This window comes from Thermobia domestica, chromosome 17, assembly GCF_964235325.1.
Source record: "Thermobia domestica chromosome 17, izTheDome1.hap1.1, whole genome shotgun sequence".
Taxonomy (NCBI): domain Eukaryota; kingdom Metazoa; phylum Arthropoda; class Insecta; order Zygentoma; family Lepismatidae; genus Thermobia; species Thermobia domestica.
The window spans coordinates 100,649,185-100,710,132 of record NC_137470.1 but is presented as its reverse complement, the minus strand read 5'-3'; the positions used below and the strand labels follow the sequence as shown (position 1 = coordinate 100,710,132).

The 60,948-nt window shown below is 36.6% G+C and overlaps 1 protein-coding gene across 1 annotated transcript; it reads left to right on the top strand.

Moving 5' to 3' along the window:
• The first annotated feature begins 506 nt into the window (after positions 1 to 506).
• Positions 507 to 25,020, top strand: LOC145674112 (uncharacterized). The gene is made up of 3 exons (XM_081743934.1): positions 507 to 969; positions 13,024 to 13,082; positions 24,880 to 25,020. The coding sequence occupies exons 1-3, from the start codon at positions 591 to 593 to the stop codon at positions 25,018 to 25,020; spliced, it is 579 nt and encodes a 192-aa protein (XP_081600060.1). The 5' UTR covers positions 507 to 590.
• The last annotated feature ends 35,928 nt before the right edge of the window (positions 25,021 to 60,948 follow it).

The following is a 60,948-nucleotide window of genomic DNA, read 5'->3' as shown; positions in this document are numbered from 1 at the left end:
CTGTGCATTCAAAAACTCTATCACTGGTCGCACTTCATACTACGACCACTGCCACGACGCTACTAAGAGCACTAGGGGTGTTCCGCTGAAGCATGCACAATGCTAGGGCCTTACTCTCTCACGTGCATGCAGTCCCTTTGCGCTACATGCGGCTTCCTAGCTATGGGGACGCGTGAGAAGTTACTTTCTGGATGCGCCTCGTACACAATCAGAATCCGAAATCTTCAAACCTGCGCCAAGACAGACATGTTATTAATCTACAAATACATTTTCGTTAAGTTACAGTGGATAACATAAAAGTTTGCTTTGCAACCTTTTTTGATCATTCCTTGTACATAGTATTGAAAAATAGTTACTAACTTATATTTTAAAACCTCATAACAATATGAATGTTTAACAATGCCTCAGTGAAATAATGAGCATATTATCATTGTAGTAAATAACTTTAACAATTGAAATAGTGAAGTATACATACAATAAGATCTATAGCAACAGAACGAGAAAATAAATAGGAGTTTTTTGTTAAAGATAATTAATATAATTCCTGGGACATTTTCATCTAGAACACCGAAAGTTATCCTGAAGTAACAATGGCCAAGTCTTACGAAAGTTATACATACAGAAATAAAGAAAAATCAAAACAAAATGTACATTTCGCTGCAGATAAGTACAAAATAGAATGTGGTAATAAAAATAATTATTTGTTCAAAAAATTAACCGAAGAAGTGCTAAAAGATATTGATAAGGAGAGATCAGAAATGAAATCGTTTGTGTCACTTGGTGGGAGTATGAGGACTGTAACTGGTAATCAGAAGAATTCATTTAGAAATAATCATTTCCTGGAAGAACAGATTTTCCTGAGACATTCTGATTATGAGGACTTTGTTTTGGAACCTATATCAGATGACGTGCTAGATGATGACTGTTCTAATTTACAAATAAATAGAATGACTTCATCCTCAGATTTTGGTAAGTTATAAAACTCTTGAATTTAATAAGAATAATAATTTTATAAAGTCAAGAAAATATACGTAAATAATATTAGAGCATTACGTAACATACAAGCATTGTCAAAAAAGTCAATATACTCAGATATTTTAATTCATTAATATGTTATTACTAGCTGAAATGTCAGTTCTTCGTACAAGATGAATACGTTTATAGGAAATATTTGAATCACCTTCCTTCTTATAATATTAATTTCAATTAAACTGTAATGATAAAAATTCAGAAATAATACTTTTGAAACAAATATTAAAATATCCTACCCCCTCAGAATACGTCTTTTATCGAATTGATATAACGACAAAACCCAGCTTAAGTGGGCTCTAACTATCTTCCAAATATCATTTCAAACGAGTCAGACATTTTTCCAGCCGTAAAAACTGAGAGTTCGATATAAATGTGTCATTTTTGACATATTATTTTTCATCTTTCCTAATTCATTCTGTGCAGATGGGGATGAAGTTGGACTTAAACCGGGGCCATGGTGTCTCAGTGGTAGAGCGCTTACCTCTGCGTGGGGGTCCTTTGTTCGATTCTCGGCCGAGTAAGTTTGTGGTGGACAACTTTGTGTAGATGGGTTTTCTCGGGGTGCTTCCCTTACCTCCCAGTTTCTTATTCCACCAATTATCCTTTCACCATTCATTTGCCTTAATCATACGCCTCCCTTATCCTAACAGACACAATCGTGGGACGTTAAACTGAAAGATTTCATTTCATTTTCATTTTCATGACATCTGGAGTGTCATTCTTTTTTCTAAGCGACCCTGAGAACTATGGATTCGACACTAATATCTGTCGTTTCTTATCTCTTTTATGCCTGCCTCTCCCACTTCCTCCTTAGAGTGCTCCTGCTAAGGGCTGAACTTGAAGTTAAATACCATCAGGACTGCGACCAATTAACTTAGCGACGTTCGAAATGGAGCGGAAACATAGGCTATTTTCGTTGTAAGAAACTTGTTAAATGCTGAAATGATGAAAACTGACTGCAAGCCTTCCAAACATTGGTATGGAGATGAATGAAGAAACTTGGCTGGTTCGAGCGGAAAACGAATGGCAGGGTCTAACAAGGAACAACATCTTAGTGATCCAAGCTAATTTTGATGAAATTTGGCAGGGAGATACTACACAGGAAATAAACGAATACGTGTTTTTTTATTTTCTGCGGAAAAACGGTTTGATGGGGCAAAAGCCCCCACCGAAAATTTTGAAAGTGGGCCCCCGAAGGGCAAGAAAAAGTGAACCGAAGCAAATGAAATTGTACACACATACACTAGACATAAAACAAGGGAATACGTGTTTCGTGTTTTCCGGGAAAAATTAGTCGGGTGGGGCACAGACCCCTCCAAACGTATAAACATGAAATCTAAAAAGGGATAGTAAGTGTAATGCAAAAGTACCTCAAGCACATGCAGAATTGTAATCAAACTTCGTGTAGGAACAATACACAAAAATAAGCGAATACGTGTTTTTTATTTGCTGCGGAAAAACTGTTTGAGGGGGCAAAAGCCCCCACCCAAAATTGTGAAAGTGGGCCCCCGAAGGGCAAGAACAAGTAGACCGAAGCAAATGAAATTGTGAACAGATATTGTAGTCGTAAAATGATAGCACAAGGGAACCGAAGAATAGCGACCTCAGGGAAGCCTAGCGATTATTATGATTATTATTATTATCATTATGATTATTATTATTATGATTAATAGTGGTGGTGACAGTATTAAATTAATTGTGATGTTTAATATGAAGTACGGTGAAGCTTCTTGGAACGTGAATTGAGGACAGGTCGCTCCTAAAGTTTTTCAGCGCTCCTTCCCATTATCTTGAGTACTTTTATGTAATATTCTGTAAATAAAACTATTATGTAATTGTATGTACTATACCTACTTGTGTTATTTACAATGAATGTGTTACGTGTGCAGTTGCTATTAAGTGCAACGAACGCTAATTCAATACGGAAGATCAGTATATGCAAACAGCATACGACAAATAGTCAAGAAGTTGTGCAAACATACTCAACTTTGTATGGACTGTTGGCGATCTTACGATGTTATCTTGCTTACACTTCTACTTGTGAGTGGCACATGATGCGATAAGGAACATGATAAGTACACAAAGGGGTATTTACTTGCTCAATAGTACAAATATGTACGGGAAAAGGGTCATTATGTATACTGATTGCATAGAACTCATAACCGACGCCTGATGATATATATGGCACGGAGACCACACACACACGCATACAGAGAGAGCGAAAGAAGAAGGAGCCTACCAAGGCAACAGTATGGTTGCAGTAAATGCTGCAAATGTTATAGCGTTGTTGCATCTTGCTTTCGATGTAATACATCTACCGGATACGCCAATAACAGCGGAGGAAAGGCATGTAGCAAATGTACTACAGAATGTGTTGGAGGACTGGATGGAAGCGGGAACTACGTTGCAGATGAAAATAGTTACGACATTAGCTCTTGCAAATGACGATAAAGGAAGAGAACAGGACGACGTAGAATATGCACCGGAGGATGACGCGGAAGAATGTGATGTACCCGACACCGCATCTGTTGGTGATGTCACCCTTGAGTATAAACGGAATGCCGTCACGTACTAGAAAAGTGGTAAGAAGAGGCCTCTTTCCGTGGGATCTGTCCGATCGAAATACATAAAGGTTACCTCTAGGGAACAGCTCGTGCGATGGGAAAAACAAGTTGATGCACATTTCGTTCTACATACGTTTAAAGATGCTCTAAACGCTCACTTTCAAATACACGATGTGGATCTCCGGAGGTGGGCGTTGCAGGCTAGTAACCGATTAGGTCTACCTTCATTTTCAGCATCGCATACCTGGCTGTGGCAATTTAAAAGAAGACACAGCATTGTGTCGCGTAAAGTGACAAAATTTATATCTACTGCACATGCAGTAGACGACGAGGATTCCGCAAATATTGTAAGTGACTTTGTGAACAATGTGAAACAACTAATTATTGAATACGGCCCAAATAACGTTTATAATTCGGACCAAAGCGGATTCCAACTAGAAATGCATGCCGGTCGTACCTTGGCACGGCAGGTCATGAAAAAAGTCGAAACACTTGTTCAAGCTATGAGTGCGACAAGACATAGCTAAACAATCCAGCCAATAATATCTGCGGATGGGATTTTCCTATCACCATTATTTGTTGTGTTGAAGGAGCCAAAAGATAAGTTCTGTCCAAGGGTGCAGGACACTATGTTTCGCCCACGTAACATTTACCTAGCTGCCTCGAAGTCCGGTAAACTTACAAAAGAGCATGTTCGAACATGGTTCACTGAAGTGTATTTTCCAACAACGCAAAAAATAATGTTCTCCTATTAGATGCATGGCGTGGCCATTGTGAAAACACATTACGCGAAATAGAACCGAGTGAAAAGCATACAACGTTGCGCACAATACCACAGGGCCTAACCTGGAAACTACAACCACTGGATGTATATTTTTTTCGGCTGTGGAAGACCTTTGTGCGACGCTTTTCTGACGCAGTGATCTTGCAACGGTCCGACATAAACTTGCATATAAGGGACAATATAATAAAATTGCAATCATTGACACATAATCAATTCTCCTCGCCACGATATCGAGACGTGCTTAAATACTCTTGGCATGTGATCGGTTACACAACAAAACGACCTGAAAAGTTTCAGACACCTGCAGAGTACTCTTTTGACACGAATAGCGTACCCATGTGTGATATTTGTAGACAAGTTGGTGTGATTCGTTGTGGATGGTGTAAGCGATCACTGTGTTTGCAACATTCTTTTGTGGACTATCATTACTGTGAAACCTTTATTGAGTGAACACACTACCTGTCAGTACTACTAGACGTATACTTCTATGTATGGACAACATGCAAGGTGTTTCCAACACGCGTTACTATACATACCAAATGTACAGACTGTGGGGAAAGATTGTGTGGTCCACACAGTAATAAATTAGGATCTACACTTCATGCTTCATAATTTGTTTACCTTCAACATATCCACCTTCTTTCAACGTCAAAGCCCACTTCATGGCAACTACTCCTGACTAGTAGATTACATGCCAGAATCCACACTTTACGTGTAACAGAGAATACCTGCCTTCAAAGAGTAAGGTATATCGGTAGATATGTTCACAAAACATACATATTATATGTATGGATATAGGGAAACTGGGGAAACAGGTCGTCTTACTAATCGCTAGAAGTTGAACTCGACTGTCATTGTGGGTCATACAACAACTGCAGTTAACGTAGGTTCACAAATGCCAAAATCTTATGGCCAGTACATTTCTCATAGAGTTCAATAATTACAACATGCTGGACATACGTGTGTATCCTGCATTCTTTGTCTTTTTGCAGCTCAAATGTCTATATGTACTTCATTCGCTTACTTTCTCCAATCATCTCGTTTCTGATGCTGACTGCCAAATTATTTCGCGGCCCGTTTCGGCTACCAAAGAGTTTTTCTGTACAAAATAACCACTCGTATTCGCTTATGTTTTTGTGTTGTGTGTGCATTGGCCCTAACCAGTGTTTGGTTGCAATTCTGCATGTGCTTGAGGTACTTTTGCATTACACTTACAGTCCCTTTTTAGATTTCGTGTTTATACGTTTGGAGGGGTACTGTGCCCCACCCGACTGATTTTTCCCGGAAAACACGAAACACGTATTCCCTTATTTTAAATTTATGTCTAGTGTATGTATGTACAATTTCATTTGCTTCGGTCCACTTGTTCCTGCCCTTCGGGGACCCACTTTTACAATTTTGGGTGGGGGCTTTTGCCCCCTCAAACCGTTTTTCCGCAGCAAATAAAAAACACGTATTCGTTTATTTCCTGTGTAGTATCTCCCTGCCAAATTTCATTACACTCAGTTTGGATCACTAAGATGATGTTCCTGGTAAGAAATGGTTCAGGAGAAAAAAAAAACAATTTTAGATATTATTAAGAAGAAAAACAAAAACTGGTTGGGGAAATCGGCAAGAAGGAACGCATCATGAGAGATCTGTTAGAGGGCATGGTAGCAGAAAAGAGAGGGAGAGGGCGGAGGAGGCAACAATAAATATACGTTATCAAAACAGAAAATTCATACGTGAAGACGAAGAGGTTAGCGGAAGACCATGGAGCATGGAACCTTATCAGTTGCGGCAAATGACCTGCCAATTCTGGCAAAATACCAGAATGATGATTATTATGATGATGATTTTGACATCAATCGGTATGTTCCTCTCTGAGTGTTTCTACCTGTGTGCTTGTAAGGATCTGTGTGTCTAAAACGGAAGGAGTAATTGACCTACAAACTTCAGATTTCAAGTTTCCATCATTTCGAATTGTTCACCTATTAAACACAAAAAGGTGAGCTGCCTCGTGGCTAAGCGGTTAGCGTGAGTATTCTTGAGTTGTAAGACAAGGGTTTGATTCCCAGCCATAGACCAAGTGGCTCGAATCCCACGTTAAGCTGAAGGTCCACCTCTGATACCGTCTCCCTGCTAAAAGGGATCCTAAACAGAAAATCGAATTAAATTATATCAAATATAGAGCTAACCAAGAAAGTTCTGTTGCTTTCTCACCCGCTATTCTTGAACATTGATGTGTCACCTAAGATGTACCTGGAAAATCAAAAATAGTCCCTATCAGCATCGAAGACGTTCTGCCAACGTTCTGAAAGGCCATGGATTTCATCGCGGTAGAAATTGGTGGGCCGTGAAGCGAAGAAAATATCGAGTGCATTTTGCAGCTGTACTACGGATCTGAACTGGTGTTCTCTAAGGTGATGGTCTGAGGAATGGAACAGGTGATAATCGGACTGTATATATCCGGGGGGAATATGGCGGATGCAATAGTTTTTTCCTATCCAGGGCGTAGAATGGTGTCCCGGGATATCCTAGCCACGTGCGGTTTAGCCTTGGTCTGTAACAGGAGGACCCCTTTGTGATTTAAAAGTGCTGGCTCCAGAGTTTTGATATTTTCTTGAACACGACTCAACTGCTGACACTACACAGTTGCATTTATACTCTGACCAGCTGGTAGTAGTTTCCGATGTAGGATCTTGAGCAGTCCAACAAACACACAGGAGGACCTTCTTCTGGTGCAGTGCTGGTTTCAGCTGGTTTCAAACCGATTCATGGGATGCTAATCAATGAATGCGGTGCCGTGCAGCTTCATACATGACCCATTACTAACCTTATGTCAACATCCTGTCCAGAAATGACTCCTTCCTCAGACGAGACAGCAAAGAAATACAGGGGTCTCCTCACGTTGCCTTCTGATCTGGAGTCAAATCATGTGGGACACATCGACCAAACTTGCAGTGCTTCTGAAGTTTATGGGGATACTGGCGCATGGTGTCTCCACTCACACTGAATTGTAGTCTCAGTTCCTCATGTCTTGAAACTGTTAGCCTCAATTGCTGCCTGATGATCTTTATTTTGTACATGTCTTTGTTTCCCGGCACGTGGTGCGTCTTTGAGTGTTTCGTCACCGTCCTTAAACTTGTAAAACCACCACTGTTCGTGTAGTCACGACATCCTCATCAAAGGCCTGGCATATCTTCCGCCCCACTGCATCTGTGTTTGACCCCAGTTTGAACTCGTACAGGATATACACCCTTATGACGCCATGTGGAGGTCCCATTTTCACTCTGTCCTCACGCAAGTTCACGATGTAACTGAACTGCCACAACCAGGCAGTATGTTGGATACACCCATACGAAGAAGTGACCTTCGCTTTATCGCCATTCGCATTTAACTCACGGTGTGAGGGCCAATTGAGAACAGACCTCCACATAAAGAACTTTCTTGGTTACCTTTACAGAATGCCATCTCTTCTCTGTTCTGTTCTAGGTATTCGAATATATATATATATATATATATATATATATATATATATATATATATATATATATATATATATATATATATATATGTTTCTGTATGTATGTAATTCCTTATTTCTTTATCGGGTAGTTCTAATTGTCAAAACCTGTTAGCTTGGCCGTCTCTCTGCTTGCAATATTTTTTTGTAAACAAACTCTGGTAGTAGCAAGCAGACTTTAGATTGAATTCAGCGTCCTTAATTTAGGCAGCTATTTCCAATTGCATAAATGTCCGTCCGTCCGTTGTCCGTTTGTCCGTCGGCGTGTCTATTTCTATGTATGTCTGCAACACCATGTATCCCAAGAAGCAAACCGTCTATCGATAAACGGATTTCAAATTCGGCATTGACCACTTGAGCTCACCAAACTATTTACAACATTGAGAACGGCATCACATTCTCTTTTGATATCTTTCTACTTTTAAGCCCTGTATTTGCAGAAAGAAAACAATGAATGGAGTATCTAACCTATACTGTTAACTTACAGGCCTTTTTGAATCGTAGTCTATTTTCTTTACACCTACTTGTTTTGTCCCTATATATGTAACATTTTGTATCACAAAACTAATCAAAAAGGAAAAATGCATAACTGCCTTCACCTTCGGTATGCGACGTCAGGCATCTAAATACCAACTATGTGATCTGTACTCTATGGCCCTTGAAGTGTTTGTGTCATTTATTTATTATTCATCACAATTTCTTTGGGATGTAATTTATAGTTTGAAATTACACATATGCATTGATAGCTCTCTGCATTACCCAAAATTTATCAAATCGATGTACTAACTTAGCTGTATTCTTTGATACATTATGCTTACTTTGAAAATGTGATTTGTATTAATGTAAGCTGTTTCAAAATGTCGTATAAGAATTTTTCTAATAATATAAAAATTTGCATTAATATACAAATTATTAGTAAAGGCCTGGAACAATTGAAGCGCTTGGAGGATGAAGGCATTATGTTATATTTTCTGAAACGTTGCATTCTGGCGATTCATGCGCGTCTTATATGTTAATCATGCTACGTAAAACATTATGTAGTGAGTTCTCGTCTGAGTGCAGATATTTAGAAACGATGAAAGCGGTATGTTAACGGACAACATTGTAATAGTCAATTTTCCCGTTATATTCAATTTGTTACATAACACCTTTATCCTCCAAGCGCTTCAATTTATATTTATTAAATATTGTTTGAAATGTTCGTTCTTTGGACGGGAAAGATGGGTGTGTGGAAAGTAGTAGAACTTATTCCCCAGGGGATTAAAATATTCAATGAAAGTGACCTGATAAAAGAAACATATTTCTCCTATTTCTTGTATAAAACATTCTATATTGTGGCTGCCTTACGAACCACCCTTCTACCAAAATGTCATGAGAAGATCCCTTGCAGTACATACTAACTATCGTCCACAATTAATTTCCAAGGGGTCAGCCGTTTTCCCGTGATGGAATCAAAAACAATAGACATAGTCAATTCCAATGAGGTGGAACGATTATAGAAATTGCTATCTTTTTCTCCTTAAAGCCTGTGTTTTGGCGCCGTCATTTATATTTAATAAGAACAGTATTTGGCTAGTTTCATCATCCTATCTTGAAGAACTGTTCGTTTTATTCGACTAAACTTCAACGTAAATGGTTTCAGGACTGACAGGAATAAGCTTACCGACCCCGGAAACTATGGGTTTCACCCTTATCTACATTACTTTGGAAATTTAATTTTTAACTCTCTTACCCCAATGCCTATGGAGGCTGAACTTTGAGTTAACAACTTCGAGAGGTCACTATTCATCTCATAAATGCCGAGAACTACGAATTCGACACTAATACTGGTCAGTTTTGAATATTCCTACATGCTACCCCTTGCCACTCACACTTCTGAGGGTACTAAGAGTGCTTTATCTCAGTGGTATTTTCTTTTTACCAGATTGTAAACCACACTTATGCCAAATGTGGTTGAAATTATATATAGAGTGCCAATTTTTAAATCAATTTTTAAATTTTTAGTAATGCCCATTTCTACGAAAACATATTGTAAATATTATCACAGAGTTTAGAAAATGTCACTATTTACAGAACAACGAGAAAATAATAATATTTAAAGGCAAAGACAGATCCAATGAGATAGATTAATATTATGATTGACTTCCAGAAACTCAGAAATACTCTTGAATATAACGAGCTACGCTCAATACATAGGGGCGTCGTTAAGGGGGTAAGAAGGAGAGCCTCCGTCCCAAAATGTCTTAATAAGTTGGCAAATTGAAAGACCTAGTTGGCAATTTGAAGAAAGCCGTTTATTCAATTGACTTATTTGGTGTAACATTTTCTTAGATAAGCAGTTGCTGTGAATTATTATCAGTTCTTTTATAGTCTTGGCATTAATTTTGTGTAGTTTCCTATCTTGAAATAAATTGATATATTCGTTACAAGCTTCTTTACTTGTTGCATAACTGATTACACTTCACTTTTGTTCGTTTGATATTCCTAAACATTTTGAAAATCTTTAATGAAAAATCGGGAAATTATACCATTGACAAAAGTAAAATAAAGGAATAGAAGTGGCGTGCAAAATTGAAACAAAGGCAGCCAGAAGAGGCGTTTCGGTGGCAGGTAGAGCATTCGACGCAAAAGCATTTGATACAAGAGCGTATACAAGACAACAGGCAGATCGTGGAGATTAATAAGAGAATAATAAGAATTGATATTAATAAAACAAGAACAAGGCAGAGACTGGTTAGTATAAACTTTTTACTATGTATAGTATGTAAGTTTGACAAATTTAAGTTTTTCTTTTAAGTAAAATATCAAAGGGAAATATATTTTCATACCAGAGTGAATATATTCTGTAACCGTGTCTACATTGTGTGTGAACAGGCCTTTAATTTTGAAACAAAAGGTGAAACATATTAATACAGAAGACAACAATAGCTTGTTTCAGTTCGGTTTTGCAGTAATACTTTCTATTTACAGGGTTTTTCGAGTAGTTACAACTAAACAAAAGTGTGTTTTGGGAGTAGTGTCACAGTAGGTTTTTGTGGCTGTTGTTCGGTGCGGGAAAGCTACAATGGATGAGTCATTTTGTCGCTTCCGCTGTAAACCTAAGTGCAAGATTCAAAAGGTCAGGATAGACCGGTGTGTGTTTCACTTCATTTTCATACAAATGTGTTGCCTTTCCTACCTTATTTTTAATCCCGTAGTTGCTTCTTTCGGAAAGTTAAACAAAAATTGCAATTCTTCTTTTCTTTACAGTATTTATTAGTCAAAGCATTACGTAGCCATTGTATGTTACTTATATAACTCACAAGGCCGCAACTATAAGGGAGCAAGTTCCCGTTCATGTGGTTGGAAGGGTGCATAAAAGAGAGACTACATATTAGTATTTTTCCTGCTGGTATATAATACTTTTCATCAGAGTGAGAAATCATGCAATCGAAGAGGAGGAGACTAGAGGACTAAAGAGTTAAAGAAAAAAAAAAACCTCTGCGCACTTTTGACTTCCAAGCTTCGATATAGAAAGTTAACGTATTTGGGCATTCATAAGTTGTAAACTATACAAAATTAAGTATTACTATTATACCGCTGACTACAAGGTCACCTAATAATTAAATGTGAAATACGCGTTGTTTACATATGAATTATTTTGCAAACTTCTGATGTTATTTTACTGTATTATCCCCACAGCAAGGTTTTGGTGAGGAAAATTTTGTCAAAAAATATTTAGTGGAGGAATTCCCCGTTCCTCAAGAATTTTGCACTTTGCTTTTCATCATAAATTCCATTATTTCAATTCGATAACAAATAATGAATTTAATGTAGAATCAAATTTCATGCATTAAAATATGCATTATACTGCATTTTTCTCTTCTCTGAATATGCTGCCAAGTCCATTATTTCAAACTTAGGTTCCATTGGTACCCACTTACAGTTCGTGCACTTTATGGATGAAGCTTGTCATTATGTAAAGTAAAATCCCCTCAAAGAAGCTGCAGACATGTCACTATACGTTGAAATGAAATGAAATGAAATGAAATTTTAGAGTTTTACGTCCCACGCTTATGCCGGTTAGGCTAAAGGAGACGGTAAATTTGAGAGATGAATGAAATGGTGGAATGAAGAAAGTGGGAGGAAACGGGAGAACCCCGAGAAAGCCCACGCACACGGTGTTTGTCCACCACAAAGTTCACTTGGTGGAAGCAAGGTTTGAACCCGGGACCCCAAACACCAGAGGTGAACGCTCTACCACTGAGCCACCGCGGCCCCTCACTATACGTTGAATAATGTCCCCTACATAACGATTTGTCCACGGATTCCTATAGATAGAGACCAATTTGGCAAGCAACCTACCATAACTGGCACTCAGAATGATACGGAATCCACTAGCTGTTGTGGCCTTTTCAAACGCTATATTGCAGTGTTTTTCTCTTCCCCTTCTTTCTATGTTAATGTTGATTAATTTTTTCATTGATTATATGTTAATTTGAAAAGACAAATGTACGTCGATAAGCATGAGAAAGTTTTATGCGTTTCTTTTACTCCTCATAAAGTTTTGGAATCAATTACAAGCCTTATGATTAAAGATGAAACATAATGAATGTGTCACGCTTTAACAAATCAAATGTAACATATACTATTAGTTAAAAAATAATTACAGTCTTTTCTTCAATGAATTCGGGATCGCTGACAACTAGTTAACCTATACATTAATATAAAAAAGAAAAAATCTCATTTTTTCAGCCAATCCATATATATTTGTTATATAAAAGGTATGCTTAATGGTGTTTGTAGTATTATTATATCTAAAATTATAATGTTTAAGATGGGAATACTGTTCTCTCTTAAGAGAAATTTGCGCAGCGTGGACATCATTTTACTTAAAAGCCTTTGATTTGGTGACCTCTGGCAAACTTACAGAACGATAGGCTGCTAATATCGAACAAGATAATGGATAATTTTGGATACAAAATCCGATTTGATGCAGATGGTAGAATCCAAGCACATATTTTTGTATCCTTTTGTTCTGCGGCAAGTAATCCCTGAGTTCTTTTACTCATGCAATTAATTATTTAATAATGATAGCTCGTTGTGGAATAGAACTAGAGAATAGTTTCTAAAATTCTTTAAAATGTACTTTTTTTTAGATGAAATGATCGAAGACAAAATGAACCTTGTGGACGAAGGAGTTGACATTGGCAATAAGGTAAAACAATTATATATGTATACATTATGAGGAGGCAAATTCGATATTACTTGTACGTTGCATATTATATTAAATATACAGTATTAATTAATTACAGAATAGAAATCAAGGAATGTGCATTTTCCTTTAGACATTACTAGAAACTCTGCCGAAAAGCATAGATGAAATTAAAACATGAAGTTCGAAACGTTGTTAGGGCAGAAAAGGGATAAAAATGAAATGAAATCTTTAGTTTTATGTCCTACGGTTATGCCAGTCAGGCTAAAGGAGACGGTGATGATGAGAAATGAATGAAATGGTGGAAGTAATAAAGTGGGAGGAAACGGGAGAACCCCGAGAAAACCCACGCGCACGATATTTGTCCACCACAAAGTCCACACGGCGCGAGCTGGGATCGAACCAGGGGCCTCAAGCACCGGAGGTGAACGCTCTACCACTGAGCCACCGCGCCCCCATGAACAACCTGATATTTAATGGGTTGGATTAATATTTCAGAATATTACGAGCAGTTTTATTGAGGCTATATTTTCACTCTCCACGTCTAGACCACTACATTTCCGCCGGAAGCACATGTGCTCTGGATCTCACATTAAGCTGCACATAATCGTGTTATATAGTCTCTGTGTTGAAACGGACGATGAACTCTAGTTCAATCCGAAACTGTTTGGCATTTTCAAGTAATATTCTTAGTACAGAGTGGTAACTACAGTAAAGAACAAATACTGTAAAAGGATTGGGTATTCATACGCCGACAAGACAAACCAAGAAAATGGCCGCTGTAGGTAAGGTCAAATGTTTCAGTAATACTTCCAAATTGGTCACCATTTTGATCCAAGCGCGTTTCTTAATGGAAGGGGTAACGCAATATATCCATTAACGGTGATAAATTCAGATCTCACCTGCAGACATCTGCCTGGGTATGGAGATCGAAAACTTTTAGTATGGTATAGAACATACGGGTCACCGCTCATTGCATAAATCTTCTTCGAGGGTATTCTTTATTGCTCAGAACTCAGCACATAGTACATCGACAGGAAATACTTCAGTAGCCACCACTTTCTTAGGATCTCACATTATTGGCCATTTACCTGCGCGGTCATTTGAAGACAATAATGTCTCTGGAAAAGCATTTACGAAGCGTGTGACGAAAATCAATCTAACGTTATCCTTCGGACACATGTGAACTGGAGAAACGCATAGCATTTACTTTGACTCGCGACGTACGATTTTTTTAACATATCATGTAGGACTCGTTATCTCCAAGTGTTTTTCCGAGGCTATGTACTTAGTATGTGACTACGTTCAGATAAGATCTGAAGCTACTATAGTTTTCTCAGATTTTGCTACTGTGAATTTGATATATTGCAAGAACTCTCTTCTGTTTAAAAAGTAGACTTGAACTCAAGACGCCAGAACTTTAAGATGCCATGTAAGCAAATTAATTAGGCTCACCCAAATGGACATTTAATTGTTTGTCCAGTAGACAGTCGACATATGCTTACACGACTCACTTAGTGAAACTGTTATAAAGTTTTAGACGATGTTGTATTCTTCTGAGAAGTATTAGTAAACTATGAAAATTGTAGAGTATATTTCAAAATTTGAAAACATAAATTCTAATTCTGTAAGTCTAACAGTAAGAAGAGGAACATTTTTCGTTAGTAGGCCAAAGTCATTCAAAAGGAAAGGGTGGCTCAAAATAAAATAAAATATAAAGAAAATAAGTCAATAATCAAGTTTAGTTCTAGCTATAATTCTCTTAAATGGTAAATTAAACCTCTTTCTAGAAACTAAATTAGCTTTATATATATATATATATATATATATATATATATATATATATATATATATATATATATATATATATATATATATATATATATGTCAATTTAACATAAACTATAGCATTTCTTAGGCTTCAGTAGCTCTGCAAAGATTTCTGGAAAATTAAGTCATAATTTTATGATATGTTTACCACAATAAGTGTCTCTATCCTAAAATTTATAAAATGAATAAAATTTTGATGTTTGATAATGTGGCCTTTGAAAAATTATAAAAAATATTTTTTTTAATTTATCTTGCCATTTACAACGTCAGCTGCGAATCATATGTAAACTTCTGTTCACAAAATCCTAGACTATCTTCCAAAGACTAAGGTCTAAAAATTATGTATTGATCCTTATGCCCTTGGGTCTACTTGCAAGGGAAATATATTTTCCTTTCATTCTATTGAGGAGAAACGTGTCAATTCCTTAATGGAAATAGACTATTTGGACATTGGTGCCAAGAAAATATTCAGATGGCATGTAGAAAACGATTATAAAATATAACAAAAAGGAGATAAATGTTGAAAACTGAAATACTGCATGGTGCCAGATTCAAGGTTGTAAAGGGTATACCGTCAACAGAACAGGAACAGAAATAAACGGAGAAAAATCAGTCTTGAATTCTTGGTATACTGAATAATGCCGTGGAGTTGTGTAACACTTCCCATTTTGGCATGGATTCGAATCTTGTCTACAAAAAAAAAATACTCTATTTTTAACACATAATCTGCATTTTGTTGACAAGGAGCACCCTTGTAAGAATGTAAGAAATTTATATCACAGTTATGCAATATTGTGCATTAGAACGCATATATTAAACAAAATCTTATTTTGTCTTTTATGTATACTTTAAAACAGAAAGAGATGTGAAAACATGCTTATCCTAGAAACTAATTCTATAGTATTTCGCACAAGGGGAATGAACGTAGAATAAAGTATACGGTTCTTAAATTGTATCGACACTATCATAACTTTTCATTCTGCGGACGGAAAGAATAATAAACATAAAACCGGAAATTTGAACATTGTAGAAATTGTCCCCTTTCTTCCCATAGTATTTGGAGTCTTTGAAAGCATTAAATCATGTTTTTAATTATCATATTGTGTACCGAAGAGCATACACCCAACTTTAAAAATCTTCATATTGAGTACTTTCTGATTAAACAGTGACATTTGAAAAATTTTAGTTTTCTATTTTTCCTATTTTTTCCTATTTTTCTTTTTAGGAGTCTAAGTTTCCTATTTTTCTTTTCTAGGAGCCGAGTTCTCGAAAATACTGAAATGTGTATTCCTTTACCTTTAAGAGCTTATACACAGAATTTCATATCCATCTTGAGTGAGTCTTCTGATTGAGCATTTACTAAATAAAGAAAATGCAATTTGAATATTGTAGAAACGATCCTCTTTCCATCCCTTCGGAGTGGGATTTTCTGAGACACTTTATATGCCATTACTTTTAGCTGAGAGCTTGTATGCCGAATTTCACAACTCCGACTTAAGCAAATTTTTACATTTTCAATTTTTGAATAAAGAAAAAATTGAATATTATAGGAATGATATATTTCCTTGTTAGGAGTGGAGTTTTCGAAACAGGTTAAACACTCCTTCTTTTAAAGTTTTAATGAAGAGTGTATACGCTAAGTTTCATCTCTCAAAATTCAAGGATTTGAGATATTCATTTCTTGGCAGACTTCTTTTATCCTCCTAAACCTCACTTAGGATACAAGTTTCAATGAATTACTCTTATCATACCTCTTCAGTTCGTAACAGAAGAAGTATTCTGTCCAAATTTCACGTTTCCACCTATCGAAAGGCTTGTTTAATGATAAGTCAGTTACTTCAACTTTTTATACAGGGTGAACGGTAACTACGTGGACAAACTTCAGCAGATGATTCCGGATACCTGTACGAGTAAAACGTCTTGGGAACAGATGCGAATCGATGCACTAGTAGGAATGGTCCACGTAATAGGAAACAATTGAAAAATGTAGGGACCATCCAGGTCCACTGCAGTAGAGATAACAGTCAGCCATAGTCTTGGTGGTACTGAGCAAAACCCTGACAACTGTCATAATGGCCGCACCGGAATGTAGCAATGTATTGTGTGGCATGTACGTCCCGCAGCCAGCATAACGTCCGGGGAAAGAAAAAATAGGTCACAGCCTAGGCATTGTATAGGTACCATTATCGCATTTACGTGGTGTAACAGTTGAAACTGGTCCGAGATAAACCAAGATAGGGAAACAACACAAAGCAATACATAAGAGTAAGATGAGAAGAACGATGGTAGCAACTATTTGTAGTATTATTAGTAATATTATTATTAGTACTATACGCAGTATGAGTATTATTATTATTATTATGAACATATTTTTATTATTATGAATAACAATAACAAGAATACGTATCATAACAGTAATCATAATGAACGTGCGTTAAAAGTCTAGCCCAATGCACAGCAGCAAGACAGTACAGTGTTTTGAACCTGACGCCCGCAATGCAGAGCACACAGGAGAAGAGGCAAATAGTGGAATGGTGTAGATATAGTACGTAGTACAGTACATAGATGTCATGTAGCGTCACGTGGCACTCTGACATGTAGTGGCAGTCGTGGCACATCCAGCATGTTTACTGTTCGAATGTGCCTCGTGACGGACGTTTGTTGTGCGGTGCTTGTAAAATGTTCCGTTGTTCCTACCGAGAAGAGTCCGATATGTTGTTCGTGTATGGCCAAGCAGACGGCAGTGGTCGGGAAGCAGCAACAATTTACACGGAGAAGTATCCTCATCGACAGCAGCCGAATCATTGAACGTTTGCTGCAATATTTCGACGGTTGCGTGAAACAGGATCTTTTGAGAGAATGCATGAAAGTGTATGCCGTGTTGAGTATGTTCTTGCATGAAACCTCTTAGAACGTGTGCTACAAGAGATTGCGAATAACCCCAGTGCAAGCTCTAGGCAAGTGGTCCGCCAGTATGACGTAAGCCAAGCGACTGTGTTAAGTATTCTGCATGAAAACAACTACTATTCCTATCATCTGCAGCGTGTCCGGGCATTATCACCTGTGGATTTCCCTCCGTGAGACAGGTTTTCTCAGTGGTTGTTACACAGGGTCACCACTATTTTTATTTCTGTATTCAATCCTCTTCTCAGGTGAGGAGACTTCTGGTAGGACTGACGTCATCAACTTACACAACCGTCATCTGTGGGATACAGAGAACACCCATGGAATGGTTGAATCGTCCCATTAGGAATGGTTAAGCGTCAATGTTTGGACGGGGATTCCTGTGGATCACCTACTTGGGCCAGTATTTCTGCCACAGCGCCTCAATGAACAGGTTTATCTGAATTTGCTGTGGAACACTATGCCTATTGAACTTGAAGATGTGCCACTCCAAGTACGACAGGTCATGTGGATAATGCATGATGGGGCTCCAGCCCACTTCCAACGTCCCGTCCGCAAATATCTAACCACCATTTCCCTCGAGATGGATTGATCGAAGAGACCCTGTTGTGTGGACTGTCCGGTCACCTAACCTGAATCCCCTCGACTTCTACTTGTGAGGACACGTGAAAAGTCTCGTGTATACCGAGACCGTTCCTGAAATGAAAATGAAATGAAATGAAATCTTTGAGTTTTACGTCCCACAATTATGCCGGTTAGGCTAAAGTAGACGGTGATGATGAGTAATGAATGGAATGGTAGAATGAAGAAAATGGGAGGAAACAGGAGAACCCCGAGATAACCCACACACACAATGTTTGTCCACTACAAAGTTCATTTGGCGGGGGCTGGGATCGAACCCGGGCGTTCCTGATCTCCAGACGCTTCAACAACGTATCAGTATAGCATTCGTCGAACTTCGGGTGCAAGATGGGCGAATTGAGCGGGTTTGGCAATCCATGATGCTACTAGTTGCTGGATGCATTGACGCGCAGGGAGGGCACTTGCAATATCTGCTGTGAAGTTTCTAGACACAAGAACAACAGCTGCGGCATGCAATAAAGTATTGTACGAATGGACGTTCCAATACAAATGTTTGTCTTATGTAGTGGTCTTTCACATGTCATAGTTTCGAGTTCTTGCACCCTATGTCCATCTGTGTTACGACTAACTCTCATGTGTAAGTGTTGCAGTTGTTTAGATAATGTGCTACTTCTATTATTTTCAAAAGGCTCACCCTCTCAGGTCTGGTCACTCAAGAACATAGTCTTGTTATTGCGCAACGCCTGCCTGTTGTTACAGTTATGCAACCCCACATTGCAAATGTAAATTCCTGCATCATATTGACAATGTTGGCAATATGACATTTCCAACAAATCATTGCTTTCTGTTCGTCTATGCGTCGAACCATGCAAATTTGGACCATATTTCGGCAGAAACATTCCGGGGATTCCCCACTTCCTTTGGGGACTCCCTTGCGCACGAATGTCACGCTTGCAGCATAGCCATTTTTGGATAGAACAGGTTCAATTTCTTTGACATGACCTTGCCGCCTTAGCTCTATAATTCAGGATAGTGGAGATATGGGGCCCTCAAGTTAATATTCTCACGCTTTAGGCGCCCTGTAGCGCCCAAACTATTGATCGGCTCGCATTTGTTTCCAAGACGTTTTACTGGTACAGGTGCCCGGAATCATCTGCTGAAGTTTGTCCACGTAGTTACCTTTCACCCTGTATAATAATATTGATTATAAGATTTAATTACACTATTAGTAAAGCCATTTATCATTTTATGCAATTGTTTTAGAAAATTACGTTGATAAATTGTCAAAATAAAATATTAGAAAATGTTTGTTTGTGAATAGATGTTCATTCAATAACGAAATGAAAATGTTGAAACAAATTCTACGCCACCTATCGAGTAAAATATATCTTCGTATAGATTAATTGATTGTAATAACAGTACTACCAGGTAAGTCCCCATAGAAGAATCCAAACAACATGTGACTAGCAAATGAGTGACTTTATATTGGATTGATATATGAGTGACTTTATACTAATGAGTGATTGGAGATAATTTTCTTAAATTAGACAAGATTATCAATGTGAGGCAATAGATACATATATTGGTCGATACAATACCTTAATTAATGTAAAGTTTACTAAGCCATGCCGGACTTAATTTGTATTTGACAAAATCAAGTAGCATACGGGGGGTGTAAATTTCGACGTCTAAACGCTCATGATAATTCGATGTTTCAAAAGTAATAGGATTTCCAGTCCATTTCAGAAAAAAATATACCGTAATTTTCTTTATGTCAATTCATAAATGTCTTTATGTCATATAATTCCTTCACAATATTTATCCATCTCTTTATACAACCACTATACTCCTTCACAACAGTACAGTGGTTAGCATTCACGTGTGTCCATGGGAGACCGAGATTCAGTTCTCCGCCGTAGACATTTTGAAATGATTAGATGTGTCGATATTATGTAGCATTTTTTAACCGGTTAGTATTAAGGAATGCTGTATCTAAAGAAGTTCTGAGTAACTTATTAACACCCAGGCCAAACTGTTTAAGATATAATCTTGAAATTTGAATAGCACATAGGATTTGTGACACAACGCCTTCTAAGGAAGACTTTTTGTTTACAAGTTGGACGTGGAAGAGAGGCAAATAAAAATGAAACTGTTATAATAAGATAACGGAATATGTGTATCCCTTAAAGGCACACAAACAAAATTTAGTATTTTAATTTTTATTTAACATATTTTTTTCATGCTTCATGATCTTTAACCTATAATGGAAGGAGAAAGGTGGTCTATTAAGGTAGGGGTGTTTCGCTAAAAGACTCATACAAACCTTTCAAATTTCATGTGAAGCTTTCAAGTTCAAACGAATTCTGTATTAAATATTAAAAATAAAAACCAATATACTGCTTGCAATAACAAATGGAAGAATTTGCTAGTTTATTAAAACTAGTATATATATTCATCAAACTTGATTTCTGACTTATAGTATCTAGAATTTAAGTTCAAGATTGGGGCACAAGAGTAGCTCTACGCTCAATAGTAACAGGGTTGGTTGATATTTCATCTTAAAATACAGTAGTGTACTTAGACATATACGAGGGGCAGTCAAAAAGTTCCCGGACTATTGTTGCAGTTTTATGTTTGTGATTCAATCAGAATGAATCTTGTACAGTACAGTCCTTAGGTAACCTAATTATGAATTTGACAAGTGTGAATGAGTCATAGTAGGCAGGGTACGAATGGCGGAGCTGAACAAAGGAGTATGTGCTGATCAGTTTGGCGCAATATGGGAGTTCGAACAACGCGCAAACTCAAGTTCATGTGAAAATTGGGGGACATCTGCTTGAGAGACTTTGATAGGCTTAGAAACAGCTTAGCACCATCGAATTTTTGGATCTTCCCAAAGCTAAAAATGGGCCTGAGAGATACCCGTTTTGCCATCGTAGAAGAGATCCAAACCAACGCCAGATCTGAACTTCGGAAGATTCCAAAAGGGGACTCTTGTGGGTATTTCCAATACTAGCAGGAGCGATGGAGCAAGAGTTTGTGTTTCGAAATTACCTACTTTGAAAGCGATTAGTTACTTTTTATTGTCGTGTTATGAATTTGACTAACCAACAATGCTAACATCCGTATTTCATCATCGACAAAGACCAGCCAGTACTATTCCAAACACTTTAGAAATAAGCTAAGAGAGAGTTACTTGCCCTTACTTGATTTTTCCGAATGTCTTTCGGCAACCTTTCCGGAAAGTCGTGGCTCTCCTTTTTCGAAAAAAACGTGGATAACCACCAATGTGCCATGTAATCCGCAAGTTAGCATCAAACATCAGTCTAATCTTAATATGATAATAAAAGCAACTTTGCATAGGACAAGTGATTAGCAGACAAATACTACAGGCAGCTCTTTACCTTTTTATATCTCAATATGTGAGATCTTCCTTTGGACTACATTTTAATCAAGATTCATTTCAGGTAATTTCGAACAGATCACAAAAATTGTCATGCAAAATAGTAACAAACTTTATTTTTTAAATAAAAAAACACTTGTTGCAATCAATTATACAAAAACAATTAATACATTTCCCGCTATCTTACACTAGTAATATTGGTAATGCATTTTACAACAAATCACAACTTTTACAAATTATATATTATTAGCAGTATCTGATGATTTACAAGAAAAGCACTCGATGTACCGTATTAACATTTTTGACCAATAGCTAGACATTGTTAGGGTCTTAAAGTCTAGAAAGTTCAGGTGGGGAGATCAAGTAATTGAAGAAGGTAGGAACACTTTCAAATTTTTAACTAGAGGTTCAATCGTAAAACATCCATTAGAAAGACTTTAAGCTGATGCGAGGACATGAGTAAGATGGGTCTTGCAGATGTAGGAATACAAATTAGAAAGTGGATCCAGTTGGCTATGAACATAAATCAATTGACAGTTTTTGTGAACGCTTCATTGAACCTCCTGGTTCCATACGTCATCATAGAGTTAGTTAGTTAGATAGACATTTTGCCTAACACTGTCGTATCTGTCTAAGTGTATGAACTTAGACAACTGACAGCTTCACATTTTAATTATCATATAGCTTTCTTAACCACTACATATCCCTTTCTGTAAGGAGATTCGAAAGTACATGAATTAAAAGAATCAAAGCAAAAGACACTCAACGAAATATATACGATGTGTGTTCAAGATAAGCTAGAACTTATAATATAGAAAGCTAAAGGCCGCAGATGGTTGGCTCCAGCTACCGTACGTACCCACTGTTGTATCTCGTTTTTTTTTAAATATACTTTTACGGCGTTCCAATCTATGTAATAGTTTTTTGAGTAACTGCTGATTGAGTGACATGGTATATTAGTGAAAGCGCAACACAGATGGAATTGAAGGCGTCTGTGTGAAAATTTGCGTACAATTGTGGCAAAATTGCACGGAAACATTCCAAATGCTTATTCAAGCATAAAAGGATAAGTGAATGAGCCGAACACAGTATGATTATTGGTTTTATAATTTAACGAAGGCAAAGGTTTACTTGTAGAAGATTCAAGAGCTGTACTCTCGTCATACCCCACGTACCCTATTATCTTAACTTCGCCCTGGCAGATTTTTTTCTATCTTCCAAACTTAAAATCACTTTGAAAGAACGTTCTTTCCATCTCATAGACGAAATTCAGACATATGTGACGAGAATACTGCACACCAGCGAAAAGAGTGATTTCCAGCAGGCGTTCTAAAATTGGAAGAAATTATGACAATGATATATCAACAGAGGCTAACACTTTGAAGAAGATGAAGGTTGAAAATTTGTATGATAAGCATTAAAGCAAGAAAAGTAGAAATTATTTCCTATTTTTAAACACAATTTGTATTAAGCTTTTGGTACGTGTAATTGTCAAAGAGCACTTTTGAGTTAAACAAGAATTGTCTTATCCTGAAATTCAAGATATAGTATGAAAATGGGCGCAAAAGCACTTATTTAGAAAAAAATATCAGATGTCTTAATTAGAAGATGGATCGCCATAATTTCATCACAGGTATTCAATACATTTACTAGAATTTGGTACATATAATGGTTACAATATTTAAAATACAGTCTTTTTAGAAACTAAGATTTATTTCATTGGAATCAGATATACCGAAAAAGATCGATAATTCATTCAGGACAAGTATCAGCATCCTGTACCCATTTTATTAAATTGATATAGTCAGGCGATAGACCTCAAGTCAAGGTAACAGAATTCAAATGATTAGAAGTAACTGTATTTTAAAGGTCGATAACTTCATTAATATTCTATATTTGGTTCTGTCTAAACCTCTGGGATACTTTTGACAAATATATAACTCAATTTGAGATTTATTATGGAGATTTGAATTAAAAGCCAGGGGTCTCTTCCTAGTAAAATTACATATGAAAGCGAAGAACAAATTAAATCATGTACCGAAGAACGTCTTAAGAAGTCAATAACAGTGCACTTGGTTTAACAACTTTCTTTATATTAAAGTTAATCATAATGCAACACAAACTGTATAATTACTGAAAGCATGTTAAGAGTGAAATACGGAACTCCAAGACCGTTTTATGGTTATTCTCATAAAGTCAATACTTAATATGTTAAATAAATATCAAATAACAATCAATAAACATATTAAGATCTATTACAATAAAATCACTAAATAATTTCCCATTCTCCGCTAGCCATACAAATAATTTACTACCTGACTTGCCTATTACAGAGTAAATTACATTATTCCTTAAAGGGCTATACTTCAGTTGTCTCAACAGGAAAATATGTTTCTGCTCTGCTCTTCCTGGTATGTTCATCCCATTTTATATTTTTTTCTATTTACTCCTACGTCTATCCTCCATAACCAATGTTCCAGAGGAGAGTTGAAAGCTGGAAAGTACAACAATGATCCAGAAAGTGAGTCAAATACCAGGCAATGTTTCTGGTTATGGACTCGAAGTGATTCAAGCTAAAATTTGAGTATATTAAAGTAGAAATAAGGAGATATCATTGGATAATCTTGTCCTAATACAAATTAATTGTCTTTTCTAGTATAATGAACACTTCGTATGGTTGGCCTACATTGATATACAGAGACAAAAATAGTAAAGTCAGTTTAACCTAGTAGTCAAATAGTGATATAGTTCAAGATTACAAATTGCTTTACAATTTTCTTTGCATTCTTTTCTGAGTTAAATGTACTTTCTCCTAACTTAAAGCAATTTCATGATTTCGTAACGTCATTTTGAAATGTTATACCATAAGCAATTTTGCCAGCATAGGTTCCTTCTCTTTCTTTCTTAGTACAGAAGGCCATAAGAAATATATAGGAAATGCTAATTGCATCATTTAAAAGTATTTCTATAACACAGAATTGTAACTTCGAGTTTACGAAACATTAGAAATACCATTTTCATATTTCTAAAATATCGTTTTCTGTTTCTAACAAAAAATTGTGACTTCTTTTCAATTTTCAGAGTCGTTTTGAAACCAGAGAAGCATCACAGAGAGAAAGACAGCTTGCAGAACTTCGTAAACAACTCACAACGAGCAAAGTACAAGGAAATAAATTACAAGGTTATATATTTAGTAAAATTTTAATATACACCTATGTATGACTAGTGTCCCAAAGCCACAGTTTGATCTATCTTACAAATACTTGAAATTAATGAAAAATATCAGTTAGTCTTGTTCTCTTTTCTGAGAGTGGTTTAGTAGAATTACAAAATAGGCCAACAACATCGCTGGAGAGGATAGTCGGAGTAATCGAAAGAAAATACACTGAGAAGGGCTCACTAAGTGATTATTATCCAAAATGATGACAAGTTATTTCAGTATCTGATATACACTAAGTTTGAAAAATCTTGTATTCTGTCATAGAATTAAAATGCGAAGGAATGGTGAAACCTATATCTATTAATTTGAGAACATTACATTTTAAATTAATTTAATAACTTCGGCTTCGCAAGAGATGATGTTTCTCGAAAAGTACCTTGCCGGAGTGAAGTACGTACTCTATAATTTGATGGTATTTTTAACCAACTTCATAAAAAGAAGATGGATATGTTCACGCATAATTTCGACATAGACACACAGATTTCGATATTTATTTTTTGTTTGAAAGAGCGCCACCGTACGTACATACCATATACGTACATTTCCTTAGGATGTGATGCTAGATAATCTTTGCTACTAGACTGTGAAACACCTAAATGGATGCTGGGAAATTGCATGCTTGTAGGCAACTACAAATGCTTTGGTGTGATTGTGGTTGCATAACAGCACAGGTGTGCATTGCATATCATTTTTGGAACACTTCCACCGTCTCGGGGACTTCCTAAAATTTATGTTCTTTCCATGATGTTTCTCCTAAGTGACAGTTACTCAATAGCAGTACATTATTGTTCTCCTAACATATAAGGGTGGACAGTCACATTGATCTTTCGAATTTACTTCGCAAAAATTGTGCGAAACAAATTATGATAATATGCATTTTTTAAGCACTTGAATTAGTTCAGAACAAAGTAAAATATGCACATGTAGAATACGATAACACTTTGCAAACTGCAAAAATTTTGCATTGCGTTGCACAGTGTGTTTATATTATTTCTAAATTATATGTATATGGTGAACCATTTATTTTGATGCATCTTTCAAATCTTTATACCACAAGAGCTCCTCCGTGGCTAAGCGGTTAGCGTACGCGCCTTTGGCATGGGAGACCAGGGTTCGATTCCCGGCGGGAGCTCATGTGGTTCGGATTCCACGTTAATCAGTAGGTCCACGTCTCATATAGCCTCGCTGCTGAAAGGGAAGCCAAACTAAAATCAACTCAATCAACTCTTTATACCACAAGGTTAACAGTGGTGCCAACCCAGCATCAAGTTGGCACTACTTTAAGTTATTATATATTTCAAATTTGTATATAAGCCGAAAACATAATATTACTCTTCTCATGCAATGTGGGAAACAAAAGACGCTACAGTTTCATAGTTTTCTAAATTTTGATATCCTCTACAACAATAATAGCGAAGATGAGACAGACAATGTACATCCTATGTTCTTTAGTGCCTAATAGTACGATTATGATATGACGGATTTTCAATAAATTTGAACGAAGTTACAAGGGATTAAAAATGTCATTTAAAAAATACATTTATTTCGAACAACTGCTTAACTAATTGTTTCGTCCAATTACATAATTGCTTTTCAATTAATCTGAAGATCACAATGCCTTTACAGCAATTTGATATCTCAAACCGTTCTGGAGATATGTTAGAATCCTTTACATTTACAACACAACTTAAATTTGACGTGTTTGAAATATGTCGTATGATGGCCGTAGTATTCGATATTATAGTACCAGACATATATACTTTTGCATTATTCCGTACGTCTTCCTTACATTATTACTATTGTGCAACTCTCTAAAATTTGTTTGTTTTACAATGTTTGTGATACTGTAGTCTTCTTAGTTGTAACACTGCATAATAAGTGTGATATTGTATTATCCTCTTACATATAGATTTGAAATTTATAATAAGTAGACGTAGTGCCATTTGAGAAAATATAACTTGTTATTGAGTTGGCAACACCGTTAGCCTTCTGGTATCAGAATGTCAGATAATGTCCTTCGGCCGATATTTGTACGGTATATAATTTAAATATATATACAAAAACGTTTCATGAATAAAATGTACGCATATATATAAAATTGAAAGTGGTTATGTTTGTGGCTTAACTCTTTAACCGCGCGACCAATCTTGATCAAATTTTCAACATGGGTGAATGTCAAGCCTCGGGTGGTTTCCATCATTTCATTTTGACGGTACAACGAACGGGAGGGAGAGGGTTATATATATATATATATATATATATATATATATATATATATATATATATATATATATATATATATAGTGATCGAAAATGATCGACATTAGAGCGGAATCCATAGTTTTCGTTGTCACTGAAATAAACAGTGACAGTCCCGATGCCGTTTAAATCCAAATTTAACCCAAAACTTAAGGGAGAAGAAGGGGGATGATATATATAAAAATGAAGGAAAATAACCAATATTAGTGCCGAATCCGTAGTTTTCAGAGTCGCTGAGAGGAGCAGTTACACTTCCGATGCCGTTTAAATCCAAATTCAGCAAACAATACTATTATTTATTTTTATGTACATAAATTACTTATTATTTTATGGTTTTTCATTATGTTTTCTTTCAATCGGTTTGAGAGTGCAACATTAGTAATAAAAATGACTAACGGAACATATTACTATTGTTTTCTTATTTTAATCCATCGAAGAGAGTTACTCCATCAGGATCCTGCCGCCTGTAGTCGGACAACTTGCCTATGCCGACTAGATGCCGCTGTCGGATTGCCGGCGCCGGACATCGGCGTCTTTCTGCGCGATTTTCGCAAACAGCCGTAAAGGTGCAGTAAATGCGGCATGAGGAGTCAGCAGAGAGTCGGAAAGAGGCCTTTCCGACTGTTTTGCGGACTCTGACGGTCTGGAACAGTCGGCAAAGAATCGGCAAAAGGGCAATTTATTTTACGATTTTCGAATATTTGTCGCCTCGGCAAAAGGTCGGCAACTTCGAACAAGTAGACCGTTATGCCTCCGCGGACGGATACCGCCTGCCTCCGGAGGCCACCACCGTCGATGACGGCAATCCCTCTTTCCGACCGCGATTTCCTGATGGGGTATTGACGCTAGTAGGGAATGAAAATATTAAAGAAATGTTCCTCCTTTAGAGCCGGAATTCTCCAGGTTGCGACGCGCTTAAGTTTATTTTCAATAAGGATGAAATATTTATGTTACACATCTTGAATCCCTGTCCCTTTTAGGATATGCATTTTTTTATAAGGGTATGCATTCTGGTCATGTGTTAACTATGCTCAAATTTTTTTCTCAATGATTTTCCTATTTTTCTGGATGTTGAAACAGACAACATCGATATTATTTTTATATATTGAGAATATCAGAAATTGTCTCCTCTTCCCACTAGACGCGGATTCTTTTAAGACGCTGGAACACATGGCCACTTATTCATAATAAGAAAGTTATATACAAGGTTTCGTTTTCCGAAAGCGAGGAGTGAAAGTGAAATAATTTATTTTTGGAATACATTTTAAAACTTCTTTTGAACCTTTTTTATAGGATGGTATTTTAATGTAACTGACACGATAAAAGTTGTTTGGTTCCAATTGCTAAATATGTATAAAAAAATCACTTCAAACGTTTCAGCCACTTCCCCGTGATGTTGAAACAGATAACGTCGATGCTGAAACAGGTAATGGATAAAACAATTACAGAAATTCTACTCTTCCCCACTTAGAAACGGAATTTAGGAAACGTTAGAACTGTGTCCAATTATTTATTTTTTAAAATATTCTGGTGTTTAGAAAAATAAAAGTCCAACCAACAAATCAACATGTTTGTTTATTTACATAATTTTGCCAGAATGTGTAGAATTCTGAAATTATTTTATCTTTAATAGTTTTCAAGAGCACGAATTACAACGACTTACTTTATCATTTGTATTACATTTAAAAGTAATACATTTAAGCGAATATTTAATGTAAAAATATGTATTTTAATATTTAATGTATAAAATATTATTTTTATTAATAGATAAGATTTCTGCCATGCGTTATGAAGTGAGCCAGCTGAAGAGCGATATTACGTTCATCCGTTGTGTAGCTGAAAAACATTTTCAGAAGTTAAGGAATATCTCAAATTGCGATAGAGAAAGCTATAATAGAGGGACATCCTCCGTATCTCTTCAGGTAAAACAACAAACATACAACTAAACATGTTTGTGATTTTCCTCTCTCATTTCAGAGGGAATTTACCTTTTAACTTAGAAGTTCCTATTTCTTTTCTTACTATAATGTGTTTCAATGTCATTTTAACCTTATATACACGCATTAAAGAATTTGAAGAGTTCGGTAGGTCCTTACAACGGCACATGGATATCCACATTTAGACGTGGAAACATCATTAAACAACGTTCGTTTATTAATCTTACATTCATTACGTAAATAAGGATTTTGAACACGGTGGACAAAATTCTATAATCGACAGTAAATATTTTATCCTCGACATATTCCAGATTATAAAGGTGCTTCCTTGCATTTAACCTACCAAAGTGAACTCCGAGAAAATAGGCGGATTGCGAGCGCACCTTACAGCTCGCTGGTGTCAAGCCTCCATTCTCACGTGCGCGAAAGATAAAACCTTGACAGTAACTGAGCGACACAGATGTTAATTTCGTAAATGCGTAGGATGCTCGTTGGCTGTTGCTATCTTCGCCTGCTCTTTGTTACGTGGGCAACTCACCTATTTTCTTGGGGCTCACTATAGTTTAATGTTCATATAGAATAAATTAAAATTATACTATTAACCTACTTCTTTGTTGACTTTCGATTCTTTGAGAGGAAATTTATATTCGATTTTTCCGTACCTCTCTTTCTCTAATCATTCATCATCATAATTATTCTGCCGCTATTGGCGTGTCAGTTACCGGAACTGAGAAGCAAGGTTTCTTCATGTGTCACACTCTGATTTCCTTGAAACTCCTGGAGTAAATAAAGAAATCAAAAGTAGGACGTACATGTTTTTATATGTCGGCCAACGTGTGGGATCAATCGGGTAAACACCCCCCAATCTGCGAACAGAGTCAATATAACAAATTTTAGCAAGGCCATAACTAGTAACTCACAATGGGAATTTGCATGAAACTCCTGGAGTGACCAAAGGAATAAAAATAGGGCATAGGTGTTTTTATATGTTGGCCAACGTGTGGGATGAAGGGGGTAAACACTCCCCTAATCTGAGTACATGCACAGCACTACACGTGTTAAGAAGACCATAACTACTTAAGCCATAGAGATGCGCACTGGCTAATGTTGGAAAATAGTTATATGTTTGGTCACTTTACGTGAAACAATATTGTGCACACACTTAAATGCCCACAATCACGTTTGTGAGGCTGTAAATAAAGCGAGGTTATGCTCCCGAATTGCCTGGAGAGTCTTCCGCTACAGATCAACGTCATACAGCGGTAAACGTGAACCGAGGGCGCTTTCAAAGTTCTGAAGCACGGTAAGCAACACTTCACGCAATGGACTTTGGGTGTTCCACCTGAAGATACTTGCTTTTCTCAAAGGCACTACTGTTTTCGGAACGTTACTTTCTTGTAGTGTCGCATAACGGATGTTTCGTTCCTCACTCTTCCATTGTGCAACTGCGTTGCTCCTGAATTCCAAGTTCACAGACTCACCACTCATAACAGGTGCAGTTCCTCGATGCTCTCCTTCGCAAATATTCCTCTTAAGTTACATCCACTTCTAAAGAGTCGGTGATATCATTTGGTTCCATGACATCCTCAACCAAATCAATGTGTACAGTAACGTCTTCGTTGTATATTGACATGGCTCTATCTGCAGCTTCATTGATCAATTCCCGGAAGTAGTTTGCAAGGTGTATCTGTGCCCTGTTTGGAGGTGTTTCTGAAATGTCTAAAATAGTAAAATAGGCTGCAAGTAGTCGAATGACATTTACTGTTTTTACACCCATTTTGCATAGGGTCACACATGTTTTTACACCCACTTGTCCCGCCAAACAGCAGAATACTATGTATTTCTTTTTTTCAGTTTGCCTTGACCTTGTATACAGTCATTTATTTATATTTCTGTTTGAATAATTCTACGGAAGTGGTGGAAGGTAATTTTCTCTCAATGAAGGGCTGGAACGATCGAATCGAAGGCAAGGTCAATGATCTTTGGGGATGTTGCTTTACTACACATGTCCACTGCCCGATCCTAAACGAACTCTACAATTGAAGATGCCCACAATACCGACTCATGTCGCAGTACTTTTAGGATACATCTGACTGTGCAGAAAAGGCGTCCAGATTAATTTGATATATCAACTCTGTGGGTGAATACTCGTTTGTTCTCTTGGTTAAGAAAGGGAATATTTGTTTCTCTCTTTTTCACCTACACGCTATGAAAAGATTTTTTTTTAGTTTTTCTCTACATAATGTCATTACTATCGATAACACAAATAGTAATAATATTAGAACATGTATAAACATATCTGAATACTAAAAAATATATTATTTGTTTACTGGTTAACTGCCGGTTTCGGTCGTCGAGAAGTCTAGGAGGCAAGGAAGGACATTGTTCACGAGGTTCTGGGTTTGAGTTCCGGATTAACAACTATTCGGGCTCGAGCCGAAAATTGTTATAAGTTATAAGGTGCCAGCCAAACATTTTCAAAATTGATCGTCCCGGGTTTAGGGTTGTCAATGACTCGAGCGGATCGGCTCACTATCTAGCTGGACCGAGAAGTGAACCGAACCAACAGCTCACCCAACCGAGTCGGCTCGAACCCTCAGAAGCTGATCTCAAAAATTCGCTTTCAAAAGCTTTCCTTTCTTATATTAACATTCACAGCACTACAGGCAAAATAATTGTTTTATGATTTTAGTCTTTAAATCCTAAGATAGTGCCTTGATTTGTTAACATTTTCATTGGAGAAAATATATACTAATGACAATTAACCCACATTTTCTTTACTCTTATTAAACTCTGCTGGTCTGTTGGATTTATCAGTAAAAGCGTTTAATCAGCATCAATTTGGGAAACAACTACACACTGACGGTCTCTTAGGCTTCACAGCGTAAGCGTGAACATTCATAAATGATCATAAATGTAATTGACTAGAAATTGGGTAGTTTTGAATAATATGGACACATTAAAAACAAAATGATAAAATATTTCATTGATATCAAAACAATTTGACAGAAACATGAAATATATTGTCTAGAGTTCAATCAATTGGTTAAGTTACTTTTAAAGTGTAACGCGTTACTTTGTCATCAACTTTTCCTTATATACAGTATATGACGCAAATTACACAAATTGATAGTTGTTACTAATATAATTCACACTCAAGTAATGCTGCCTCTTTGCTACCAAATGGCGAATATACTTGCCTTCTATATGTGCGGTCCCTGGTCTATTCTCGGCGAGTTCGCTTGCCCCAGTTTTAACAAGTAGTAGGACAAAATTTAGTATTATTTTAGTCGATTTTCTATATGTATAGAAAGCTTTTAAAGTTAAGGAGACGATTTATAGTACCAGGGACATACCCAAAGGAACCCCAAGGGACCCATCGCCCCACCCACCTGAACCAATGAAAACTACTAAACACTGGTTCAATCCGTTTATTTTTGAAGATAGTTATACAAGAAACTTATCGAGTTGGAAATTTACACCTGACTGTACAAGAACTTAGTTCGTAACTATTCTTTACAGTTAAACCAAGGATTTCTTTAAACGAGAATAAAAATACGAGGAAACCAATGAAACGGATATACAGTAATTTCCTAAAACCGATATCTGACCTCTAGCGACAAAATTCGGTCCATTTTATCGTGTTGTATGATCTGTACCGACTCTAGTGGCGCAATTAGTTTAAATGGATCGGTTCACGGCTTCTTCACCACAGAGCTGAGATCAGAATGACCGCTCACATGTCACGCCTACCGATCCGATGCTTCGCATCAAGCGAGCCGGCTCGAACCGATGGCTCATTTCAATCTAGCTAGCTCGAGGCGATGGCTCACCTCAGCCGAACTGAACCAAGCTGGTTGCTCACCCAAACCGACCTGGCTCGAGACGATGACTCATTCAACCGAGCTGGGTCGAGCTGTTCACTCAGTTTAACTGGATCGAGCCAGTTGATATCACTACTCGCGTTGTGCTTCTGTTTGGGCTTAAAAATTCGACCGTGCAAGTCTCAGCCTTGATGGTAAGAATTACAGTCAGAGTGGCCCAAAAATAGGTATACAGACCAGCATCGATCAAGTATGACATTTTAATTTATTAAGATAATGCATTTATTTACTTCGGCCTATTCAAAGCTTCAGGTATAAGTGAAAAGACATTAAGAACAAACAATGAAGAAACTTAGTTAATACCTGTGTGGAAAATAAAAAAAATGATATAAAATGCAATGAGCCGATCAGTACTGGACTGTATACCTACTTTTGGGCCAACCTGTTTTGTCATTGTGCTCACGACATTTGACGCTGTCTCATTATAAAAAAAATGCTGTTGTTTCGTTATCGCGAGCAGTGTCCCCTCTCATGAGCAACACTAAAAATATTCCACATTACTGCTTACATTTCTCATGGCTTTCGCTTCCCAATCTACTCAGGCCATGATTTCAAAACGAGTTAAAACGAGCTAAACGAGCGATCCATTTATCAAACTCGACTCGACTCGAAAATCGACCTCAAAAAGAGTGACTCGACTCGAGAAAATTACCTTTGACTCGACTCGAGCCCATCCCTACTTGGGAGGTGATTCTACAGATGAAAACAAGTAAAATGCCTATGTAACACAATTAGTGATGGGTAAATTCCCGGGAAGATATTTTTCGGGAATATTCTCTGGGAATATTCCCGGGAAGATTCCCAAAATGGGAATTTATCAGGGAATTTATGTTTAATCAGAAAGAAAATTGCATTCTATTACTATATTATGATTTCAAAGTTGAATTAGCTTTTATATCACAGCATATTATTACTGTTGTCCACAGAGGACTCTTTAAAAAGTATATTCTGAACGGTACTATGTTACTTTATTAACAGTTTATTATATTTAGAGAGTACGCATAAATGTATATTTATTTACAATATGTTCTATCAATTAAATATGTGTGAAAAATTATATAGTAAGACCTAATACTTTTAAACCACTAAACAGTTTAAATTTATATGTAAGTGGATTTGCTTAACTTGACTCTATTACTGATATTATAAACACATTTAATTTATAAATATTATAAACCAATTAGATGGGTAAATGCTAGAAGATACATGTCTCACCAATTTATCAACATTTGCGCATACAGACGTTAATTCACATGTAAAAGAAGTCCGAGTACCTCTTCAGAAATTCGAGTCAGAGAGAGGAGACAGACCGACGTCTACTACTAATGGTGGTTCAGGGTTTATTAATAGTGCTTCATCTCTATTTCTACATAATTCTAAATTACTTTACAAAATGGTTCCTTTTCATCATTTGTAAATTAGTACTTTGTTAATTTTGGCTGTTCTTTAGCATTGAGGGCCAGCTTTTGCACCTACTTTTTTGCGATAGTCTATTCCGATGCGGTTGTTTTATGGTTTCATACGTTAAATTACGTTATCAAAATTAAATTCAGACAGCATTGCGGAGCGAGCGTTAGCGAATGAAGGCGGGTTAGAGCCCCGCATGGCACGTTGTTTTTTTTATCTTCGTTACCAACAATTCACTTTCTTTTCTCATATAAATCATTTTCATTTACCTATCCGTTTTGTTTAAATCCCCTACTGCCCTAAAAAAATGTGTTCGATACTTTCTTGACTACTTTAACATCACTATCAACTCATTTCTTCCGTAAATCATCCTACTTTTCTCTAGTTTTGGCTCCTCAATACTAAACAATTACCTTACTTTTTAGTTCAAATGGAAATGGAACTTAAAAACTCATATTATTAGTTATACAAAGTACCGTCAAATTTTATTAATTTTTTTAATCTCCAAATTACTTAAAACCCAGAAGTAAATCATAATATATTAAAATAAAGTAATTAGTCATATGGTTCTTATAATTTGGAAGATAAAGTAGAGAAATGGAAATAAATTCCTTCCCGGGAATTTATAGGCCAGGGAAAAAACCCGGGAAAATACCGGGCACATTTTTAAATTCCTTCCCACCGGGAATATTCCCACTGCCCATCACTAAACACAATGTCCATCTCGGCCTCCTAACCGAGTTACGGACGTCCAAAATGGTGGGAAAATGAACTTTGAAGGCTAATTCTGGCAAAACGACAAGAGATAGAAGGTTAGTGTTAGGCGGTCCAGACAGACTCTCAACATGAGCTATCCAAAGATACTAAGATTAGATGTGTACAAGGCGAGCGCAAGGGATTCCCCAAAGGATGTGAAGCATGCCGCGGACGTTATGAGGGCAAAGTGAGGTGAGAGGATGTATGTGAAGTGTTCATGCATACAGAAACGAATATCTGAAGTGTGTATGCGTATCCAAGATGGCGGGAGAAGTACGTGTTTTCATAACCGTACAGGAAAGAAGTGCAATTTCGACAGGTTTATTCAAAGCATGTTTTCGAGAAATCAGAAACGGCAGTCCGGCAGTGGGATAGGGACATACAGCGCTCTACATAGGGTCGATAGTTGTGTAATTAGAAGGCGCTAATGGGGAGGTGATGCAACGTTTACGATAGAGGAACCGAAATCTGTTCCTGTGATAGTACTCGTAGAAGGCAAGCTGCAGCTGATTACTACAATTGCAATACAAACAGCAAGAATGAAAAACTGAGTAGTTAAGGCTGAATTCGACCACTGCGTTAGAATGTAAAAAACGTTTGAGGATATTTATGACGAAACTATGCATCACACAGAGTTGTCAATTCGGATAACTGTAGATTACCTATGCATTAAACTACGCATTGAAAAATATAAAATATTCCTAATCATTGCCATTGTTGTATAAAAAGAGCATTTGAATGAGAAGTTACGGTTTTCGATAATGAACTGAGCTTGAACAATGGTTCTATTTGTATCTTATTGTTAAAGCAAGTTTTATTTAGTGATTAAGCTTTTCAAAATGTAATTAGAAGTGTATAAGATATTGCAAGACTGCCCACACAAATGGAGTGTTTATCAGGTGGAATTCACCCGCAAAGAGATTCACACTGTACGAAAAGATGCCGAGACACAGCAGGAGTGGGAACTGGCATCCGGGATTGAACATGTGGATGAAATGGCAATTCGATGAGCATTTAAGTAATAATAATAATAATAATAAAAATAATAATAATAATAATAATAATAATAATAATAATAATAATAATAAATGATCCTCTCGCGTACTTGACACGTCGGGCAACCAACAGCGCCTACTGTTTTATGAAGCAGTAAAACACCTCTAAAGCGAAAAGTTACCAGGTGATTTAGAAATAGCTTTCTGAGGAGTGTTGGAAATCTGGCAATCTTGCCTGTCAATACGAAAGGAAAAATCAGAGTTCTTTATAACGGACAGACTATGGCTTAAGTGTGGTCGCGCTTCTTAAGCGTCACGTCTAGCCAGATGTTTACTATTTATTAACATAATTTGATACACTGCAAATCAATTATTCCAAGTTTTATCCACGACATGGCAAGGTTACTGTGGAATCTACAGGCTTCCCATTGCTGAGTAAGGCTCCTCTAAACGCTTCCCACAACGTTTCTCGTTTTTTTGAAAACTGTGGGAAAACGAAAGAAAGTAGTCAAATTTTGAAAATTCGGCCACGCAGTGATCATTGAACTCTATGAAGTGATCTTAAACCTTCATATTTCATTCAGTTTTCACACGAATGTCATAAGTCTGGGGGGCGGGGAAGTTGTAGGGAGCGTTTAGAAGGGCCTTAAGTAAATAGCAGAACTCCATGCTTAAGTATCGAGCCTTTTACGGTCAAACGCTGGAAGAAAAATAATTCAACACGAAGACACTAGCACTGATTTTGCATTCATCTATTTTATCCACACCATGAGAAATCATTCAGATTTACTACACACCAAAGCCGTTCAACGTTCATGCTTCACGTAGTCGCAAAGGTGAGTTTAGGAGCTCAGTTTCGTTTGCGGAGCTTAGAAAAAAAGAAAAACAAACTATCTTCACATGTAACCAGTAATACATTTGTAGATTCATATGTAATTACAGTACTTCTTATCACTCGTTAATTTTGCCCTACACAAACACCGCTATGAATAACAGGATCCGTATGTGTGTAAGTTTCTCCATGATTCAATATGAAATTTCGTCCCCGGGCTGCAAGTGACATAGTTTCTTCGTTTACTAAGCAACATGTGTGGTTCTGTCTCTGATTTGACACTAGGTGGCGTATCTAATGCACAGGGCTTGTAACTGAATTTCGGTGACGTCGAGTAAATGCTATTTTTGTGGTTCTGTGTGAGTATTTGTGTGCGTGTGTTAGTGTTCGCGTAAAGTGTATAAGGGCCTCAGTGTATAGAATTGGGCAACTGATAACTCGCACGTGAATGATAGTAGAAACAATAATCATTTAAATAGTTTTACCGCTTATCCTTGTGGTACTCCCAGAACCATGAACGACAGTACAACTGATAGAATGACGGTCTACTCTTTTACTGAGCTTGCTGATATGCATCTCATATATGGCTAGGCAAGAAGTAACAGCCGGGAGGCAAGACGTCTGTATGAATAACGGTTCCCGAATAGGAGATTACCGTCGCACGTCTTCTTTCAAACTATCGAACGCCGACTTCGAGACACAGGATCACTACAAAAACCCCGACAAGAAGTAGGATGAAATCGAAGTGTGCGAAATGTTGCATTTGAGAGAAACGTGCTGGAAGCATTTACGTCCCATCCTGAAACCAGCACGCGCTCCGTAGATCAGGCGCTAAACACAAGTCATAAGACTGTGTGGCAGGTTATGCACGAGGAACGAATGCACCCTTTTAAGTTTCAAAAGGTTCTAGATTTATCCCCTGCAGACTTTCAACCGCGTGTGGACCTCTGCCAGTGGTTTCTGCAGAGTACTATTGCTGAGCCAGTCTTCCCAACAGTTATTTTATGGACGGAGCAGTGCATATTCACCAGAGCAGGCGTACTAAACGGCCACAACAGTCACGTGTGGGCTGAGGATAATCCTCACGCAACCCTTGTGCAGCAGCAGCAGCTCAGGTTTGCTGTGAATGTCTGGTGTGGCATCATACATTACTACCTGATTGGACCGTACACCTTACCTACTCGTCAGACTGGTGGCAATTATCTTACCTTTTTGCATGAGGTCTTATTTCTACTTCTCGAGGATGTACCATTGGCATTGAGACAGCGGCTCTGGTTCCAACATGAAGGCGCGCCTGCTCATTTTGACCAACGTGTACGGATATTCCTGCATGAAGCTTTCGGTAATCGATGGCTTTTTAGGGGTGGTCCAGTATTATGGCCACCTCGCTCGCCAGATCTCACACCCATGGACTTCTTTCTCTGGGGTGAAATGAAACGGGTTGTCTATGAAGCGCCTGTGCAAACAGCCCAAGAACTAGTGGCTCATATTTCGATTGCTGCGGCGCGAATTTCCGATACACCGGAAGTATTTGGCCGTACCAGGTAGTCTGTTATTAACCGATGTCACTTGTGCAATACTGCTCATGGAGGACAATTTCAACACACATGCTGAGTGTCGCGATAAATCTTTCTCCGCATGCGCACAGAACATTCAGAGGCACATGACATATTCTACATAAGCATCTGTAATATTTATGGAGGACATTGTAGTTTGATGTAGGTCCATTTGAGACAACAGGTAGTGACGGTGCTGGTAGTGACGGTGCTAATACTAACAATAATACTAAATACTAATACAATAATACATTAGTTTTTTTCGTATTCCTCACCATCTGCTCCTTCTTCTTTTTCTTCTTTTTCTTCTTCTTCTTCTTCTTCTTCTTCTTATTATTATTATTATTATTATTATTATTAAATGCTTATCGAATTGCTTTTTCACTCTCCATGCAGAATCACACGTTCAATCTTGGATGCCAGTTCAAACTTTTACTGTGCCTCGGCATCTTGCCGTACTGTGTGAATCTCTTTACTCAGTTTTACATTATTTTTGTTTGTATTGCAATTGTAGTAATCAGCTGCAGCTTGCCTTCTACGAGTACTATCACAGGAACAGGTTTCGGTTCCTCTATCGTGAATGTTGCATCACATCCCTATTAGCGCTTTTTAATTACACAAGTGTCGACCCTATGTAGAGCGCTGTATGTCCCTACCTCTCTGTCGGACTGCCGTTTCTGCTTTCTTGAAAACATGCTTTGAACAAATCTGTCGAAATTGCGCTTCCTTCCTGTACGGTGATGCAACCACGCACTTCTCCCGCCATCTTGCATATGCATACACACTTCAGATATTCGTTTCTGTATGCATGAAAACTTCACACACACCCTCTCACCTCACTTTGCCCTCATAACTTCCGCGGCATGCTTCGCATCCTTTGGTGAATCCCTTGCGCTCGCCCTGTACACATCTAATCTTAGTATCTTTGGATAGTCCACGTTGATAGTATGTGTGGGCCGTCTAACACCGCCCTTCTATCTCTTGTCGTTTTGCCAGAATTAGCCTTCAAAGTTCATCTACCCACCTGTTTGGACGTCCATAACTCGGTTAGGAGGCCGAGATGGACATTGTGTTACATAGACATTTTTACTTGTTTTCATCTGTAGAATCATCTCCCAAGCGTTGTAAACAACCTCTCTTTGCACCCTATATATATATATATATATATATATATATATATATATATATATATATATATATATATATATATATATATATATATACTGTTCAGTGTACATCATGAATGATATATAGGATACAAGGCATATAATTGACACATTGACCATTGTTCACTGATAACTTCTAGGCACACTTGTAGTTAAATATACTGCCCTGATAGGCGTTTGACTCTGGCGTAATTGTCTTTTTATTACTACGAGAAAACATTCCATTTGTAACATGCGTATCAAAGATAAAACGAATTAAATTTAGTGTCCAATTGTGTTATGAATATTTCGTAATTATAATTTAATTTATAGTATCGTATGGTGTAGCCATCCTCTAAACACTCAAGATATTGCGTTCTAAAACAGGTACAAACGACAATTCAAACTGTAGTAACGAATGCCAATCTTATCTCTCACCTTCGCCAATATTTACAAGAGATCCATCTATTGTTTTTTCTTAAATCTCTCCATAGCAACAGGAATTCATCGCAGTTCTCACATTGCATGGAGATTATGACACAGTATTCGTAATTGATCTGCCATTTGCCAGACGTATCGACTACTATTACAATGTTTTCTACTTATTTTTTTATTTATTTATTTATTTTTTATTTTATTTTATTTTTTTTTTTGCCCTTACGAATTATAAAAGGGTCAAGCGAATCGAAAGAGTGCGTTGCTCGTCATATTGCTCTACGTTCGCACTTTAGGGGATTTTTACCTTCTTCATCTCTCACGTTGACCGATATAAAAACACCTATGTGCAACTTTTGATTCCTTTATTTACTCCAAGGATTTCAAGCCAAGTCCCATCGTGCGTTGCTAGTTGTGACCTTGCTAAAATGTGTCATATTGCACTATGTTCGAACTTTAGAGGGGTGTTTACACCTTGATCCATCACGTTGGCCAATATAAAAGAACGCCTATGTCCAACTTTTGATTTTTTATTCACTGCAGGAGTTTGAAGCAAATTCCCATTCTGTGTTGCTAGTTATGGCTTTGCTAATGTGTGTCATATTGCCCAATGTTTACTCTTTAAGGGGGTGTTTACTCCTTCATCCCGCACGTTGGCCGATATAAAAAGCAGGAATGTCCTACTTTTGATTCCTTTATTCACTCCAGGACTTTGAAGCAAATCGGAGTGCGACACTTGAAAAACCTTGTTTGTGAGAAACTTCCCTGCTCCAGGGTCTTCAGCTAACCTGTTTGTCTTACGTACGATTTTTTGTTTTAATAACGTCATCAATTGTAGCATCACCATACCCTTTAGCACCTCTCTCTAACGCAGCTCCTTCTTGGCTAATGACCCAAACAGTCTCTTTTCCTCTTTTTAATAATATCTAAAACTGTTCTCTCTCGCTATTTATAACGCTCTCACATTCGTTTTCGGCTCTTCCCAGCCCTTCCCGGAATAGTTATTATAGAAAGCGCTGTAACAAATAGGATTAAGGAATGACGGATAATTTCTTCCTCAAAACATTTCTTCCTCACGTTTTCTAACATCCAATCATTGGCCAAGTAGAAAGGCAATGAAAATAAACAACTTATGTTTTGAGGAACAAATTATCCGTCATTCCTTAATTCTATTTATTACAGAGCTTTCTATAATAACCGTTTTTTACGCCTTAAGGACCAGAAATTATCGAATTATGTCTACCTTCCTTAAAGATATTATGTACGGCATTCTCCAAACACGATATATTTATTCTTGCTGACTTACCTGTAACATAATTTTAAACTTCATTAACACCTTAAAATTGAAAAATAATATTGTTTACAAACATCAAATAAGTTTATTTCTATAATATACTACTATAATTTTTATTCAGTTTTTCAGATATTTGATAAAGAGCTTTGAGAATTTGCTACAATATATTTCTAATCCTCGTAACATTTTGTAGTAGAGTTTCTTTATATACTGCAAGAATATCTCAATTGCGGAAAAAGTCGTCCTTTTTTAAGCAAATCATTATTAAAATTGTTTTACAAAAATGTTACTAAGTCCACACCTCAATTTTGATGGCGCATAATTGAGGAACCAAAATCCTGCATACCATACAATTCACAACTTATACAGCAGATTAAGTTTGATAGGTCGGATTAATTTGGGTAATTTTTCTTCTCTGTAACAATGTAAAGCGAATACAACTGAAAAAAAAAGTGAATCAAACTTCTATACATCACAACGTTTCACACAGTTCTAAAGTAGGAAGTATATCACCGTGTTAAGTTTGATAGAAATCGGATGAGCTCAGTTCATTTTTTTTTCGAAAATCTAAAACCGCAAGTTGATAGCCTATAACTTGGTAACCGAAAGCCTGCACACCGTAGTATTTCACGATATCAACATTTAGAACAGAGTACTCATAATGCTTGTGCAACTATTTGCCATGATTCAATTGGTTCTTCGATTGGATCGCCAATCCACGAACCGGCTTTTCCATGCATGCATGTATGTATAGCAGGTCATAATCTATCACATACCAAGTTTGAAACAGATCGAGTTACTTCAGTTAAGAGAGAACGATAATGTCCTTAATTTTTAGGAGAAAATTAACGAAGGATAACAAAGGTCATTTCTGCGTCTGAATAATCAACATATAACTAATTATTTGTACGAGAAATAATTTATAAGCATGGTTTGAGGTTCTTTAAATCTCAACAAATTTTCATTAAAATGTAATTATATTCATTCCTCCTAGTAATTTGGTCATTAGACAAAATATCAGAACTAAAATATTCAAAGAAGGGAAATAAATCAATTTCTGTAATATTAAAATTTCTACGAATTTTACGAGTATTTACTCACGAACTGCCGAATGTAGGGATTTGCTTGAATAGAAAATGTGAAATTTGGAATATGAACTTTTAAATGAAAATAATGGAATACGTATTTCCGCGTCCGATAAAATTCGGCTGCAAAGAGAAAAAGAGGGTCATTTCTATAACATTCTAATTCCCCACTCTTTAAAGCGAAAGTGGCGGCCACGATGGCTCAATAATAGAACGCTTACTACTGGTGTGTGGGGTCACTGATTTGATCCCCACCCAAGTAAATTCATGGTGGACAACATCGTGTCCGTGAGTTTTCTGGAGGTTCTCCCGTTTCTTCCCACTTTGTCATTCCACCAATTCTTCCATCAACTTTCATTTCTTTAATTATTGCCTCATTTAGCCTAAAAGGCATAATAGTAGGACGTTAAACTCAAAGATTTAATTTTATTTCATTTTAAGTTGAAAGTACCAGGTGTAAGGATTCCTTAAGTGAATATGTAAAATTCGGTATCTAAACCCTTAGCTAAAAACAATATGATACATCTTTCGGTATTTTGAAAATTCAGCTCCTAAGACGGGAGAGAGGCAATCCATTCCTTTAATATTTAAATATCCTTTGTTTATTGAGAATATGTCTAATGTGAGGATTTGGTGAAATTGAAGACTTGTAATTGATATATAAACTCTTAAATGGAATAAGGTATTACTTATTTCACCATCTGCAAATATTTTGTTTCTAAAGAGAATAAGAATGGTCAATTTTTATAATATTAAAATTTCCCATTATTTATTCGGAAAATGCCTAGTATAAGGACTCGCTTATAGTTGAGGTGTGAAATTCGTTATATAAACTGTAATTAGGGACAATGGAACCCATATTTCAATGTTTTGAAAATTTCGCTCCTGTAAAGGAATGGGGAGAATTTGCACTGTTATATGAAAATAAAATGAAATCTTCAGTTTTACGTCCCTCGGATATGCCTACTAGCATAAAGGAAACGATGATTATAAGAAATGAATGAAATGGTGGAATGAAGAAAGTGGGAGGAAACTGGAGAACTCCAAGAAAATCCACGAGCACGTTGTTTGTCCACCACATAGTCCACACGGCGCGAACTGCGATCAAACCAGGGACTCCAAGCACAGGACATGAACGCTCTACCACTGAGTCACCGAGCCCCCTGTTATATGAAAGAGTAAAAGTAACCCACTCATAGACACCTTAGGCGATGCTAATCTAAAAACGTAGCATTTGGACAGGTAACTACTTTTGTCACGAGAGCAATGAATAAGAAAGAATTTGTTTGAAATAAATATGAGAAGTAAAGGGAATTCAAATTTTCCACCTAGAATAGAATACCACATGAATCGCTAAGTAAGGGATATGAACTCCTCATTAGAAATAAGAAGACACATGTCCAATCATTTATTTATAAGCTTTCCGTTTTCGGAAACGGCTGGAAACTTAGAAATGAACTATGAATCATACATAATATCTACCTCGCGCTAGGTTTCAATCATAAATATTATTAAAAGGTATACAGGCCGCGTACCCAGAAATTTTTGTTGGGAGGGATCCAAGCGTTGGGGCGGTGGGTCCAATACTACAAGCCACTGCGGCTATGCAGTACTCAATGGGTATTATTCTGCACCCGAAAAGACGATAAGTAATTGTAAAGTACTTATATCTATATTCTTTTTTAAAAATGATAGAACTTGATTGTTTATATAAGAGAAAGAATACAGGTGAAGTCCAAGATCAAATTTTCGTCTATATGAGTCATTTCCCTCTTAAGCAAGTATAATTTTATTGAGAAAATTTACAAGTGAATGTTGAGTTAGGAATTTTTAGGGGGCCCGTGGATGTGCTTTTGCTTTAAAGGATAGGAGGCTCAAAATTATTGCGGAAAAATATAGTATCTTACGAGTCGTTCGAAGTTACGATAATGAAACTCTGTATATAACTTTCTCATTACAAAAAGCGAACACATATCCCAGAATTTTCCAAAGTTTCGGTTTCAAAGAGAGGGAAAGAGCAAACGTCTATACATTTTTGGCACATTTGAAACTACGTTGTCTGTTGCTTGTGATGCAATCGCACAATACAGCTTACTCGTTTGGAATAAATGGAAAATGGTTAACTACTACCTGGAAGATTTTTATCATGTCACATTGATCAAAGACCGAATTCTAAGGAGGTAGAGAAATTCAAACTTTTTGCCAAAACTAGAAAGTCTTATTTTATTGAATTCAACAAAATAACATTTCCAATAAACTTATTCACGTCGTGAAAAAAAAAACTAGCACTTTTAGCTAGTTTCCTGTAATTAATGTGACCGTACAATCCATACCTTAAATTTCCATAAAATTTCCTTTATAAAAGAAATAATTATTTTCACATATATTATAAAATTAAGTGCTTTCCTTTTGTACTTTAACACCTAATTGCAAGGTGCGTTCTAGAGTGCCTACATTTTTCTCAGTCTTTTAAAATTTATAAAACCCTTATATTTTAAGAAGAGATGCAAACAATGGAAATAAGTGAGAAACATTAATGTAAAATTAATAAAGGTACCCGTTTTGCAAAGAGAAAATGGAATATAATCAATATAAAACCGGAAACTTAAAAATTATAGAAATGACCGTCCCCTTTTTCCTTTAGAACTGGAATTTCCGAAAACACTAAAAACACATATTCTCTTATTTCTAATTAGGAGTTTGTGTACCGAGTTTTACATACTCAACTTAAGAGAATTCTCATATTGGGTACTTTCTCAGTAAATAAAAAGGAATTTGGATATTGTGGGAAGAACCGTCTTTCTCCCATCAAGAATCAAGTTTTCGAAAATGTTAAAACTCTAATTCCATTATTTTTATTTACGAGTTTATATATCGAATTTCATTAATAGGATCAGGTGTGCAAATGATACGATTATACATGTAGCTAGAGCCGAAGAAGGACTGCAGAAGATTATTGACAGAAGAGTTGACACTGAGAAATCATGTGGAATGGAAATCATTATCGAAAAGTCGAAAGTCATGACAATATCCCATGGAAATGTGCCTTTAGTCTCAGAGTAGAACAAAGAAACTTGAAGAGTTCAATAGTTCTAGATATCTCGGAAGTATTTTTACGAAAGGCTGTTATAGTACCAAAAAGATCAAGTCAAAAATTGTGTAATGGAAATGGAAAGGCTGAAAGTGCCACAAATAAAATTTCCAGTATTCAATAAAAACTTCCTAAAACTGTACTTTATCCTTTAAGGTGCTGCTCCTTGCGAGTGCTCTAGAAACTAGTAGGAATTTTTCTGGCGCTTTGGACCTTCTCTAGGTTATTGGCGATGTCGTTTACAACACATTCAATGCAAAAAAATCGATTTTTTATTTTTTGGCACTTTCAGCCTTTTCCATTTCCACTACACAATTGTCATAGCTAGGACTCGGAAGTTGAAGACCTAAAAATTGCCTAAAAATGACCTATAAAAAGACCTAAAAATAAATAAAAAAGGGCCTAAAAACTGGGGAAAAGGACGTTAAAATAAGACCCAATTTAATTAGATTTACATATTTAATGAATATAATGCTCAAGAAATACAAGCTTCGGGTAGGTTAATGGTCTGTACTTCTTCCACAAACTGAACTACAAACTAAAATAAGAAAACTTCCCCACCCTCACCCCCTCCTTGCTGGAGGACATTGTTACGCCTCCTTGTCTGACTTGTAAATGTTGCAGATCTGGTCTTATCAGTCCAATCGTTGAAGAATGTATTTTCTTTTGGATTTTCTTTACTAAAGATGTTTGAGAGGTGGTGGTGATTCGAGTTAATGACCAGTAAATTTATAGTCGAAAGATGAAGTGCAAAAAAAGACGTTAAAACTTATGAAAAGCTTAAAAAGTCCAATAAACAAAAAAAGCGCGGAAAAGGCAAAAAAGGACAAATAAAATCCACCATTTTCTGCCTACAATGACCCAAAATGAACATATATTATATAAAGCTTCGTCTCCAGGCACTCGTAAAAAAGAGAATTTTTCCTCAACTTCCAGGCCCTAGTCATAACCAAAGAAACATTGAACAAGAAAATATCTCTCTTAACTAGGAGGCTTAATACTGGACTAAGAAAGAAGTTGATCGGGTGCTATATCTGAGTATTGAAGTGTATGACACTGACACCTGGATAATACGGAAGCTAGAGAAAAAACATTTGGATAGTTTTGAAGTTTGGTGTTGGAAGAAGATGGAGAAAATAAAATGCAGAGAGAATAACAATAAGAAGAACACAGTTGATCGATGATTTGAAAAACAGAACAAAATTTTGGGATATAAAAGAGGAAGCTGAAGATCGAGAAACGTGGAAGAAACTTTTCCAGGCCCAAACCTGTCTTAAAAAAAAAAAAAAAAAAAAAAACCCTCATTAGTCTCAGGACCTGCTAAAAGGCAGAATAATTAATAATAATAATAATAATAAATACCGAATTTCGCATCGCCAACTCAAGCAAAACGCCCTATATGGCAGTTTGTGAGTAATTAAAGGGAACGTTTATTATTATAGAAAATGTTCAATTTTCACCTTAGGAGCGAATTTTGCCAACACTGAAATACGTATTTCCTTGTTAAAAGTTTCGTTTACCAAACCATCGGTCATTCCGTATGAGAGAGAAACAACCTCAAGAATTACTACTAGACTTAGTCACAATATTCAACCCAGAAAGTCGGTAATAAATATAGAGAAGCGCTTCCCTGCAATCTTTAAGTGTTCCAAGAATACATTATACTTCTCTCCTTAGCTCTCTACTAGAACAGGAAGTGGTAGAAATATACTACAATTTCCGGTTTCAATATTGATTTACCTAGGTACATAGAGCAAAAACGATAATAGATTGGAATAAACAGTTTTCAGAATCGATATAGCATATTAAGAATAGCTAAACATTCCCTCTTGACCCTCTTGGCAGAAATTAACAACTTATGGTTTCAAAGTTGAATATCATAGAAAAAGATATTAATAGATTGCAAAGACCGCTTTTATGTAATCAATTGCCCGTCCCCAAAATACATTCCACGACTACTCTTATCTCTATATTAAAATCGAAAGTGGCAGAAATAAACCACATTTAGTATATATATATATATATATATATATATATATATATATATATATATATATATATACTAAATGTGGTTTATGTGGTATATAATATTTCTGTGTGTGTGTGTGTGGATGAATATTTGTGTTAATGTATGTACGTTCCCCGCATATCTTTCGAACGACTCTAGCCATTTTAACCAAACTTGATACTCACAGGACTTAGAATCTCGGGAAAAATTCTGTAGAGTACACTGAGAAAAATCCGTTCTCCGGACAGCGGTGTATTGTACAAATATACGGAATCATGTTGCTTACTACAGAAATCAGTACGTAGCATACGTTATCCGTATGCTATATGGACACTGCCCTTAGATGTTACATCATGTCGTTGCAAGATGTTTGATATCAAACAGTCTTCCTTATACTACATGTACATTATATGTATTGTTATCTTCGTCAGCTATATGTTATATACGTCCATTTGTATGTGAGACCCTGACCGCCTATATTGTTTCATACGAAACGTACGTACAGATGGAACACTTATACAGAAAGCATTATAGAACATACGTTTTCAGTTATACGTTTGCTGTACGTTAAGTCCAAAAACTACAGAATTTACAAATGTAACATACAATTTTACGTACACCACATACAATTTGTTTTCTCAGTGTACGACACCCCTAGCGCTCGTACTAAGGAAATGGCATGATATGTAAAAATAATCGAAAATAAAGTATATTAGTGTATAATCCATGGTTTTGCGGTTAACTCAGATGAATAGTCACACTCCTGATGAAGTTTAGTTCACTTTCACCCCCATCAGCACGGGGTGAGAACAGGTATAAATAAAATGTCCAAAATGACCGAATCGAATCCATAGTTTTGGTGTCGGTAGCTTGGCTTGCCCGTGTCAAATTATTTGTGGAGCATAGTTATTACTCCCCTCAAACTAGGTATTTACACTATCATTTTAATTAAAGGGCGTATTCTAGGGGTAGATTGTTTCAAAATTAATACCAAAAGTGGAATATGTTATGGATCATTATTATTATACCTTCATTGAAATGTATTTCCAAAGTTGGAAGGAAATTGAAATATTTTCTCTACACCTATTACCCCAGTGCAAAGAACACGCTTTTTGTCTTGTGACAAATAAGTGTTACTAATAGAACGAGTTAGTTAACTCACTATTTGGCTGTCAATTTATTGCAAAAAAATGTGTTTGAGCCTCAGGAAATAATCTATTATTTCTTTCTTTCTTTGAAGGCTCCGATTTCGCAGAATGATCTACATGAGCTAAAAGAGAGACAACCAAGTAAGGATACATCTCACCAACGGATTTCTTTAACAGACTACATTCCTAATCTTAATTCTTGTCGAGATGTACGATACACATTAAATTATTATACAGGTAATAGGCACGCCAGTTTCTTACAAACAGGACAAGGAGATGAGGGCATCAGTTCTACATTTTCCTTATTATCGAATGAAAGATTCACTGATAAGAGTTCACAGAAGGAGGAAGAAAATTACTTTGCAGATGATGAAACTTCAATTTTTCCTACCGCAGACGAGGGTGATACATGCTTTGATGAGTAAAATCAATCATCTGCCAGTGTTTGAATTTATAAGAGAACCAGTTTTTGAAAACTAAATTTTATTTCGAAATCATCTATTCAATACATTCCTAAATTAAATCAAGTAAAACCTTGTAGATAAAAGAGATAAGCAATGCAAACTACTCTTAAGTTATAAGCTAATACAATTCATATTGTTTTGCCAATTTGTACTTGGCTCAGTAAAGGATATTTTTACTTAGGCTTCAATATGAAACATTTAGTAATGGTTTAGTGTACTGCCATTTTAAAGGTTAAATTGAAAATATAAATAGTGAAGATTAAGTGTTTTATATTTAATTATATTATTCATTACGACAAGATCTAATTAGTGCATAAAAATATAAGAATAAGTTGAACTGATAGTTACTTTTAACATGTATATGGATTCCCAAACACCTTACTACACTGAAGTAGGTATAATATTGGAAAAATAGCCCATTCAAACTGCAAAACTAGCAAATTTCCAACTATACAATACAACATGAAAATCAGAAGTAAAATATTTACTACCTTTGGTTCCGATAATGTAACAAGGGCGGCGGCGAAAGACATTCCTGAAAAGCTGAATCAACACTGAGAAAAGTCCGATATTCGGACAGTTAAAGCCTGGGAGTCCGTCTGCAGCGTTTGATCAGCTACAGATCGAACTATTTTCACATTCAAAGTAACCAAATCTGCTATCACTACCAAATACAAGCTTTTCATAAAGTGCACATCTTCAGTGTAGCTTTTTCATGGTTTCCAATTGCTCTTCTGTATTGAGTTCAAACGCGTCACTGTTACCAGAACATTATGGTTGGTCAGTGGATGACAACGGTACGATAATTCAAGACTCTCATTTAAACTTCCTCCCAGAAGATCTGTTGATTACTCGTGGCTGCAAAATGAAATGTACAAAAGGTTGTCGCTGTATCTCCAACAACTTTGTATGTTGCATAGACTTCTGCAAATGCTGTGGATTCTGTGAAAATCGAAAGAAAAATGACTAGTAGCTACGTTAACGCATTTAAACTTAAACAAAAATATAAAATTTTAAATACTATATATATATATATATATATATATATATATATATATATATATATATATATATATATATAGACAGAGAGAGAGAGAGAGAGAGGTAATTCTTCACCTGATCTATTTACATAATTATTCTCCAATAATAAACATACTCTATCATTCAAAAAGGAAAACATCCCTTTCGAACAATGTCTCCTTGATCTCGAGATCATTATCAGTGCTGTTTATTCTAAGAATCGTGAATAACAATACAACGATGTGTTAATCATTTTCTATTTCCATTAGAATTTCAACGTGTGTAGTGAAGCAAACACAAAACCACGGAAGTTTACATTCTGAAAAATTTCGCGCATCTGACTATATATATGGAAGAATGGAAGAAAGTAGAAATGTATTGAAATGTTAACTGGAAACCCAATCGGTAAAAGAAAATTAGAAAGAATTAAGCGCAGATGTAGAACAATATTAAGATGGATTTCTCAGAAATATAAATAAAAAGGAGAAGCTGGATCCAGTTGGCTAAGGGCAGAAGACAATGGAGAGCTTATCTGAATGCGGCATCGAAACTCCGGATTCCATAAATCGTAGAGTTAGTAAATTAAGAGAGTAATTTCTATTTATGTAATTTCCAAAGACATGTGACAAAAATTTTGGAAATGTGTATACAATCAGCGAAAGAAGTAGTTGAACCCTTGATTGCTATAACTAACATTAGGTCGATTACTTTTGCTGATATCACATACCCCTCTATAGATGCAACCCAACGTATACGTAACGTTTCAGTTAGACGAACTTTTCAGTTAGTTTGGATGAGTAGCTTGTGTTAATCATGCGTTTGTGTAGGTCTTCTTTTGCTCCTAATATACCCGAAGATCGAGAGTATTTCTTTGAATAACACTCCATTAAGTCCTTTCTTTTCAAGTTCAATTATAAATCAATATTGCAAGAATTGTAAATGTGAAATGCCAAAGATAAAAACAAGGTACCAAGCCTCTTCACTATTCTATTATCCTCTCGAGTGCGAGAGACCAGGTTTCGATTCTCGGTAGGAGCTCAGGTCATCCAGATTCCAAGTTGAGTTTTAGGTTCACGTCTCAAATAGTTTCGCTGGAGAAAGGAACACTAAATTCTAAATAACCAGCTCACCTCCTTGAGTTAATGTATAAGATTATTCCCCAAAGTTATTTTACAAAATAGAGTAGTTCATTCGTTTCTTTCCATAGATATTGAAACAGAAAAATCAAAACTTTTGTACAAATAAATGAAATGTTTACTTTCTTCTTATAATTACCGTGCATAACATAGAGTTTCTCGGGAGAACGGTGCTTAACTGGAATGAAAACTAGAGTACTGTTTTGTATCACACTATGAAGTCCACTTTCATTCAAAAATAGTGCTGGAAATGGAACTTTGTATCCCAATTAATTAATGAATCAATTAACCTAACGTAGTAAAAATGTGGTAAAGTGTGTAGTAGAAAAACTAAGACTAATATCGAGTATACGTAAGTTATGGTTTGTAAGATCAAATTGTCTAAAAATTATTCAGCATTTGGAGGTCAAAATTCAGGAGACACTTTTTGTCATTTAAAAATAGTGTTATGAAGCATCATTTGCATTATTTTATTCAATGAACTTCTGCCAATATAATCTCTTCGCTAGAGAACTTCGCACTCTTGCTAGTAGCCAACAGTGCACATATGATTCTATCGTTGTGTCCAGAGTATCGTTGTGATGCACGATGCCATTATAATCCCACAATGCACTAACGTTTTTGGACATCAGTGTAGGAGTTCTGCTGACTGTAGAGTTTCTATTCACTAAAACCAAGATCATTTTGGCACATTGTTGTAGGTTATTCACTTTTCATTACTTGTGTGTAACTACTTCAGCAATGACTCAAGTTCCAGTAGCAATGCGTGGGTAGAAATTTAATCGGCAATTTTTTTGGTCAGATTGCGCGGCACTCAAATTTCTAGTTTGTAGGCAGCTTTCCTCAAATGGTTTATCACCGTTTGTTGATGGGTGTTTATATCATTGGTGATATCATGTCTACCTACACGCCTATCCTGCTCGCATATTTTTTAATCACGCTCGACTTTAGCCATAGGAGCAAAATACGCGGTTCTGACTGGTTGAAGTTATTCGTGTATCGCCACGTAGCACACATATAGCAGAAATCAAAAGCTTACTGCCGTCGGTCCTCTTGGCCGAGCGTACTAGCACAAAGGGCTAATAATTATTATCGCTTTTGGCGTCGGTTCAAACCTACCCCAAGGAAAATTTATTTTTTAAATTTTCATAACAATTTTTTCATTAATATAAGATGAAAATAATACTCAGAAAACTGATTTACTTACCTTAGTTTGCTATACGAATCCATAGTATAAGTATTAGTAGGAATAACAGGTTAGAAGCCTCGCAGGGCTCGTTTTGTTCCAACTTGATCCCGATTATATAAATTTAACCTCAGCTGCTTCTTCAGTTTCAACAAAGTGATAATTTTCTTGTATTACTGTAATACACAATGAATGCACTAGAAGGTTTGGAGAATCGCAAACTGCAACCAATCAGAAACGTGTATTTAGTTCCTATGGCTAAGGTCAAACGTGAAAAAAAATGTATGCATCTTGCTCAAATTTTGCCAGAAAATTATCAATTTTTTCTATGATTTTCGTCCCCTACAAGAGAATTTTACATGTAGAGATTCCAGGACGAAAGTGACTGAACCAAATTTTTGATGTTGCTTTATAATAAGACATTTTTCCCCATAGAGATCACAATAGGTTTAGTCCTGCACAAAACTTTATTGGAATTGGTTTGCATCTTTATTGGAATGAAATCGTAAAATATAGCTCATTCTTGCGAAATTTCACACATCTTTAATGGCGCAACCCCTTAGATCACATTATAATAACTCCGAAACGTTTTGCATAGCTACTAGCTTCAACAATCATCTGTCAGGTGGCTTTAAGCCTCACCCGTAGCGATGGATAGTTTGAAATTTGATTTCCTTGTGGCAACTCTTGTCAAATGCTCAATACTTTTTTGACCATCTGATATTTTTAATATACAATGAAGCAGATACTTCAGCCCCAAAACTAATATCTGGCGAATGCAAAAACCAATTTTTCCCACAAAATGTATTTTTTATTCTAAGTCAAAGAATCCAATATTCTAGAATTTGTTGTAGTTTAACAAATACAATTTCAAATGTTGTTGTAAAAGAGGGTGTTCAGTTACATGGTGGTGGTTCTGATATCAATGACTTCATATTAGTGAATTCTATGTAAACTGGGCGCATTACTTTTCCCATACGATCAAATATCTTTCTGTTGAGCTTTGTGTTGAAATCATGTTGAGAAATACTGAAAAGCAAAGCAAATCATCGTGAAAAGAGCAAGAGAGTTTCATCTGAATATTAACAAAAGAAGGGTTTAGCAATGGATGCATTTTAGCAATAGCTTAAGTTCAAACAAGTAACGGATGGATCTGTGAAACTTTCTGAAGCGTTTAATAAGTCCTTAATAGTGGTTCTGCACATCGTGCAAAGCATTGAATTCCCTGTCCAAGGTTTGTCTGATTGGGGGAAAATTAAATATATTTTGTATTTACTTATCAACAATTCATGAGTAATCGTAACACTTTCACAACACCAGTTTTATTTAAGTTAGATTACACTGGTCAACAGTGAAAATGCTATGGAGATAAAAGTAACCAATTCTTACTAATTTTAGGGTGCTGATAACGAATATGAAATTATTTTTTTAAGATTGGTTCGGGTTTCGAAAAAATAAGTTATCACCGGATGTGCTCCGGTGGGAAAGTTAAGAGTTTGTGGCAACAGAAGCTGTATGCTTATTTCAATAAACTTCCATAGTTTGACAGTTAGTTTCATTGCTATCCTCAGGGATGTCCTGCGGGTTTTAAGCCACCAAAAGTTGAGACTTTTTGTAAATTTAGTCTAATTTCAGGTGCAATTTTACAAATTTTAATACAATTTAACCTCAAATTTTATTCGGACTCCCTGAAAAGCTTAGAACTCCTCCCGAAATAAATTCCTGCATATTTACACGAACACATCAGAATCCCCTGGAACAGTATGTTCATTGGAAAGTGACATAGTGTGTTGTAACAATGTAATTGGTCTTATGAATAAACTTAACATAGAAGGTAATTCCGAAAATGGTGGCTATTCATAGACGAAACTAAACTATTCTTCAAATATATATTCCGCGTAAACATCCACAAATTGCTGAAACTAAAATCAGGTACGGAATCCTTATTCGCCCTCAAATTCACTAACTCCTCAATGGCCCTGAATGTAATGCAGTGTTAGAAGATAAGGAGAGGATTGCATGGAATTCTTTCCGAAAAGTGATGACGAATGTTTTGGGAAACGAGCGGTCTCAGAACAACAAGGAAGTAGTGGGGCACCTAATATCTTCTACCAAGTAAAGAGGTGTAATATAACACTAAAAATGCATATGTTGCACTCCCACATAGATTTCTTCCCACAAAATTGCGAACAGGTCATTGATGACTATGGGGAACATTTCTATCAAGTTATATCTCTGATCGAGAAACGATATCAGGGCCACTGGAGCAAGTCTGCGTTTGCCGATTGTTGTTGGACAATCACTAGAGATGTTTCAGAAACGAGAGACAGGCAAAGAGGTATCATTTGTAATATTCATATAAGTTATGTTTATCACTTTCATTTTATATAGTTTTAATTTCTTATTGATGCTTTTATATTCTTTTGAACAAACGCTGTGCTAGGCACACACACAATCAATTACCATACCCTATAACCTATGGGCCAAGTAAATTTTTTGTCTCATATGCAGAGGGTCTAACGTCATAATAAACCGCATTTATCTCTACGTACGAACATCACTTTATACATTTTTATTTTATATCTTACTTTTCCCTATATAAAATTTGGTATTGTCAAGCATGATTGAAAATAATTTTCCCTCATAATTATTGAAAATATTGCAACGAAATTGGCACACACATTGCGTATGAACCACAGTAGTTTCAAGGTATATTGCATTTTGCTATCTGTAGCTGGGGCCGCACCAGGGTGCACTACATTTGGAGAAAAGGATTTTTTGGACGGAAAATTCCAAATTTTACCTCCAATTTTCCATTTTCTCGTACATCACACACACACACGCACACATTCTCATGGTACCACTTGAAAGACTGTTTTACTCTGAAGAGAAAGACGTATAAATCGTGATACTCGAATGAAAAATATTGTTTGGATTCTTTTTATTTTGTATCTTACATTTCCCTATATGAAATTTGGTATTGTTAAGCAGAAATGAGAAATATTTTTCCCTCATAACTATTGTAGATATTACAATGAAACTTGGCACATGCATTAAGTATAAACTACAGTAGTTTGAAAAGGTATATTATATTTGCGTACCTATAGCCGGGGCCGTACTAGGGGGTGCTACGTTCGAAAAAAGGGACTTTTGGACGGGAAATTCCCAATTTTACCTTAAATTTCCCTCCTCTTATACATCATGTACACATACAGTAGAGGTCCCGGCGTTCATCCCCGTGGGAAAATTTTGGCCCTAAAACCGTTATCAGGGGGGCCTAAACCGGCCTAAACTGGTATGTTGCTATGCTAGAATAAGGAAGTATACGCTTGGACGCCTACCAGCTATAGAAACAAGATGAGAGCTCCTCCGTGGCTAAGCGGTTAGCGTACGCGCCTTTGGCGTGGGAGACCCGGGTTCGATTCCCGGCGGGAGCTCATGTGGTTCGGATTCCACGTTAATCCGTAGGTCCACGTCTCATATAGCCTCGCTGCTGAAAGGGACGCTAAACTAAAAATCAACTCAACTCAACTCAGAAACAAGATGAAACATGCCTTTTCTTATCCTTCTTCCTCTTCTCGTCGTGTATTGGATAGTTATTTGAACCTCCCGCCCCCGCCCCCTCCTGGGAGGATAAGAACGGAATCCACAAATAAAAAATCACTTGGTTATAAAATGGTCGACCGACCAATTACTTTTTTTCTCTAGAACATTTGATATGGGTGGGCCCTCACGTAAGGCTGAATCGAATACGAAAGACGTGAAAGGACTCCAAATTGGTGCTACAGAAATTAAACTCGACTTCTCGTTCTGAATGTAAAAGCGATTAAACTGGAGCGAATAGCATGCAGAATCAGAGATGGATGCAAAATTTTGGCAAAATGTATTGACTATCTCTGTCGAGTTAGCACCCAGAATCCTGTTTGCTGAGAGAGAAGACGTACTAATAGTGGAATATACAAATTCGACGCCAGATATTAGTTATAGAAGTTCAATGTTATTTAATCTTTCCAATTTTAGCACTTCGAAGATTTAGTAGGGTAACTAGCACGGGAACGAAGAATGTAAAATTGTTGCAGATTATCAGGCTGCATGAGCACACATAAAATCCAAATTATCTTCACGACTTTCCCCATACATCATATAACCCGCCACCGTGAACAGTCGCCTCTGAATTCTGAAAAGGATTCTTCGGCTTCGTCGGTAACATTCTGCTCAATTAGATCTACAGCAGTAGTACATTCAAGCAAATCATCAGGAGAATTAAACTTACTAGAGAACTGAGTGTTGAATTAAAGAAACTCCCTGAGTGTTGAAAAATCAGTACGTTCCATATTGAACCTTGGAGCATGACACGAATTATTAAAAGGCAGAACGTTAGTGAGCACTGTCTAATCTATTCTTCTTGTGAATGAAGCTACCAGGGAGACACTACACAGAAAAAGGTCAATGAAGGGGTAAGTACCGTGTGAATAGCAAAGTGAGTAAGACTACCGTCAGTAAGAACAAGCATCAAACTCTTATCCTGGACTTCCTTTATATGACGGCCACGATCTTCAGTGATAATTGAGCCCCATAGGCGATGGTACACACAAAGGTCTCCAACAGTCTACAAGTGTGGCTCATGTTGGTTGTAAAGCTGAAGCAAATCGGCTCCAGGAAAGGCTTTAGCACGAGGAATATACGACAAATAGATAGTAATCGGGTGAGAGAAGAAAGCTCATACCGCAAATGTTTGCACCGGGAGTAAATATAATTACATAGATAATGAAAGTCACAGAGTAAGAGCTAACTTCGTCGCTAGCATCGCGACCGTCAGAGTGTTTATTACACCTGTCAATAGTATAACGAGACAAAACTGATGACTCTATAGGTTGAAAATGAGTTTTCTGTAAGCACATAGCAGTTAGTGAATGATCAGATCAATTTATCTGGATACCTACAGAAATCGTTAAGCTTTAACCTTTTCCACTCGAAAGGGTCTGGAAAAATTCCCTCCAGCAGCTCGTGAACGTTTTGACCGATAACCTGGAAAAGAACCATGTCAGAAAATATAGCACATTATACATCAAAATCACAATATATTGAACTTACCTATTTACAATATATATAGTGTTGTCCTCTGTTTACTTTTTCTTGTAATTTTCCTGTGTATGGTACAATTTGAAGCACCCAACAGGATGTAATGCAGGTTTATTTGTACAAGTTTCGCAGTGAAAATATGTCTCTTTTCTACCTCCTTTCACACTTCTGTTGCTACACACTGCATAATCTCTTTTCTTGTTACCTTCCCATTGTCCAACAAAGTGAGGTTGTTTATTCAGTCTCTCAACAGTGTCCATTGTTCTTCCAGTAGCAGCAGAATGAGTCCGTTTTGTAGGCCTGCGGTAGTCACCAAGTTCCTCTATGATTTGTCTTCGAAACTTCAGGTGAGATATTGCACGCAGCCCATTGTTCACCATGTTGCACTTATACAGTATGTAGGCATTTACCAATGAAACCTCCAAAGCCCAGAAAAACATCTTTCACCATCACTTCAAGCTCTTTCTACAAAAACAGTAAGTTGCGCAATAATGATCACCTCTGTCAGCACCTCCCATATATTTTGTGTAGTCCAAAACCGCACATGGCTTCTCAGTGGTTACCTTTTGCCCACCGTTCACTACATATACCACAGCTTGTCCTGGTACAAAATATTTCTGAAACTGCGCTTCTAAATATTTTAGTAAATCTTATTTTATTTGTCCTTATTTGCTTTGTTTCGTGAGATGCGACATTTGGACCAATATGCAGCATCCAGAAAATTTGCATGAAACGATCTCTGGTAAAAATGTCCCTGAAGAATGGAACTGAGGTAACCCACTGACCCGAAAAATAATCTTGAATATTAGGCAACACAACCAGGCCCGTATTTATAATGAGACCTATGAATCTTTCAAGTTCTGCTACAGTAACATCTTTCCAAGTAGCCCAAGTTGATCGCTTGACCATATTCTGTTTCATTTTTTCTAGACGCCCTGCAGCGTATTTGTTTGTTTCTTTTGCAATGCCCTGGAAAACGACAGTTGTAAAAAACAAACGAAAATATTTCAGGGGAGTAGCAGAACATTGTAAGGTGCAGTTTCTCATTCCCTCAGTTATTGTAAAATTATATTTACGTACCTCATCATCATCATCATCATCCTTTACATTCACCCAACTTTCAGGCTCACCTGGGACGCCATTTCCACTACATTCACTATCCGAAAGATCACTTTCGTCACACGACACACTTTGATCCGAAAAATCACTTTCATCATCATTGGGAACTTCAAAATCACTGTCACAATCCGATATATTAGACAAGTCACTTTCAGAATGATCTTCATTCAGAATTGTTTCAATTTCCGTCTTTAGAACACTTCCGCTTCTTCTGTGAAGATACACCATTTCCCGAAGCTTCCATTGTGGTACACAAACATACACAAAGCATTACATTCTTTCAAATGTAGAGCGTCTATGGAAACAACACCAAGCTCACTGAAATCCCAACAGATGGCAAGAGGATTGCCTTTTGGAAGTAGGCACCCTGGCAGCGACATTCGAGTGGAAAAGGCCTCAAAATTCTAGTGTCGCCATACTGGCGCCTTTCGATTTTTTTTAGGAAAACCAGCATATCGCCAGAGAGGCGCCCTTCGAGTGGAAAGGGTTAATACGCACAGGGACTTCAAATGGTTCTGTAACTTTAGAACACGACATGATATTTAGTTGGATAGGCACATGATCTTTCCATTAAGACAAAAAACCAATGATGAACTGATTAAACAAACTGATCTACTGTCTGTACAGCATAACACAGTAGAATGCCGCGATGTGCCATCCGCTTGTAGCTCAGAATAATCTCTAAAATATTCATTGAATAAATGTGACAATTGGTGATGAAACTGATGCACAACACGGTACTTAACTGCAAACTTATGGTTGAATTTAAATAAAATTCAAATGTTTCAATTCTGAGAATGATTAGTTGTGGGAAAGGTCAGAGAAACAGAAATGATTAAACTATAAACTGAAGGATGAGCACTAGCCTGATATTCCAATGAGACTGGCGTCGTCCTGGTCATCTGGGATTATGAATGACTTTCTCTGGAGGAACCTGGAAGCGCTGGTATCAGTCAACAACTGGATCTCAATCCTGTTGAACAGCTAGGGGTGTCGAGTTCTCTCTTTACGATGCGTCTTCTACGATATTCTTCTTCACCTCCATTCCACTAGTCAGATGTTAAGCTCAAATGAATCTGTGGCGATGAACCTACAAAATGGTATTCTCGAGACATGGAGTTGGTCGTTCTCCAATGGTACGATGTGCTTCTCACGACGATACTGCACCTTCCCAAACCTTATGGCGAATACCCTTTGTCGATGTGTCCACCGTAGTTTTTTTTAGCCGTAAAACGATGAGTCTTCATTCAATCAACTGGGAACTGTCAGGCTAGGAGGAAGGGAACGCGGAAAACCAAGAAGGAAACTAGTCGTGTTTATTGAGAAATTCAGAAACGACAATTAACAAATACATGATTATTCAAACCGTCTAGAAATGTACATCACTAATAAAAGTTTTGTTCCGTTGAAATCTAAGAGTTCATGATTCTGTTTTGGATAAACGTAATTTAATAAAATAATTGAATTTAGCGAATTAAGTGAAGAGTTTACACAATTATTTCACAATACTTTCACTGTTACTTCACAGTAGTTCTTTTAATTGAAGCAACAACAAAAGATACGGATCCTTTAACAACATACGATGGTACTTTAACTATGCCATTTCTATTTCGTTCATCTTTAATAATGAAAACTTTGATCACCTTTCGAATATGAATGTGAGAAAAGTAAGTCGTTTGAATTACATTTAGAGTCAGTTTGGATCGAAGAAGCAGCAGGTTTCATGTTCTGATCGTATTTGAATTTGTTAAAACCTTGTGATCTATTAAGTGAGACCGTTTGGAAGTATGAACTAGATAACCTTCGTTACAGGATTTAATGCCATTAGGCTCGTTATTGAACTTGTTATAAGAACCTTACCGCTTCTTTTACCTAGATGTCCTCTAAAATGTGATAATCAGTTAAACAATAACCTTTACATTTTTCCTGTACCTGAATTTAATTCATAAGATCCTCAACCTTGTTATTGATTTTTTTTTCAAATTCTTATAAGAATCGAAGTGTTCTACCATGGTCTTCATTTCACAAAATGTTCTAGGATTTTGAAATCTAAAGCGTTAATACCTGTATTCAGCATTCATATCATGTAAT

Bases quoted from the DNA above. Each gene is read 5' to 3' on its own strand.
- LOC145674112 (XM_081743934.1), top strand. From the start codon at position 591: ATGGCCAAGTCTTACGAAAGTTATACATACAGAAATAAAGAAAAATCA. The intron at 970-13,023 runs GTAAGTTATAAA...ACTTTTTTTTAG, and splicing joins GACTTCATCCTCAGATTTTG to ATGAAATGATCGAAGACAAA. The intron at 13,083-24,879 runs GTAAAACAATTA...TTCAATTTTCAG, and splicing joins GAGTTGACATTGGCAATAAG to AGTCGTTTTGAAACCAGAGA.